Source organism: Podarcis erhardii (assembly GCF_964252035.2).
Source record: "Podarcis erhardii genome assembly, chromosome: 7".
Taxonomy (NCBI): Eukaryota; Metazoa; Chordata; class Lepidosauria; order Squamata; family Lacertidae; genus Podarcis; species Podarcis erhardii.
In genome coordinates this window covers 73,361,366-73,424,182 of record NC_138511.1, presented here as the reverse complement: position 1 = coordinate 73,424,182, position 62,817 = coordinate 73,361,366, and the positions used below count along the sequence as shown (strand labels likewise).

Genomic DNA, 62,817 nt, shown 5'->3' with positions numbered 1-62,817 from the left:
GGAGCAGAATGCTGGACTATTCATGTAGCATGGGGTTCATACTACTCATTCAGCATGCAGCTTTATTCCTTCATATTTATATCCCACACTCTAGGAAGGCAGAATGAATCTGGTTGATAATAATAATTTTAAAAATCTCTGCAGTCATGACAACCTCCCCCAGTCCGCAATGTGGGTAGCATAACAGCAAAGCTATGGGAGAGATGTCCAAGCTTAGTTCATGTAAAGGAACCATACGAATCAGCAGACATGTTGAAGGAGCTTGGCTAAGAAGGCTATTCTATAAATGTCTGTTCCACAATGTTGGGGAACCTGTAGCCCTCCAGATGCTGTAGGACACTAGCTCTTTGCAGTCTCAGCATCCATGGTCAATGGGAGTTGTGTCCAACATCAGTTGGTGGGCCCACCGCTTCCCCATCTCTGTCGTACAGCCGCTACATGTTAACCTTTCTTGCCGCAATAGTGAACCATTTCACTATTCATGAGCAAGAGAACAGATGGCTTTCAAGAAGTAGAACAGGAAGGTGCACAGCACAGCTGCTGCTGCTGCTGCTGCTGCAATTTGGGACACTTTTGTGTTACTCCTGTTCTACCAGCACATTGCCAAAGGTAGACAGTGGAAGCCTCAACTTACTCAGTCTCTCATTCAGAAACTAGCATGTAGGCCCTGAGTATTGCTAGAAAACAGATTGAAACTGCCAGTCTTAACACACATCTTTACAATGCAGATTTTTATTCAAATCAGTGATGTGTCCAAAGGGTATTGGAGCCCTTTGCTCATGGGAAAAGTGGGAGGCCTTGGGGCCAGTGGCAAATCAGATGCCTCTGGAAGGAAACAACCCTCCCACTGTATATAGGACACGGCCTCGGAGCCTGGGTTGCATATAACCATTCCATGGATTTATCAGATCTTTTAAAGTCATGTAATAAGCTAGAGGTCACCACATTTTGTGGCAGTAAATTCCATTAAGAAATAATATACAGTACTATAATTACTTTCCATCTGTCCTGAATCTTATGCCACCTTCATCAGGTGATGAGTTACAGTACTGAAAAGGAGAAAAAACTTTTTAACCACTTTGTCCATACCCTACATAATTTTACAACCATCAAAAACAATCATTTCTTCCTTTTTTTCACCCACAACCACTGTAGCCTTTCATTTAGAGATAATTTTAGTTATCCTTGCCGGTACTACTGCCAGATGTACAGTATCATTTTTGAGATAGGACACCTGGAAACAGCGAACAATATTTACAAGACCTCAGAAAGCTACCTATTCTGAGCCACACAATGGATCCATTATTATCCAGCATTATTTTAGCAGCAGCAACTAATGTCATTATGCCAAGGGCTTTTTACCACTGGCAGTTTCCTTCTCATTCTCTTACCTAATAATCATTAGCAATGAATTATTGCTAATCCTGAGATCATCTTTGTTAATCAGCACTAGCTAAAACCCCATCAGAGTATATCGAAAGTTAGGTGGTTTTGCCCCCATTATATTGAATCTCATTTGCAAATTTGGAGATCTTTTTAAAAAATTTCTTAATCCATTTAGGGTTTGATAATCTTGAATAATTTAGTGTTTGGCCATCTCATTTATAAACTACTACAATATATTTTCTCTTTCTTCCCTTCATTGTGAACTGTCCATTTATTCCTGCTCTCTTCTTTCTGTTGTTTAGTCAGTTACCGATCCATTAGAGGTCCTTCTATGCTGTGACTAACAGTTTATGCAGCAGGCTTTAGTGAGGTATTGCCCAAAAGTCCAAAGGCCCAAGATCCTCCAGGATCATTCCATCCACAGTCCTGTTGACAGACTAAAGTTAAAAGATGTGAGACAGAACTTTCCTTTGCAGAAGCCATGCTGATTCTTCTTCAGAAAGGTTTGTAACTTCTATATATACTTGATAGAATTTTATTAAGCTTACTAGCTTTTTCATTTCCTGGGTTCACACCTGAACCACTCTCTCTCTATATATGGTTACTTTCCAATCCTCTGGTACAGAAACTGATTTTTGGGATAAGTTGCATATCTCTGTTAGAAGATCAGCAGTTTCACGCTTGTTCCTTTAATAACTTTGGAATGGATCTGATTCAGACCCAGCCATCTGATAATAAGCACTAGGGCTTCTATTTGTCACAGCCATTTGTCTCAGTTATTCAGACTCCTCCCTCGAAAAGGCTGCTGAGGATCAGGCATCAGCCCAGCATATTTCACAATGGATACAAATAATTCATTTAGTTTCTTTGCAATATCACTGTTCTCTTTTAGGGCACATTTTACTTCCTTTTCATATAAACGATTGCTCCAGAGGTTCAAGCCAGACTTGCACATTTTATCACAACTCCTTCAGCTTATGCATTGGCATGGCTGATTCCACAGTTCAGAGGATTACTTAAGGTACCTTTGGAAAAAGCATGGCTGCAGCCATGTTCATTGCATTGTCTTGATTCCTTCAGATGTTGAAGGGATTTGGCTGAACTCTTTAAGAGTTTGGAGATAGCTGTGGAAGAAGAACACCTGAGAAATTGCAAAGCAAAATTGTCACCACCTAGTCTAATCAATACAAACTACAGTGGTACCTCAGTTTTCGAACATCTCCATTGACGAATGTTTCGGAACTTGAACGCTGTAAACTGTAAATTCTTTGGTTTTCGAACACGCCATGGATGATGAACAGGAAATGTGGCTTCCACTGAGTGCAAGACCCTGTCAACTATTGAGTTTCGATTTTTGGAATGTTTCAGAACTTGGAACCATCTTCCGGAAGGGTTTACGTTCGAAAACCAAGGTACCACTGTATAGTGAATGGTCAACTCATCTGTCTTCCAAGGCTGACAGTGAACACATTTTCAAATCACAAGAGCTAAAAATAAGTTCCAATCCTAATTTCAGCTCTATTGCTGTTTGTGGCTGCTACAAATCCCAGTAGGTAGGACCTGCTCTGGAGAGACCACTACTATTACAGAAGGGGTTATCTTGCATATACTAATTCAGTGAACCAGCTGAGCCCACACAGCTGTAAAAGCAGAGATCCTTGAGATCCACTCATCCAAGAAAGGGGGTGGGGGTGGAAATCCAGCTACAATCCTTTCTGCAGCGCAGGAAGAGGGTGAACAGAAGGGACCTCTTCAGAATAACTGCCTTTGCAAGAGCGAGCAACAAGCTAGCTTGGCATTTTATCACATCTCCTTAGACACTGCTGATAGTCCGCCTATAAGCCCACCATGTCTTCCAGCACAACTCATTGCTACCTGCCTGGGCCATCCCAGCGCTAGTGTGTTGACCTGCCAATCAGCTCTAGCCCTCATACAGCTCCTCTCTTGCCTTCCTGGCGAAGAGCACAACTGGCCCAGGAGAGATGGCTGCTAACAGCTTCCCTCTTAGGCTCGCTCCAGAAGAGAAACTGCTACTTGGCCACACGCTTTAAAATAAATTGCACTTTAATAAGAAAGACAAACCATGGCACAGCAGCTGCAGAGGTTCAGACTTGCAAAGGACAATCCTGGTTTTCTGCTCAAGCTACCGTGCCGCTCCTTCAACCAAGGTATGAAAGGCATCCCACAAACGGAGTCCTGTAAAGTCAGACTGCATCCAGCCCTCAAGAGAGAAACGCTCCAGGGGAGGGGGAGGAAGTCTTTGTGTGGAGTCCCCATCCAGTCCCTGGTATGCAGTACCCCTAGCACCTTGCTAGACACAACAGTCAGCACATGATGACCACAATGCTCAGGGCTGTCCATCTCCCTGTGGATTCTTTGGTTTCCTTGGTCCCAGAGAAGTGGCAGGGTGGGGCTCCTGTCCCCAGGCCACTCTGTGGCTAGTGCATCACATGGCATGGCGCATTCCCTTCTCAGTGCCAATGAAGACAGTGATATTTGTGTAGAGGGGGTGGAGTTTCTTGGAGAGCAGCTGGTACTCCAGTGTGTTCATGCCATCCTGCTTCCATGTTCTCCTCGTCTTGGCCAGCAAGTTAAATCTGTAAGACAAATTCACAGAGTCAAGTGCGAGAACTGGAGCCCTTCTCCTACCACCTCACCACCCAAAGTGCAGCTCCTTGGATTTGCAGGTTAGGAGAAGCTTACGTATTCTTTTTACACAGATTTCCAGTAATGAAATGGTACGGGTGTGGTCAATGTTTTGTAACAAGGCGAGGAGGACAGTGTCATGTTTGTCAATAACGGAAAAACATTTGCAAATATCCATGCCTATACCTGCCGAAAAATACAAACCACTCACAATGATGAAGTGGGTGCTCTGAAGAAACTTCACAGCTTAAGATCAGGAGCAGCTATTCGTGGCAGGTGGGGAGGAGAAAAGGAAGGAAGGAGAATGCTTGAAAAAGCAGGGACTGGAGGATAATAGATGGCAGACGGACGAAGTTGAAAAAACACACCAAGCAGGAAATAGGAAATCGGCAAGACTACACATACAGCCTACAAGCAGGAGTGGATGTGTATAACTAGCAAGCAAGGAAGGTTTGAGGACTGAGCCAAAGCTCTAACGGTGCATAAGGTTTTTACGTTTTGAGTCTAACATGCAATTTCTACCAATTGTACAGTTTCTACTCTCACTCTATCCTTGTGATATGGCAACTCAGAGTGGGCAGTGAGGACCAACAGCCCTGGTTGGTAATGGTGGGGGCCTGGGTTTTACAAATGGATTGGAAACAACGATCCAGTTCTCTTTTGCTACAAAATTTCCAGTCCAGGTTATTTTGCACCACCACAACGGAGTGTTGGTAAGGTCTGCCACACCAGAAATAGCATTAAGGGAAAATCACAGCACAAAAACAAAAACAGCTGTCTGGGCTCTCAGTTCTTTAGAATCTCCACATCCCAGGACTTCTTACCAGTTCTTTGTTTACCCTTGTGTGATGTGTTCAGGTCAGCCATAATGGCAACCTTCCTTTCTCTCACAGAAGCTGGACTGCAAACCGTTAAAACAACTGAACATACCATGCCTCCACCCCAGCTTGGCCACTGCTGGAGGCTTCACTCCCTCAAGCACAAAATATCTAAATATGGCTATTCTCTGGGAGTTACTCATCCGTCATATTATCTGCGGTGGACATTCACCCTGGCCCAGAGGATTTGACAGGGTGCATTAAGGAGGATGCAGAGTAGCTACATACAATCACACTTAACCACCTAGTTTACAAGACAGCCGTCCATTTGCAATTGTTCAGGCCACATTTCTGCCCCAAGTAGTCCCCTCCTCTACTCACCTCTTAGGGTTCTGCTCATTGCCCTTGTCGTGTCCATGCTTGATCATACGGTAGCGGCCATACTGAGTAGATGGGCGAGAGATAACCATCCCACTCAGCGCTACCCTAAGAGAAGATGATTGACGATGCAGCATTAGCAGGAGTGCACATGGGGTTTCAGCAGAGGCACAAGTGCTACAATTACACACCCAAACAATGCAGTGCTTCAGTGCCTTCAAATCTGCACCATGCCACTCGTGGCTCCTCTCCCTTGCCCCACCCCTGGGCAACAGCAAGAACAGATTCCTACCCAGGATTCTTACCAGAGCTTGCCCAATCCCTCCTTGCCAATATTTCCTATGCTCTGACACAAACTCTAGGGCAATCCATGGGGGAAAGTTTGAGAGGCAGGACTCCTAGAGTCCCATCCTCAGCCATGCCACCTTAAACCTTTGTGAATAGAGTTGCCCAATCCCCTAAAGCTGCTGGGCTTTATACTGAAGGGATGGAACTGGAGCCGCCTCCTTATCTAGCATCAAGGACCATCTTTACCTGACTGCAATGTCGTCATCTTCACCGCCCCAACCCCAATAGTTGTTGGGAAAGCCATTCATCTTCATGTATTGTTCTGGACTGAGTGCAGAAACCCCTCCAAAGTAGGACTTGTATGGAAGCCTGCAAGAATTTAAGAGGACATTTATTTACATGTAGCCCACCTGCTACCACCATGCATATAGGAATCTCTATAGGAAACACATAGGACCTCAGCTGGCACAGAGATATGGGCATCTAATATTACTATGCGAATATTACGTTCACAAGCACAGGTTCTGCCCACAGGCTTACAGACCAATAGATCTAACATGAAAGGAAAAAGGAATGTGGAAGGAAAAGGAAAAGCAATAAATTCAGGTACCAATTCACATGGAATGACCTGAGAGAGAGTTCTGGAAGAGGAATCAAATGGCAGCTAATAGAGAGGACCTCACTCTCTTCACTGCATGAAGCATGCATATCATTTTAGGGTTTTTAAGGGCAGCAGTACACTGCATTTCAGGAGGACCATTTCTAGAGCAGGGTCCTGTCCAGTGATCAAAATTAGACAGGTTCCAGGCGCATTTCGCACCTGGCTATCGGCCACTTGTGACCAAGTGAAGGTGTCTGGGCACCAGGATGGCACCTGACACCTCCAGCATCTGGAGGTGCATGACTGGGGATCATTGGATCTTGACCATTTTCACACCCTAATACCATTATCCTGTACAATTCTATCAGTTAATATTTTATCTGCATAGTCAGAATGAATGTCAGCAACCAAAATGCTTTTTCTGTGTAGCCTGAGCAGGAGCGGTGAAAAACATTATAGTTACGTAATTGTTGTCACTTGTCTTCGCTTACCCCACCCCACTGCCCTGCTCACAGTTGTGAAGAATATTCTTAAGCTATGAACGGTCCATGTCCCCGTTAAGAAAAAGGGGTAGGAGTAAGCCAGTATTTATGTAGACTGTCCCTGGATAAAATGACTTGTCTTCTTTAAGTCCTCAAAGTTCTTAACCTAGCTCAAGGTTGTCATCTGAACAAGCCAGATGTTAAACTGATAATCACAGTCAACCCATCATTTGAAAAATAAGACGTCAGAGCCATCTTGTCCCAAAATGGCAACTAAACATTCCGTTTTGGCGACTGCAACCTTGGTTTAAGGAGCCATTTGGCTTATACAGTACATCTGAGCTTCTAACATTGGTCCTGCCTAGGCTTCCAGTTCTTTAGCACCAACCTTCCCCTACAGCTGAGCTGCTGTATGCAGAAAGCTTTTCTGTATCAACTCCCACCTGTAATGCAGCTGCACGCAAGAAGGCTGCCCTTCTGCCAAGCTCAAAACAGAGGGGGCAATGACAATAAAGATATTATTATTATTATTATTATTATTATTATTATTATTATTATTATTATTATTATTTGACTCTTCCCCTGCTTTATCCTCACATCAATCTTGCAAAGTAGACTGAGGGAGGATGACTGCTTCAAGGTCCCGTCAGTAAGCCTTATGGCTGAGGTAATATTTGAACCCAGGTTTCTCTGGTTCTAGTCTGACATTCTAACTCTTCCAGCACACTCCCCATATCTGCATCTAGAAAACAGCCTAGAAACACACGAGAAAGCAGTTGTTTTCAGTGTGATTTTGTTTTCAGAAGGGAGACTGGGCATCTCTATTTTAAGAAGGAAAGAGTGTTGGGAGGAGTATAGAAGCATTCCTATGGAAACAGACCCAAATCCAAGAAGCTTACTTGTAGCCAAACTTGTCCATGGCAACAGCCACGTGCTTGGGGAAACGGTCGCAGGTATACACATTGCGGTCATCTTCAGGGATGAGGTCCACATCATGGAAGAACATACAGTCCCAGTCCTCATCTTTCATAGCTTCCTTGAAGCCCACATTCAAGAGTTTGGCCCGGTTAAAAGTGTAGTTCTCAGCCTGAGAAAGAGATGGGTGGCATTTACACCAGAGCTGTCTGTCTCTGTCTCTGTCTCTGTCTCTGTCTCTGTCTCTGTCTCTGTCTCTGTCTCTGTCTCTGTCTCTGTCTCTGTCTCTGTGTGTGTGTGTGTGTGTGTGTGTGTGTGTGTAAACTAGCTCCCCTAAAGTGCTAAACTCTCACATCCAGGACAGTCGCCACTAGGCACTACATTAAAATAGTATCCTTCCTCCACGCTGACTTCTGGCATCCTTGCATTTGACAGCTCCTCCAGAACCACCTACTCCATTTCTATCTTGGCTAGGGCATGCTCCAGTGGGGACTCATTCATCTACATCCGAGGTTCCTTACTTTATCTCTTCCCCCTTCCAAGGAATTCGGTGAGCTCAAACCGCTGGGTGCTGGTTGGTCCCTACCCGCTCCTGAATCCCAGTCTCAGCTCCAACCCACCCCGTAGTACTCTTGCTAGGGTTCCTTTCCTTGTGCCTGACTCTTCCCCACCTCTCCAGAGATCAGACTCAGCACAGCAGAAATCATGATTCACCGCACTTTTTGGAAGGAACTACAGCTTTCCCTCTCTGCAGCAATCAGAGCGCAACCCACTGCCCCCTACTGAGGCCTAGTGCTGAAAAAAGCATTGCCTGCCCACCTGCCTTCACTGGGCACTCCTCCATTAACAATAGAGCTATTGCCTCTATTCCCTCCTCTCCTAAGGAGAGAGAGAGGCCACACATTAATGCAGGGACAGGCAGCTGCCACGGAGACTCTTCTGTTGGGAGCCGCCCAGAGTAGCTGGGGAAACCCAGCGAGATGGGTGGAGTATATATAATAAAATTAATAATAATAATAATAATACAGTGGTACCTCGGGTTAAGTACTTAATTCATTCCGGAGGTCTGTACTTAACCTGAAACTGTTCTTAACCTGAAGCACCACTTTAGCTAACGGGGCCGCCTGATGCCGCTGCGCCGCCAGAACACGATTTCTGTTCTCATCCTGAAGCAAAGTTCTTAACCTGAAGCACTATTTCTGGGTTAGCGGAGTCTGTAACCTGAAGTGTATGTAACCTGAAGCGTATGTAACCCGAGGTACCACTGTAATAATAATTCAAACCTCCTGCCCTGCCCAGCTCACACACGGCTGTGGCAACGCACCTGATGGATGATGTAGATGCCATAGGTGAGTTGCTGCCGCTGCAGGAAGGGGTGCAGGTAGTAGAGCAGGTACTTGAGGTGCTGCTCTCGGTTGCGGTGGGGGATGATGACAGCTGTTTTGTGGACTGCATCGCAGTCGGGCGGACGGTAGCGCCCCCCTTTGGTCACAAGGGGATTCTTCCGCACAATATCATCCAGAGACAGCCCTGCGGGGAAAGTCACCCGAATGGGGCCTCCTGCAGGCGAGCAGAGACAGGGGTAAGGCAAACAATCTCCACCGCCTAGGTAGTCAGCAGACCGCAGGCTAAGAGCCAACGTGACCCAGAGTCCTCAAGAGGCGAACACCTCAAAACATTTTCATTTTAGATTAAAATGAGCATTAGCCTCCTAGTCAGTTCCAGGGTTCTTTTCTCTTTCCACCTGCTCCATCCCTGGTCATCCCTGCAAACTTAAAGAATCATAGAATTGTAGAGTTGGAAGGGACCATGTGAGTCATCTAGTCCAGCCACCTGCGATGCAGGATTTTTTTGGCCCAAGTTGGGGCTCAAACCCACGACTCTGAGATTGAGTCTCATGCTCTATGAACTGAGTTATCACTATGCTTTCACTAGTCACACTGGACAAGAAAGGGGGCATGGGTCGAGGAGAGAGAACCACTTCTCTCATTTCACAGAGCACTTCACGGCTTAATGCAAGATCACGTCTACGATGGGCCCACAATCCTCAAGCCTCTTTTTGCAGGGGTCTCTCATCGCTAGGCATTTCTATTTAAAAATCACTATTGCCGTACTCTTCTTCCAGAATTTGTGTCTTCTTTCCCAGGGCCAAAGAGCGGTGTAAACATGAAGCAAGCTTTTGAATTACACTAAACTCTTTAGTCTCAGAACTAGTACGCTACACACAAAGAGACAAAATTGACCCAAAAGCTTGCTCAGAATTTACTTCACTGTTTCATGCTCATTTCTGCCTTTCACGTGCCACCCAAAACCTTTCCAGATGGCTGGCTGGTTCAGTGAAACAATACATTATGGCTTCTGTGACTCTTAATTTCAGAACAACCACGCCAGCCCAACACCATTCAAATCTGAGGGCTGACTCCAAATCCTCAGTTCCTAACCAGAACCAGGATCAAGAACAGAGAAGCCCTTACCAAGGAAAGGAGATGCCTCCGGACAGTAAGGAAGTTCCTCTGGGGGCAGAGGGGGCCGGGCAATCAGGCTGAGGTTGGCGTAGACGTCCCCTGGCAGCGAAACATTGTGTAGGCTGGACAATATAGTCAATGTGCCCCCCTTGTAGAAGATGCCCAGGAAATAGGCAACACGCTTGCGGTAGCCATCGTGGTACAGCAGAGCCATCACCACCAGCTGTACCCCTAGGAAGAGCAGCAGGTAGCGGCCACGCAACTGCAGCATGGCTGAGGCAGGGCCAGGATCATCTATCCATGGTGCAGCTGGGCTGAAGGGCAGCGGCGGCAGCAGCAGCAGCAGCAGGGGAAACAGAAGACAGTGACCTGTTGGAAGCAGTAGAAGGTAGAATGAGTACAGGCAATGCTCATTCGTCAGGTTAACTTTTTTTTATGCACAAACATTTTGAAGGGCTAAAAAGGTGCCCCAATTAAAGTACCAGCAGGTTTTGGGGGCTGGGGAAGAAACTAATTTTAATGCAAGTACAAACTGTAGCGGAGAAGCACCATTTTGAGAGGCATTCCGTGTCTTTGGGGAGAGAATAGCCATTTACAACCAGTGGCGTAGCGTGGGTTATCAGCACCCGGGGCAAGGCAAGTAATTTGCGCCCCCTAAGCCGTGGATTTGCGCCCCCTAACCCTAACCCCCAGATGTTGCGCCCGGTGCGGCCTGCACCCCCCACGCTACGCCACTGTTTACAACCCATGCATGCATCGCCTAAAAGCAAGGATCATCTTCACTCGAAAACCATTTAATGCCAATTTGATTATCTGATCAGCCTCCTGACGTTCACAATGCTCAGCTTTCGCTTGGATGCTTACAAGAAAAATGCATTTCCTGCCCCCACCTCGTCCCCAAACGTTTCATGTCTACAGGGGTAAGGTTCTGAAAGTGGGGGGGGATGTTCACATCCAGAGCCCAGCCCAGCTATTTTGTTACACACAAGGCGATCTGCTCGCAGCAAGCACAAGTATGGACAGACGTGGCACCGCGAGACAAAGCAACTAACAGTAATAGCATCTTCCTGTCTCTGCAGCTGCATGAGAAGTCTCAGTGCAGCAAAAAACAAACTGCACACCTGCCAAATGAGAGGTGTCTACAAGAAAGGAGAACGTGGGAGTGGGTGGTAGGCATAGCAACATAACATGGCGAACATATGCACCAGGGAGGGGGAAAGAAGTTAGGACAAGTGGCAGACAGAAAGAAATAGGATAGCAGAATTCTTTTTTGCTTACACTCCCTCCCTCCCCCCCCCAAAACCAAGGAAACACAGAAGGATTAAGCTTGGCAGCTATCAAGTAAAAAAAGGGAAAAAATATGTTAAGCTCAGTTGCAGATCAATCCCCAGAATCTGCAGGAAGGGCTGGGAATGCCCCCTGACAGAAATGCTAGAGAACTGCTTCCAGTCCAAGGAGACAATTCTGAGCAAGGTCTTGACTAGGCATAAGGCAGTTTCCTACATTCCTGGGAAACTTAAAACAGTCTACCTGCCTCTCCTCCCATGGAACTCCATAGTTGAAGGTGACTTGAATCTGGGTTCTCCCAGAAACTATCATGCTCTGACCACAACACAGTTATTCTTAGAATAATGTTGCCAGAGCCTCCTTTCTCCATACCCCGGAGCTGCTTCATTTAAAGTGTCAAAAGCCATGTTTTGCATGTACATATAACCTTAGTCCACAGCTGTTGCTATCTGCAACACTTGAGGGAGGAAGGAGGGATGGGAACAGGCGCGAGTCCCCTTGCTGCAGCCCTTTCCGTGCACCTTGTCCACTCTTTGGTTTCCAATATTAGGCCCAGCTGCGAGCCACTTCACATATCTCAGCGTTTGGGTTGTATAGATCCTCTTCACCCTGGCTTTTGACACTTACAAGGTATGCTTTTAGCACCCACCTTATTTCTGTGACTGCAAGTTGTTTAAACTGTTTTTAACGTGTGTAAATTGTTGCAAGCTGCCCCGAAACCCAAGGGTAAAGGCTAATAAATTACAGTATTATACTGTAATAATCTACCAGATTGCAGAATCTTGGGTAACGCGGCAGGAAAGGGCTTGGGGGAGTGCAACATGGAGCAGCACATTCCATACCTATAAGTGAGAGAAGTAGCCTGCTTTGGTTACCTATTCTGCTACCTGCCCACACCCTGAGCAGCGCAACAGGTGTCTCGGAGCAGTGCCAACTAGCAACAGCTAAAGGGAGGAACAAGGAAATGGCCCAAGAGATTCCTGTAAGAGATGTTCCAGGGTGATATAAGAAAGAAGGAAATGAATCACACATAAAGGCAAAGGACCCCTGACGCTTAAGTCCAGTCACGAACGACTCTGGGGTTGCGGTGCTCATGTGGTTTTACTGGCAAAGGGAGCCGATGTTTGTCTGCAGGCAGTTTTTCTGGGTCATGTGGCTAGCATGACTAAGCTGCTTCTGGCGAAACCAGAGCAGCGCACGGAAACGCCGTTTACCTTCCCGCTGGAGCGGTACCTATTTATCTACTTGCACTTTGACATACTCTGGAGCTGCTAGGTTGGCAGGAGCTGGGACCGAGCAATGGGAGCTCACCCTGTCGCAGGGATTCGAACTGCCGACCTTCCGATCGGCAAGCCCTAGACTCAGTGGTTTAGACCACAGAGCCACCCACGTCCCACATAGATGTCACATATAGGCAACCCTAATTAAAACCTTCAGGGAAGAGCTGACCCTTCCAGATTCACTGAGCTGTTCCACTGCCCAAAGCCAGAGGCTCAGTCAAGGGCATCTTGCTGTATTTGGGAAGAAAGCGGAGCATTCTTACATCACTTAGTCAAACCCAACAGATTAGGAAATGGCATTTGGTGTGTAGCTGGTTTTGCCTTCATGCGTGCATGTTCATTCCCAACACACTTTGACAGGAAAAACTTCACAGAAAAGACAAACCAGCTCCGTCGTGATGTAGCCTGCAACCAAGGTGGAAAACTTCCTTTTTTGTTGCTGTGATATTGTTCTATACCTTTTTTAAAAAGGTATAGACCAGCATTTTGATAGGAAGGTTTGGGTGTGAGAAAACTTAAACTGTGGCTCTCCTTTCTAACCCAACTATTAATATGTGAAGGTAGGAGGTACTGCACAACTGATTGAAAAGTATCCAAGTGGCTCAAAGCCAGTGTGCAAACACAGATAAGTAGTGTGCTTGCTGGTAACAAAAGGCATATATTTGTCATTGCAAAAAAATAAAAATAAAAAATGCAGCAGAGATTAATTCACTGGGGCCTTTCCTAGGCAGCCTTTTGGGGACCTGAACATTCTACCATCTAAAGCAGTGCAGTGAATTGGAGCCGTTTCAGTAGCCTAGGCGGAGGCAAACAGGGTAGTACAAGAACACTGCAATCTGGAGACGCTTCTCAAGCCTGATACCAACACGCAGGATTCGTCCTACCCTGCAGCCCTCACAAATAAAAGAAAGAGTGGAAGGCTGGTGTGACAATGTAGCAATGGAGCCAAAGTTTTAAAAGCTGCCTGATCAGCTCTACAGCCCGCTTTCCCGATGCACGTTATTGTATTCTGGAAATACGGTTTAACACGAATAAGTGGCTTTCTGGAGCATGTTATTCAAAAGTTCCTGCAGTGCTCCTTTCCCCATGGCTACCAACAAGCTAGAGTCTCTGCCTTGCTATGCCATGTGACCTGGGCTCCAAACCACAAACGGTAAGCAAGGTTAAAGTCATGCCTTGATTCAAAGGCTGCCGCTGGCTAGCAGGTGGTGTGCCGCACAGCAGCTGAGGTAAGGGGCTGGACAACAGGGAGGAACCAGTGGGAGCAGCTGTGGCTACCTAACCTCCTGCTACACAACCCTGGTTTGTGAAATTACTAGTTAGAGCAGGGTAGTGAAGGCAATTAAGAGTAACTGATCCAGAATCAAATATTATCCTTGGGCTTATCCACACTTACCTTTCCCCTGCGCTTTCCAGGCATGGTCCATATTTTAAATCTCTGTGCCTTTGCCTTTTTACCCCAGAGATTTCCCTGTGAAAACCCACTCTTTAAAGCTGAATTGGAGCAAGCAGCAATCCACAGAAAACCTGAATTGCCATTTGTTGTACTTCGGCTTTAAAAAGCAGGTTTTCATGAGGAAAGCTCCAGAGAGAGAAAAAGAGTGCTTATATGTATATATATTATTTATTGAATATGTACCTGCAGTTATTTATTGATTTATATCTCAGGGCAGTTCACGGGATAAAATCAGAATGGAAATTTCTGACATGGACATTGAACTTTAGAATGCAGGGCTGTGCCTATAAAGCATGGGGCCAAAAAGCCCTTTATCTCATCAGGATCCTGATCCAGCTACCAGTGTCAGTTCTTGGGGTTGGGGGGTGGGAGAGAGAGGTTTAGGACTCAGAGACCAAGACATAGGAGAAGCTCCAGGTCCTGGGAAATGCATTTCTACTGAGTCTTCCTTCAGAGAGCTTTAAACAAAACAAGAGGTCATTGATTTGAAGGTAATGATAATGAGCTAGGCTTCTACATCAAGTGCAGAAGGACACTTCAACTCCAATCAACTACCCTCAAAGGGCCTCTCCCCACACAATCAGGCCATCTCTTCACCAGGAACTATTTCCCCCTGGAATTTGTAGCCAACCCATGTTAGACTGAAGTTCTAGGAACCAGAAGTCACATTATAGAAGCAACCAACATGACGAACAAGTTATGGGCTGCTCATTAACCAGTACATTAATAATGAAAGAGCCTTTAAAATAGAGCCACGGCTTGGTCAAACTGGAAAGCACACTCAATAAATTGCTTTCTTCACCTTGGGAGTTTCACCTCTTCAAAATTCACACTGGTGCTACCCTCTTCCTTTTTTGACTTCAGTAGCTCCGGCATAAGATGAGCGAACTTTCCAGAGATGCTTACCAAGTTCTTTCCCATAATTTATCAGCTCCATTTCACATCATCCTTATGGCTCACCTTATCCAACTACACTTCCCCCACCCCTTCCCTGTCAAACCCTCATTGGGATCTCTGCAGATTAGTCCAACCATCACAAGCAGCGTACTCACAAGCTCATAGCTAGTACTGAGCAATGGATGTGCCTCTTTTCCTGTTGAACTTATTGGCCAATCCTGCCTAGGGAACCACGAGAAGGGAAAAACAAAGTCCTGCATGAGAAAAGAACTTTCTTTATCCTCCACACTCACAGTCTGCATTTTTCAAGTATGGGGTACTTCACTCTCTCTCTCTCTCAACTGAAATGAAGGCAAGTTCAGAAACTGGCTAAACTTCAGAAGGAAACTTCACGTTTAAGGGAAAAGATGAAGGGCAGCAACTGAAGTATGTGCTTTGACCATCTTTTCAAAACCTGGCTGAATTTGGCAAAGAATGGGCCGAGACTAAAATAAGAACTCATAGCCAATTGGCTTCAGTCAGTAAGTAGAAGAGGGGAGGGCCTGAAGCACCGAAACTGAAACAGCCCAGCACAGAGCTGTCTCTTTCAAAAGTCTGCATATCAAACACATCCTCACTGTGGAATGCACAGGACATTGCCAAATAAAGCAATTTTCCAGCTGGCAACTTGAAACTTGAGTACTAACCACCCCCCACTCCCAGGACTACTACTAAAGAAACAGGTTCTGACCTCGCAACTTCCTTGGTGATTCTGTTCCCATCAAGAATCACACTGCACATTTCTGACCAGGGTGTGAAAAGCTGGGCCACATGGGAGGTTTTTAATCCTCCACAGGAATGAGATCTTATCAGCTTTGTCAGTAAGGAAGGTATTTTCCTTCCACTAGGCAAGGCTTCCTCAAAGGGGAGGGTAGGAGCGAAACTATGCTGAGTATCTGCACCATCCACCTTTATGTTCTAAGCCAAGCCAGGCCTTCTGGAGATGACATGGAGAGATAAAAGCTTAAGAAGGAACTCTGGTGATTCCCATTTAGTTCAGCATGCTGTTCTCACAGGCCAGATGCTTATGGGAAGCCCACAAGCGAGACACAAGTGCCAAAAGCACTCAACCCACTCATGTTCACAAGATTCGGAGAACATTTATGTTCTTCCTGCCACTGAGTCTCTAATACTAGCAATCAGGCACATGCAGAACTCTGTTTATTCACAAACTTGCTGCTAATTCCAGTCCTCTTCCTCTCCTCTCTTGCCCACCTTTGAACAACCAGAGCAAGAGAATCTGGTTTACTGCAGCCATGCATCCTCAACAGCAATTCCATTATTTGACACTTCATGCGATCTTACAAGGCTTCTTCCTTTCACTGAATCTGCACAATTCCATTACACGAAAAGCACAAAAACCACAGAGTTCAGACCAAGATTAACCTTTCCTCAGGAGGTAAAGACGATGTCACCCCAAAGATTCAGTGTTTCCCTCCAAGGCAAACAGGGTGCGGTCTTAAGTTGGCCCAACTTTATTTATATATAAATAAAACTAGTTATTTAAAATGCTGGACAGCATTACTTACTGCAGAGAACTCTTCCTCAGGCTGGAAATCTGAAGTGGGGAAAATATTAGCTGCTGCTGTGCCAGTTCATAATGTTTACCCAGGCATGTCTAAGAGCCTTTTCAATTCCTCAATGAGCTGGAACAGTTCAGATGCTAGGCTACTCACTTATTTCATCAAGAGCAGCACCTCTCAACTCTCCAAAGGTGTGAGATGCCTGTACTAAAGAGGCAACAGCTAAATCTCTGGTTTTCCTTATCAGCTTCCAGTCTAATTTGATCCAAGGCTGTATTGGTAGGTCAAAACCACCTGGCTTTCAGCGCTGGATAAATGTAACTGCACCTACCATGGCAAGGTTCACAATGATTATAATTCCTATGTTAAAATCCATTTTTAAAACTCCCCTCAGAGCATTCAAAGTACTGGTGCCGACCTTTTCAAGCCCTTAACAACTTGAGGCCTGGTTATATGACCCTGCTCATTCACTAAAATCAGCTATGGAGGTCCTGGTCATATGCCCACTGGTATGAGCAATAAGGTTGCCAGGCACAAAAGATGGGGTCTTTTCAGTGGTGGCCTCATGGTTACGGAATTCCCTTCTGAGTGAGTTACATACGCTGCTGTCAGTGCAGGCTTTCAAGTGGGACTTAACATCTCTTTTCCAGGCTGCCTTTTCTTAATGTGTTCTTCAGCTATACTTTCAAGCTCTCTCTCTCCCTCTCCCCCCCCCCCACACGGAGAGAGAGTGAAATACTTAGGCTTCATTGGGCCTGGGTGCTGCTTCATAATAATTCATCTCATTTGTTGTCTTTCTTATTGTTTCTGTGCTTACCACTTTGTGAGGGCATGGCCTACGAGGCAGCCTATAAATTTGTCACATAAAATAAATTGATGACTCTTCCTGAATAAAATTCAGAAGGGTAAAGGCAGTCAGCACAACTTATTATGAATGGAGTGCATATGGTGAAGAACAAAGATCATCTTTTCAAGAAGACATCTGCGTATATGACAAGAATAGGTGGCATTTTTTTCTGTTTAACAAACCTGCCCACCTCTAATTAGCTATTTTGTCAATGATGTAATAATAATAATAATAATAAATGTTATTTATACCCTGCCCTCCCCAGCCAAGGCCAGGCTCAGGGCGGCTAACCACCAATAATAAAAACAAGTTGAATGAATACAACTTAAAAACAAGATTAAAATACAACACTAAAACATTAAAATGCAGCCTCATCACAGGAGGAGAAAGGAAAAAAGAAAGAGGGGGAGGGAATCAAATTGACTCCAAGCCAAAGGCCAGGTGGAACAAGAAGAATGAACACTGGATGTATGTGGACATCACATACCTTTACTGAACGTGGACATTCCTATAATGTCTATACATATGGGAGCAGTTCACCTACTAAAGTACCGTATTTTTCACTCTATAAGACGCACCAGACCACAAGACGCACCTAATTTTTGGAGGAGGAAAACAAGAAAAAAAATATTCTGAATCTCAGAAGCCAGAACAGCAAGAGGGATCGCTGTGCAGTGAAAGCAGCAATCCCTCTTGCTGTTCTGGCTTCTGGGATAGCTGCGCAGCCTGCATTCGCTCCATAAGACACACACAGATTTTAGGAAAAGGTGAGCAAAAAATACGGTACTTTCCTTAAACAATACGTTCAGAAGTACAGTGGTGCCTCGCAAGACGAAAAGAATCCGTTCCGCGAGTCTCTTCGTCTTGCGGTTTTTTCGTCTTGCGAAGCAACCCTATTAGCGGATTAGCGCTATTAGCGGCTTAGCGGCTATTAGCGGCTTAGAAAAAGGGGGGGGGAGTAAAAAAAATCACAAGACTCGCAAGACGTTTCCGTCTTGCGAAGCAAGCCCATAGAGCAATTCGTCTTGCGAAGCGCCTCAAAAAACGGAAAACCCTTTCGTCTAGCGGGTTTTTCGTCTTGCGAGGCATTCGTCTTGCGGGGCACCACTGTATGTAAACATTCAGCTCCAAACGCAAACACCTTTTATATACATCATGCATATAAGACATGTACAAATGTCACCAACAATAAAGCATGAGAAGGAAGCACATCTGTTCTAACTAAACAGTGCCAATCCTCCCACAGCATTGGCTCTTAAAGGCCAGAAGACAGAAATTACTACATGTCTTGGGCTGTGTTACTGGACAATCCCAGCTTTAAAGTGCAGAGACTGACACCCGAGACAGCACTGTGTCAGCTGAAGAAACACAGGCAAACTGAGCCAGGGATGGATGAATGCTCCTGAATAATTATTTACAAGGCTGTGATGTTCCCTAGCGATTAGTGTTCAGTGCAAAACAACGTCTTGAATATCTGGGGAAGTGAGCTGCTTAGATATCTTAAGCAAGCTGGCATGATTGCTAGCATCACCACAAAAAGCTACAAGGCTTGTAAGGGTATCACAGCACCTAGGTTGGCCCTGCTTCCCCTCCAGCTGAATGCATAAGGGCTCAAATCCCCAAACTCAGGTCTACACCTACACACAAGGACATCTGCATTCTCTGACATGGGTTTCCTGGCATATAGAAATGCTTCACATTACGCTTCACATTAGAGGAGTTGACTGTTGGGAAAGACAACAGAAGCAAAGGGAGCCTGTAGCCTGCATCAGAAAAACTCCTCTCCTCCCTTGAGACCATAACCATTCCCTTGTCCAGACTTGGCTTCTGGGTTCATCTGGGTTCATCATCCCCAATTCATCTGGGAGAAGGGAGTGCCTCATAATGAGAGACCATGGGCAGTGCAGAGAAATGGTCACCTACAACTGCCATGCCCAAAGAAGGAGGGGATCTATAACTGTATGAACTGTGATTGGAAATATATTGGAAAATGCAAGCAATTAAGGATGCCCACCTGTGCAGTTCTGTTTCCTCAGCTAGATCAGAGAGGTCGTCCTTAATTCTTGGAGTGCAGCACTTTTTTGCTCCCAATCTCCATGCAGTTTCTGCAATGAATCGGGGAGGGTGAAGAGAGAGGTCAACTTAGAACTAGTGCATATGGCAGGGCAGAAGGAAAAAGCATAGAGGCAGAACCTGGCATTTTCACACAGCAATGCAACATCGCCACATGAAACCAACAGCACGCAGCCAATTTAAACAGGAAGTGGAAAGCTGCTAGTGCAAAGTAGGATGAGGAAACGGGGGGGGGAGAGAGAGAGACAGAGAGAATGGGGTCAGGAATGTGCAACGTGTACAGAACGGGAATGGGAGTTAATCACTACCAGCAGTCAGTACTTCCAACAGGGAACAGAACAGTTTTCCATACCGAATCATGCCATTTGACAATCATTCCAGATTTCTTTCTTCAAATTAATGCACTGCACAGAGACAAAACTGACCGAATAATTAAGAATAATTCAGTTGCACCTATGGCACACAGCACATCCCGGAACAACAGAAATAGCACTAAAAGAACCCCCCTCCAGAACCAATCACTACTCAGGGTCTTTTATACTTTCTATTCAAGAAGTCGATTCTTTGCTGCTTAGTTTATTCATTATCCCACAGGGGGAGGCACAGAAGTCTTGCTGTAGGTTAGGCAGTGGTATATTCCCTGTGATTCAGCTCCACACTTCCCTAGCGAACAGGAGACTTAGCGTTCTGTTGCTTAGACAACCCACGGGTTGCCAAGATGCAACTGTTAGTGCCTAATTTTTCTTAAAGGGCTAGAAATTCTGGAATAAGTGCTGACTGGGCAGAGGAAGCTCTGGCCCTCGGGTTTCAACCCCCCTGCCTTTTGCATATGCAGCCTTCCCACCATATTAAAAAGAAATATGGTGCCCTACCTGTAGATTATGATCTAACACAACTGAACCAAGAATTGCTATAAGCTTCAAGGAGTGTCTGTCGCCGTAGTCTTAAAGTCAAAGAACAGGGTGCAGCCTCCAAAGTCACCTAGGCTAACCCCTCTTCAAATATTTACAAGGACATGTTGCACAACTTCTATGGACCAACTAAGTCAGTTCTTGGTATGAGCTTTCGTGTGCATGCACACGAAAGCTCATACCAAGAACTGACTTAGTTGGTCTTTAAGGTGCTACTGGAAGGAATTTGTTTTGTTTTGACTATGGCAGACCAACACGGCTACCTATCTGTAACTGGAACTTCTATGGAGTGGATCATTGCCAACAATCACTTCTTAAGCCACAATTCAGCAATAATCACATGGCAACAATGCACACATGCTACTCATACAGAAAGGCTGCTATTGTAAAGGCAGCATCTTAACACCCTCATATAAGCCACTAAGTCAACAGTGACTGGTGACAATGTGCCTAAGGTGCCTTTTTTATTGTAGTTTCCCATGCAGTCTTCAGTGAGTTAAAATCATAGAATTGCAGAGTCCCCGTCCCCTATCCCACAAGGGGGCGGGACACTAATCTTTTTTTAAAAAAGAATTTTATTCATTTGGCCTCTGATCCCTCAAGCCCTTTAATCTGTTAAGACGATGACACCCTTGATGATGTCCATGTGCATGTTTGTGTGTGTGCGCACACATTTGTGTGTTCAGAGCTCGCAGAACAGTGAACACTATAAAAATCTAATTGACTTACTACGTATAGTTAAACTATGAATTTGCTCGTACAATCTGTAGTAATGGCCGCCAACTTGGATGATTTAGAACTGGGCTCATTCATGGAGGACAAGGCTATCAATGGCTACTAGTCATGATCAGCATGTCCTAGCTCCACTGCCAGAGCCATGCCTCTGTGAACCAGCTGCAGGGAATAATCACATCTGGCCTGATTCAGCAGGGCTTTATCTGTATCTACACATGCACACATGGAGGCAATTGTGATGTCATCTCTCTGTCTCAGTTACACCAACCCAAAAGCTGCAAAATATGTGGGAAATGGTACCCAAAATAATCAAAGGGTTGGAATGCTGTTCCGACAAGAAAAGGCTAACAAATCTGAAGACATTTTTTTATAAAGAGACAAGAGAAAGAATATTGCTTGAAGCTTACAGCATTATGCATGGTAAGGAAAACGAAATATATATTTTTCCCCTCCCTCCCTGACGATACACTCAGGATCATCCTGTCAATTTAGGATATACAAAAGAAAGTACAGTGGACACAGGCTAGCTTCTTCCAGTAGCACCTTAAAGACCAACTGAGTTAGTTCTAGGTAACTCAGTTGGTCTTTAAGGTGCTACTGGAAGGAATTTTTTTATTTTGTTTTGACCATGGCAGACCAACACGGCTACCTATCTGTAACAGGCTAGCTTGTGCAATTTGCTTCTACCAGGCAGGACAATGGCCACTGGTTCAAGATGGCTTTAAAAGAGGATCAGACAAACTCAGGGAGAGGTTCTCTGCAGTTATTGGTCATTGTAGCTTAATGGAACCTCACGGTTCAGAGGCAGCGTGCCACGGGACTACCAGAGGAAAAGGATAGGAAGAGCCATTGCACCCATGCCTTGCTTCTGGGCTCCACAGTGGTATCTCTCTGGCCACTGTGGCAATCAGGATAATGGGGTAGAGGTGTATCTCAGCTGCTGCACAACCTCCAAGGCCAGGCAATTCATAGGAGAAGAACACTCTATTTCCCCCCATGTTGCCTCTCCCTGAAAGCTCCACAGTTCTCTGCTGAAGTGGGCTGGAATTAAGAGCCTTGCTGGATCAGACCAAAGGTCCATTAAATCTATTCCAAACCATCTTGTTTTATTTATCAAACATCTAAAATTAGTCACTGCACAAAACAATTGAGAAAAATTCTCGGTGCACACAGGCTCACGATCTATGTTTTGAAAAACCAAAAAGAAAGATCGATCAACCCATGTGATTCCTATCATGTGGCAATAGATGCCAAAAAAAGAAAGGAAAGGAAACAAAAGGGAAGTGTCTGAATTCTTTCAGAAACAGTCAGCCATCTCAAGTCCTGACAATTTTTCTCAGTGTGCCTATTAGGTGGTTCCCCATTAACCCCCCACAAACAGACCCGGTACTCATCAGCATTAGCACAAGCACTCTGTGTGCAGAAGTCACTTCAGCGGGATGGATGAGTGCCAAGGGAACGCAGCTTTGAAATTATCCTTGGCTGCTGTTTGTAACCACGCTCTGTCTGGAGGCCGTTAAAGAGGCCAGACGCTAGAAGCTGAACCTCAAAAGAAATCTCTCTTTGAGGGTTGATAGGCCAGCCTTTCCCAACACACCCCGTCCTTCTACAGACACATACATAACCAAGGCCAAAAGTAAGTCTATTGAAAAGTAAAGAAGAAGAAAAGAACCCCAAAACATGAAATTCACACAGCACAAGGATTCAAAAGAAAATATGAGGGTTGGCAATAATCCCATGGAATCCCCAAAAATGAAAACATAGCACCAGTGGTTACAGAAGTAGTGATTACATTCTCTGTGCTCCCCAGCCTTAGAAGACTTGGCTATTATCAGATCTGAGGTGGGAAACTCAGCCAGTTTGCAAAGCCATGAACTGGAGGGCACTTGCTCCAGCCAAGGGACAAAGTGTAGTGAGAAAATTATTTGTGAGAAAGACAAAACCCAAGGAAGATTCTGTCTACTATCAGAAGAGTAAAAGGCAAGGTAACATATTTGGCCAGACAAACTTCTGGTAGTCTGTTTGGGGGGGGGGGGGGAGCAGGTTTGCAAGTTACAAAACGTCATCAGGAAAGAACATCGAAGTACAGATTGGAGACAAATAAATGCTTTCTTGTAACTGTTTCTGGTCCGTTCTGACAAAATACTTTGACTATTAGGGTGTTGTATGGGATCCAAGAATATCAGCGGCAAACATATTACCAATTCCTAGCTAGTGTTAGAAACAGAGATACAAAAACTAGGAGCCAAATGCACTTTAAACCTAGGCTATGGTTGCCAGAACCAGTGTTAGAAACTCAGATATATAAGCTAGGTACAAAATACCTCCTTAAACCAATATTATAGTTGCCATTTTTGGGCAAGATGGCTCTAAAGTTTGAAAAATAAGACTTTAGAGCTATCTTGCCCAAAAATGGCAACTAAACATTCTGTTCTAGTGACTGTAACCTTGGTTTAAGGAACCATTTGGCACCTAGCTAATATATCTTAGTTCCCAATACTGCGCACAGCAGCCAGGCATGTGAAATTTTCTTAAATCCCTGAACATGTCTCCAGTCTAACTTGCAGCCCCAGCCATGCTGCTGCAGCACTTAACTGCATCCCTGAATACTATAGGCTTGTACAGTACACCTACACAATTGTGAACTGATATCTTATCAGGGCACCCCTACAACTCCCAATTGTGAACAAGTACCTTGTCAGCGCAGCCCCACAAAAGTTATATTCCCGAAGTCATAGAACTAACTGCACCAGTGTAAACAGACCTGTGACCGAAGCAAAGCTATAAATCAATTGCAAATATGCATTTTACATTAATGTGAAGTCCTTCCTTGAGGGAGGTAGGCTAACTGCATATCCATTAATTCCTCTAATTTAGACACCTGCCCTCAAGAACTTTCTTAAAATAAGAAAACTAGACAAGCTTCTTTCACATCATTATTGAATCACATATCTGTTACAATTCACCACCAGTAGGGATACCCAGACTATAGACAGCATGCATGAATCACCACTTGCTTGCCCATATGCTATCTTCTTCCCCTTACAGGAAGCATGGCAGGAACTAAAAATGAAAGTCACCATTATGGTGCAACACATGGGTGGGGAACCTCTTCCAGCTGGTGGGCCAAATCTGACAGGTGAGCCAGGTTGCCCACTTGATGTCACTACGATGTCAGGCGACACTACACTTCAAAGCCCAGAGTGTTAGTTCAAACTGCAGTCTGTTTGCAAGGAGCACCACACATCCGTTTTAGCAGTGGATTCATTGGAAGCTGCTTCGTTTTTCCTGGAGGAAGGCATGCTTCCACTGGCCATCAGTAGTGAAAATGCCCCTTGCTGCAGCAAAGGAACCAGGAGCTCGTTTTAAGCTCTGGGGAGTGGGGAGTGAAACAAAATACAAGCCAAAAGAATGATTCTAGAGCAGGGCTGCCCAACTTTTCATAACAAGTGGGCCACAAGGGTACTTCGACACAGAACCCACAGGCCACACACTGCCTTGTGCGCATGGCCTTGCTTACCGGACTTTGTGAAGGCAGTGCAAGAGGGGCGTCAAATGTTGCTGAGGGGCACCAAAAAAGCCTCAAGGGCTGCACACTGGACCACCCTATTCTAGAGCAATATCTCCTTGAATTTAGCAAAATCAAGTTATCTTCCTAAAACAGGGGTTGTTAACCCTTTGGAGCCAATAAGCAGATTTGCAAAACAGAAAAAGTCTCTCTCTCTCTCTCCCCCACCTGTAACCGCCGACCTATCATCCCCATGCCACAATTAGGCATAAAAAAAACTTTTACTGCCTTCTTTCAAGCATAAATTCAGTAGGGGGAGGAGTGGAATAAATACTCCACACATGCAAGGCAAGGTCTCTGTAGGCACTGGTGACCCATGTCCTAATATTACCCAATATTTGGTGCACAAACACCCAGAAATCTAACTGGACACACTAGCTTGCCCACTGCCCTGTGCTGCTCCTTTGTCACTTGGCTAGCTTTTCTACATCTCTCAACTGCTTTCCCCAAATACCTATCAATCCCATATTTTCACAGCACTTGATCTTAGGCAAGTGAACCCAAAGCGGACACAGAGTATGATGCTACTCTTTATGCATCTCAGTAGGATTATGATCCACACTTCTACCCATCTTTAGGCCTAGTGCCAACAACATGTGCAACACTTTGCATTGCCGCTCCCCTTGCTGAGGTCTTGCACAACCCAACGTGCCTTCAAGACAAACTAGTTTGGCTGTAGCCTGTGTCTGCATAGTGAACAACCTACTTAAAATGAGAAGGGAGAAGACAGAAAGGCCCACAGTGAATTCCAGAATGACACTAATGTGGATTTGTCTCAAAGTTATTAAATTAGCAGAAGTTCAACCCAGAGACACCATAATAAAGGAATGGATGGAACGAGAGCAGCTGACCCCCTAGATTCCATGCTGTGCACTACATAAGCACAAAACACCAAGACCAAAAGGAAGGAAGGAAGTCTCCAGGCAGTGCTTCTATCGACACAGGCTAACATGATGCAATCCAATATCCTTTGTCCAATAAATTTAAATTGGCTTTAGTTATAAGCAAGGTGCTAACCTTCCAGGTTCCTATCTTAGTCTAGACATAAAACTTACCATCTCTTAGCCAAAAATACTTTTGTTGCAAAGAGAAACTGAGACTTCAAAATGTCATATTTTAACTCACTGTCAGACTCTAGGAAAAAGCTAGGAAAAGGTCTACTTACTTAAATACAGTAAGTCCTTTGGAGGTTCTGGATGACCAAAGACGCTCTACAGCTACAAATAAAATTGCAGTGCTTTAAATAAACCTTTGCTGGGCATATGAAAAACTCAAGAGACCAAGAAGATATGTCACCACACCTGTAGATTCCAACAACACTGATCTGTCCCCACAGACTGGGTTTGTGTTTGGTTGGGATTTCTCATACAGTCACTGCTGTACCAGTATTGTTTCAGCACAAGATCTAGAGCCCGCTTCAGGCTGCCACATATAAATAGGATCTTCAACTTGCCCCCCCCCCCAGCAACACACATGAGCCATACCTAAGGAAGCATATGCATATGCATTGGGCATATGCATTGGGGGAAGAGGGAATGGCCCATTGATCTCCTTGAATAGAGGAGGGAAATACTGTATACAGCTTCAGATGTCATGGTGTCAATTAAGCAATTGAATTTAGATACAAGCTTCAGGAGGAACGGAACCCCCCACCTCCCACGAGAGTCCAGGCACAGAGTATTTACAAAATTGCGAAAGGTTTCCAACCCACCCTGCATTTTCTCAGCCTCTCTGTCATTACCAAGGAAACAGAAATTTTGATGCCATACCACCCCTGTCCCCTGCACACAGGAAACGTGGGCCTCTTCATATCTCAATGCTATTAGAACTGAGACCTAACAAGAGACTACAGAGACCTAGCAGCAAAGTTCACCCGCGCCCCCTAAGATCAGATCAAGGCATACTGGTTTTAAAAGGAAAACACTAAAACATACCCCCCTCTCTCTCTCTCTCTCACACACACACACACACACACATACTTAAGCAGCCCACCACTGGCCCCCAGCCTCAAAGCCAAGTTCATTTCCGACTTAAAGCAAACCCACATTCCTCCAGGAGGGGGGGGGGGCTTATCCTGGGATCCGAGTTTACTTTTGTTTCAAAGCCAACCCCCCCCCCCCGTTTCCAAAGAAAGCCCACTTCCTGCAGAGTAGGGACCCTTCCCCACCAGAGTTTCTCAGAACGCAGAAACGAGGCTGGGTTCAAGAGGGTCTGAATTCTTTGTAAGGGGGGAGTGGGGAAGTGAAGAAACAAAGGCGAGGAAAAGAAACTCCTCTCATCCTCCTCTCATCCTCCCCCCCCCAAAAAAGTCCCAATGAAAAGACGACTTGCCTTCCCTCCTCAGTCCTGCACACCTCTTTTCTTTTGGAAAACCCTACCCACCGACCCACAAGCGGGAAACTCGGCTGCTTTGCAAGAACCACCCCCGGGGCCAGGGGAGCCCCTCAGGCTGCCGAGAGGGGGAAGCCCCCCAGCCCAACCCCCGGTGGGCACAACGGGACTGGCTTCCGAGGAAACCTGCCCAGGCTTGTCTGCCAGTCAGTCGGTCACTCACCGTTCCTGGTCGGTCTGTTGGGCTGCCTGGCTACCTTCCTTCAGCCCCCGGAGTTGGGGTCGGGAAGCCTTGGTGGGGCTTCTGCTCTGGGCTGTGCAGGGTCGCCCGAGTCCCCGCCCGCCCCACGCGCCGAGGGAGAGAGAGAGAGAGAGAGAGAGAGAGAGAGAGAGAGAGAGAGAGAGAGAGAGAAGTGGGTTGTTAGGGGGCGGGGAGGGAAGCGGGAGAGAAAGCGGGCGCGCGCGCGTCACGCAGCGGCGCTCCGAATTCCCCCAATTGAAAGCCGGGCCAATCGCGCGCCGGCAGGGAGGGAGGGAGGGCGAAAGACAGACACGCGCATTCGCGTTCCTCTCTTTTCCCCTCAGCATGTACACAAAAGGAATGGGCAGGCGGCGCGCGCGGCGCCAGCCAACCGGAGCCGGGGAGCTCGCGACGTCGCCGGGCGCTGATTGGCGGAGAGGGAAGGGGGAGGAGGAAAGAGAACGGGGAGAAGAACAGAAGCCGAGGGGAGAAGAACATAATGAAGAGGGGAGGGGCGGGGGAGAGTGAGAGAAGGGAGGGAGCCTGCGAGTTCCATCCGCCCCCAACGCTCGTCAGTGTCCCTCGGAGCGCAGCCTTGGGGAGTGAATGAGCGCGGCCGCCTCGGGCAGTGGGATTACTCGGAGTTAAAGAACCAGGCTCTCCGGTGCGAACCTGTTGCGCTCTTGGCCTCTGTCTGGACGCGACCAGGGCTGCGCTGAGAGAGAGGGAGCCAAGTCCAAGCCCTTGGCAGCGGGAGATGAATCTTGCTTGTCCGCCTTATAGAAATATTTATATGCCGCTGCTGCCGCGGATTTATAGCTCTTGTACCTCAAATATATATTATATTATATATATTATAGCTCTTATACCTCAAATAATTTAAAGGGGGGAAACTGGATGTACATTTCCAAACTATAAGATAAAAAACAAATAAAATAAAAGCTACATACAGCAACAGTGGCAAACGGCTTTAGATACCTATTAGGTCCATAAATTACCATATAGCATATATTCAACACAAAAACAAGGCCATTTGTTGTTGACAAAGGACAGCTGGACATATAAAGGGCCTCATTACCTTCAGTAGATTAGGACCTCATCAAACCTAAATCTGGCCCTGAGCCAAACAGTAAAATCACAAGGAGTTAAAAAAACAAGTTAAAAGCAAATTGAGGTGAAAAACAATAAACAAACAAAAGCGAAAGTCTCTCCCAGGAGCTTTAGTGGCCCAATCCTGTACTGTCACATTGAGCAGTTGCTTTGTAGAAAATGGAAAGTCTTAAATTTTATATTGCTTCACAGAACATGAAGAGGAGCCCCATATGCAGATGGACCGAAGCAGGGCTATACATTGTAAATGGACACACACAAATGTGAATTGTACTGACCTCAAAATCTTTAAGCTACTATATGTGTATTCACTTTTCGGTTGTTTTTTTAGCTGGGGAAGGGATGATATTGACACAAGTTCCAGTGAGGATAGCTGTTGCTTAGAGCCTGGTACAGTACTGATAATGCCAAGGTTACAGGTTTGATCCCTATAAGGGGCCACCTGCATATTCCTGCATTGCAGGCATTTGGACTAGATGACCCTCACAGTACCTTCCGACTTTAGAATTCTATGATTTTGTCCCTCGGTTCCTCAGAGTCTTAAAAATACCATGAGGGAAACTGTCTCCCTGCATGGTGAGTAAAGGCTGCTGAGAGTCAGAGAAGGGCTGGAGAGGAGGTGCCAACAACAATTAAGGAAAATATATAAAATATTAATATTTTAAAGCAAGAAATTGGGAATATAAAGAAATGGCATAATAGTTGGAGGAAAATGAAAAAGGAGGGATGAAAGAAATTGGCAGTATGTGGGAGGGAGGATAAGATGGAAAAGGGGGAGATGAAATTGCAAAAGTTAATAACAATATGAGAGGCAGGGCAGGGGGGGAGAGCAAATTCTTGCTAAGATGTGGAGCTGGGTCACAATACTTCCAGAGCTAATAGCTGTATAGGAAACTGCCCTATCGAGCTGTTTGCCACAAGGAAGTTGCTGTGGCAATGTTTTTAGCAATTTGCAAAGTGGGGTTAGATATCATTAGAAGATTATTTTGGTATCTACCAGTTGCACCAAGATTGCACTATCTTCCAACATTTGGTGATTGGCTCCACCCCACACCATTTTCTTTGTGACTGGTGAACCTTGGTAGTTTGCAAGCCCCTCAAGCAACACACACAACACCCCCGATAGAAACTTTGAGAACCTTTCGTCTACAGGAAAAGGAAGGGAGGAAGTATATGTTTTGCTGTTTAGACAACCTTTCAGTGACAGCCTGGGAACAGAATGTAGATATATGTTCCTGTGTGTCCTTTTGACTGTGCGGTGATGGTAGGAAGTTGCTATAGGATTAGTCAGTGAACAAACAGGTAGAACTGGCTGATTCAAATATATGGAATTGTGTAACTGTGTCAAGCAGCACCTACTACATGCAAACTTAATCAGGAGTAGCGGTGGTGGAAAATTCAATTCAGTCTGCATTTAAAGGTGAACCTGCCTAATTCTCACTTTCCAAAATAAGACGCAAACCAAAACACTGTTAGCTTTCGAAATTCACACTTCTCTAGGCAAGTAATGTAATGTGCACAAAGGTGCACTGTATTAAGAGAAATTGCTTTGCAGAAATGTGTATATTAGGCAAAATTGCATATTAACATTTTCAAAAATGTTCTCAAAGGTATAGCTTTTACTGTATCCTAAAATTCAGTAGACGAGTCTTCCTCTGACTTAGGGGGGAAATGTTGAGAAAGCACTGCTACTTAGTTTCTTACTGATCCCATGAAGCAATCCTCTGTATCTTATTTTATGTTGTGAACTGCCCTGAGATGTACGGATGAAGGACGGTATACAAATGTAATATAATAATAATATTAATACTAAAAATTGGAAAAAAATCACCATTAAAATGCTGATGAATTTTCATAAGGACTATTTTTCAAAAGTCACAAAGTGATGTGAAATTAAAACTGAATTAAGAGTGGAAAAATGAGCAACAAACAAAAACTGACATCTTCACTCATTCCTACTTGAGAGTAAGCCCCACAGGAATAATAAAATATTCCAAATAAAATGTGCACTGGACTGGGCTGGATGCCCTTGACAGCCATGTAACTTTACACTAATTTAGTTGTTAAAGTACATAACCTCTGTAGGTGCACCCAGTTACGGAACTCCCTTCCCCCAGAGGGATGGATAGAACGCTGATGGAATTTTGCCACAGGGTGAAGACGTTCTTGTTTTCCCAAGCTCTTGGAGGTCAACATATCTAGGTTATTTTAAGTCTTTGTCTCCCTTGATAATCTTGTGTTTATTATAATGGTATTGTGACTGATGTTTCAGTTGTATTTTACAATTCTGTGTCATAGAGTTTTGATTGATATGTATAAAGTGCTTCGGGGTGACTTCTGACAGTAAGCAGTACTGTATACAAAAGCTTTAAATATTAAAAAAACAACCTTTAATGCAGGGGTGTGGGACCTGTTCCCTTCCAGATGTTGTTGGACTACATTCCTGACTATTGGCTGTGCTGTGGATGATGGGTAGGGTAGTCCAACATCTGTTATTATTTATTTGTTAAGCCAAAACCATTACAAAAGAGAAAACACATAAAACAGAATAAAAACAGAATTTAAAAAGTTGCAGGATCAAAATAATTATTCAAACCAGGCATTTTTTAAGATAAAAGTTTGCTCCCCTTCAGAATTTAACTTAACATCCCCACAAACATTTTTCCTTAAAATTGTCACTATAAAGGCAAAACAGGCCATTTTTTCAGAGGTGTAAAGGGAGGGACGCGGGTGGTGGTGTGGGTTAAACCAGAGCCTAGGACTTCCTGATCAGGTCGGCGGTTCAAATCCCTGCGACGGGGTGAGCTCCCATTGCTTGGTCCCTGCTCCTGCCAACCTAGCAGTTTGAAAGCATGCCAAAGTGCAAGTAGATAAATAGGTACCGCTCCGGCAGGAAGGTAAATGGTGTTTCCGTGCGCTGCTCTGGTTCACCAGAAGCGGCTTAGTAATGCTGGTCACATGACCCAGAAGCTGTACACCAGCTCCCTCGGCCAATAAAGCGAGATGAGTGCCGCAACCCCAGAGTTGGCCACGACTGGACCTAATGATTGGGCAAACCAGGAAATAGTCTCTCTTCATAGGGGATCCAGTGATAGCATTCTTCAACTATGGCAGAGCACATAATAAGCTGGAGCCGCAGAGCTGCAAGGGTTTCTCTTCATTTGATATTTGTGATGCTGGTTACATAGTGAGGGCTAGGAATCTGAATCAGTAGTTTGGCATACAAAGGGGCACATTTGGACAGACAACTAGAAGTGCAACCAGCACAAAGATAATGTTTTAAAACATGAGATTACATGTGGTGAGATGCCATCTACAAGTCTAATGAACCCAGAATGTCCAAAGAAAGGCCATACTTATCAATGACTTGATTCCAAGATGAAGTCAGACTCAGCATCTCTTTGAAAGCTGAAAGTACTAAAATTGACCTTATCCTCCTTTTTAATGTTAGCCAATGCTTAAGGGCAAGGATATGCATTTAGGCCATCACTAAACAAAGAGCAGCTTCCAGAGAATGGAAGTGTCAGTTGCCTTGGGGAGCTCAAAAATAGCACAAAGGTATTTATTCTGGGGACAACATCTGGAGAAACACAGGCTTCCCACCCCTATTTTTGTGGTTAAGGTTTATCAGCAGAGTGAAGGCTGTGCCACCTATTTCCCAGTCAAAATGATCAGGTATACAAGAACCTACAGTATTTATCAGGGTGTAATTGACGCGGGTGGCGCTGTGGGTAAAACCTCAGCGCCTAGGACTTGCCGATCGCATGGTTGGCGGTTCGAATCCCCGCGGCGGGGTGAGCTCCCGTCGTTCGGTCCCAGCTCCTGCCCACCTAGCAGTTCGAAAGCACTCTTAGGTGCAAGTAGATAAATAGGTACCGCTTTATAGCGGGAAGGTAAACGGCGTTTCCGTGTGCTGCTCTGGCTCGCCAGAGCAGCTTCGTCACACTGACCCGGAAGTGTCTCTGGACTCTGGACTGACACTGACACGTGACCCGGAAGTGTCTCTGGACACCTCTTAAGCGAGATGGGCGCGCAACCCCCGAGTCGGACACGACTGGCCCATACGGGCAGGGGTACCTTTACCTTTACTTTAATTGAATACTACAACTACATGATCTTAGCCACAAGTACATTACTGCTCCTACTACTGTGATGGTTTCGGTGGGGGTTATCTTGTTGGGGGATGGGCAGGACGGCCTCCTGGAGTCCCTTACAACTTAAGAGATGGTTTGACTCATGGCCAGAGCCTTGGACTTGGAAAGAACCCTGTCAAAGTTGTCCACTCCTTTGTTAAAAATGGGTGAGGAGACTGTAACCCTTCAGATGTTTTATGGGGGTTCAACTCTTTTATCATCCCTGCCCATTAAGCCATGCTAGCTGGGGCTGATGGGAATTGGAGACCAACAAAATCTTAAGCACTATTTTCCCCACTTCGGTTAAGGAAATTAGCCAATTCTAACAATGTCCAGTGACTGTCCTGTGAGGGAGCAGTTTTTTTCCTGTCTACTCCTAAGGAATGTGGTAATCCATGTCTGTAGATTACTGTGGGTCAGCCTGAGAGCAAGGCAGAGCTTATTTGTTTTTGTTTAGTTCTGGTGGTGCTCCCCCAGAAATCTGACGGGGAGGGAGAAGTAAACTTTTGGGACATGCTAAACTGTGAGCTTCACCTAAGCATAAGCCTGCATATTTGTAAACAAATACAAAATCACTCCTAAGCTTCCTGTGACCTCATTGGAAAAAACAAACCCAGAGTAAGCATTTTTCACCACTTGGATAATTAGTTTGTGTATAACATTGGTACATTGTAATGTAACGCCATCCTTTCTGGGCAAAATGCCCATTCAATGCAGTTTACAATACCTTAAATTATAATAACAAGCTAACAAAACAAGAGGAAGTAAAAGGAAGCAATAATAAGGAATCAGGAAAGAGCAATGAAAGTATGTGTATGAATACATAAGTCTCTTAAGTGGTGTGAGATTCCAGGGGGTTACCCAGGGTTCATGTTTCCTTTGGAAATGGAACACAGCAGAGACTGTGGTGTCTTTATGGTTTACTTTCAAATATATTCAACCTGAGCCTACAATGGAGGGGTTCGCAGCATTAACACCCCAATAGGGTCTTGCTTTTGCCATAGCCACAGCCACAGCCTGGGAGTCAAGACAGAAGATTCTAGGTTGGATCCCCAGCATAGAATCAAGAGAAATGTGGACCCCCAGAGTAATTTAGTCCAGCCCCTGCAATGCAGCAGTTCATTTAAGCTGGGAATGGTTGTTGTTTTTTTTTAATAAAAAAGTTTGACATTTTATTTTGTTTGATATATATTGTAAACTGCCCAGAGTGGCTAGGGAAATCCAGCCAGTTGGGTGGGTTATAAATAATATAATTCTCATCAACAACTTATGAAACCCTGGAGAGCAATTACCCTTCAGCACAGGACCAGTGGTCAGAGATGATGGAAGTTCAAGTCCCAACAACAGCTGAGGACTTAAGTCTGAGAAACAAGGGAGAAAATATTAAGCTAGACAGACAAATGGTCTGATTCAGTAAGTGTCAGTGTAGATTATAATGAATTTGATAGACCAAACCAATGTTTTTGCAAAGTATAAGGCAGTATGCTATGTTCCCAAGTCCACTCAGCTTCACTATATGACCCCAGGATCTGTTATTGCGAGGGGAAAAAACATATACTAATGTGCAAAACATATGCTCTACCCCGAGATATAGCCTGTTTGAGAACGTCTAATGCACCCTGGATATAGCTCCTTAACATACTGAACTACCCTCTTAAACTTGCAACCAGCTCCGATGCTGGTTTACTCAGAACCAAGTCATATAGTGTTTTGTAGGCTGAACACTAGAAGAGGAGGAGGAGGAGGAGGAGTTTGGATTTGATATCCCGCCATTCACTCCCTTTAAGGAGTCTCAAAGCGGCTAACATTCTCCTTTCCCTTCCTCCCCCACAACAAACACTCTGTGAGGTGAGTGGGGCTGAGAGACTTCAAATAAGTGTGACTGGCCCAAGGTCACCCAGCGGCTGCATGTGGAGGAGCGGAGACACGAACCCGGTTCCTCAGATTAAGAGTCCACCGCTCTTAACCACTACACCACACTGACTCAAGTTTGTCTTGGGCTGCAGTGGTTCAGTGCGGGCTTATCATCATAGGGAAAATATTCTAATTCATGGCTATTTATACGCAACACTTTTAAAGCAAATTCAAAGCACCTTCTTTTTATCAAATAATTCTGGGTACTGTAGTTTGTGAAGGGTTGCTGGGAGTCATTACTCTCTCGTGGATGAACTGCAGTACTCAGAATTATTGAGGGAAATAATGTGCTCCAAATGTGCTTCAGAGTTAAAGTGTGTACACAGCCAATGTAACTGCCTATGTCTCAATACAGAGGCAGGTGTGGCAGCTTCTCTAGTCAATAAAAGTCTGGACACGTTTATTTGTTTTAAAACCACAGGTTTTATTCATTTACATTAAAGATGAGATTATTTGCACATTAAAACCCACTTCCTTTATTGATTCACTGGCCCTGGCTTCAGCATTCGGAAAGTTAATATTTAAAAGGATCAGCATTTGAAGAAGTAGCTCAATAGCAGAGCATGTGCCTTGCATGTCCAAGGTCCTGGGTTTGATCCCTGGCAAATCTCAATATGCCAACGTGAAGGAAACTCAAATATAATAAATATATCTGTTCTGCGTCTATTCTTTATATGCCACTAGGACAGGGTGTGACAACTTGCTCAAACGAAGGTTACAAGTAAAAGGATTACAGTGGTGCCTCGCAAGACGAAATTAATCCGTTCCGTGAGGCTCTTCGTATAGCGGTTTTTTCGTCTTGCGAAGCAAGCCCATTGACAGCTTAGCGGATTAGCACTATTAGCAGTTTAGCGGCTTTTAGCAGATCAGCTGATAAGCGGCTTAGCGGCTTAGGAAAAGGGGAAAAAAAGGGGGGAACCCGCAAGACATTTCATCTTGCGAAGCAAGCCCATAGGGAAATTCGTTTTGCGAAGCGCCTCCAAAACGGAAAACCCTTTCGTCTAGCGGGTTTTCCGTCTTGCGAGGCGTTCGTCTTGCGGGGCACCACTGTATTGGATCAACAATAATTAAGGCTGCAATTAAACTCTGTTTAATAGGCAGGAAACAGTGAGATGTCTGAGTAAACATGTTTATCTTTGGGGTGTAAAAAGTGGCAAGCTTCCACACCCTACAATGTTCTTCTGCAAGCAAAAGTGTAAATAAGAAATACATGTGCCACGTTACATTAACCTGTTCTCTCTTGGCTCTAAATTCAAATGGGTGGGGATTGGTTGTCCTATCTCAGTGATGAGACGACAAATGCTCATGGCCATTCGTTTAAAAAATATATTAACTCAATTATCTCGATTGGCACTCTACAAGTGCAATACTAAGACTGAGGAGGAGGGAGCTGACATCCAGGGCTACTCCCTCAACTGGCTGTAGTTAAGAAGGTGGGTGGTGGAGACAGCAATCCATCACTTCCCCAGCTGTCTCCACCCTCCTGTGCTGGGGCTGTTAACATGGGGGCTGATGGACATGTGTATAGGGGGACCCTTTGTGAAATTGCCGCCCACATGGTCTCAAAAATACACTGGCCCCAAAAGATCATTTAGCCTGTCCTGTGTGTGATCTGGACCCTCCCAGACAGGGGCGTAGCTGGGGTGGGGCATGTAATGTAATACGGACACTTTTCGTAAGAGGTAGATTGGGATACACAAACAAACAAGGGTCACTTATCCAAAAGGTTTATCTTAGAGATTTCACATGTCAGAAGGAGTGGCTTCCTGGTGAGTCAGGCTACCTTGCCTGCAGATCCCATCTGGTATGCCTCTACATTTCTATACAAGCTTGTTTCCATAGCTCCATGAAGGAACTTTTAGATGCAAATAATCTGCATTTGGCAGCCTAGCTTCCTGGTGAGTCAATCAAGGAACTTTCCGGATCCTCATGACCTCATTGGTATGAAAGTAAAACATAGAGAAATCAAACTACAAGACTGTGCATATGGTCAAGGTGGGAAGGTCATTTCCCACAGTCCTTTGCTTGAGCCAAAGCCATCTTTGGTTCACTGCTGAACATGAAATGGAGGCTAACAGGGAAAGCCTCATAACAGGGCCCTGATGCCAGCAGCGCTTGCTTATCTCAGCTTGTTCTTTTCTTCCAAAGTGTCACAGGCAGTGCAGATGGGAAAGGCCACTGGCTGACTGACCAAGTAGAGGCATCCAGCCCAGGCCACATGCTCCTACAGCTTTTGTGCATTGCAGATACCAATTGGGATCACAATCTCCATTTGAAGGTTTATCAAAAGAGGAAAGTCTTCAACAAGTGCCAAAAGACGATAGAGATGGCATTTATCTAATATATAATTGGAGGGCATTCCAAAGTGTAGGTCTCACCACACTCAAGGTCTGATTCTGACAATTCTAGAATACATTTTTCTTAATAAAGGAGATGGATGTTGCTGGGGGAATGCTGACTTTTTACTAGCAAATAATAAAATATTGCTCAATGTATGAGTACTAGGATAATGCCACTTCTCTGCAACAAATGTACTGTTAGTGGTGGAGGGGTGTTTAGATCCCATGTAACAATTGTACATTTATCACACAATAAAATGGTTATCTAGAAAAGCCCAGCCTCTTATTCACTCCCTGTTTCTCATATTTCTGCTAGTGCATTGATTAGTGGTGTGAACAGGTGGCTCTTTGCACTCCAGTTTCTACCTGTTCTGGGCCTTGATTCCCTTTTCCGGGCATTATTGCGTGTCAAAGCCTTTCCATGGCCCTGTTTGCATCTGCAGCTTCCAGGAAATTAGGTTCCAGCTGGAGGCAAAAGATGAAGAATGAATAACAGGAAACAGGTTTTGGACCTGGGGGCTTCCTGTTCTACTGCGTCATAATGCATTAACGAGGGCTGCGAAAGGCATGACCAGAGTTGGGCAAGGCAATCCTTTAAATGCAAAGTGGAGCCTTGGATTACAACAGATCCACCCAATTCTAGCCAGTGAAAGTCCATCACTCAGCTTCACTTAGGGGCATAAAGGCCATATAATGGTCAATTGAAGGTGTGAAGTCTCCTAACCCCTCAACTTTATAGTGTTGATCATGTTTCAGAAGTGACTATAGGGTGAGGCTGCCCCCTAGTGACAGAATCACCATCCTCATTTCACATATACACTCACTGAGCCTGAACTGGCAGGAAATGACCAGGAATGAGACCTTGGGATTGCAGTGGATAGCTCAATGAAGGTGTTGACCCAGGATGTGGCAGCTATGAAAAATGCAAATTCCCATCTAGCGATCACTAGGAAAGCAACTGAAGCTGAATTTTGGAAGATTTAGGATTGGGAGCAGGGGGAGTGAGTTTCATAGTTGAACTATGCACTGTGTGAATAAGTACTCACCCTGCAAACCCTTTAACAGTTTCACTCCCTTGGAAGTTGAAATCAGTTTTTTTTACACTGCATATATTGTGGAGTTTTAATATTGTTGTGTTTTCCTCACCAATCATGATTAAATATTTAAGTTATTTATTTACCTCCCTTCATCCAAGATCTTAGGGTGGTTGACAGCATAAAAACACAAAATAAAAATAAGAACAAGACAAACCCATGACCCCACCTCCCACAAAAAAACATTTAAGAGGACTTAGAATGTTAATCAGCTGAATGCCTGATTGAATAGGAACATTTTCACCTGACACTTAAAGATGTATAATGAAGGTGTTAGGCGAGCCTCCCCGGGGAGAACATTCCACAAATGGGGAGTTACATTAATAGAGGCCTGTTCTCCTTTTGCCATCCTCCTAACCTCTCATTGAGGAGGCACACAAAGGGCCTCCAAAGAGGACTGCAGATTTTGGGTTGGTTCACATGGGGATACGTAGTCTTTGAGGTATTGCAGTCATGAACAGTTTAAGACTTTATAGGACAAAACCAGCACTTTGAACTGGGCCAGGAAACCGATTGGAAGCGAGTGCAATTAGGCCAGGATCAGTGTAATATGCTCAAACTGTCATACCGTGGTGAGCAACCTAGCAGAGGAATTCTACACTAGCTTAATTTTCTGAACCATCATCAGAAGCTGCTGCACATATAATGCATTGCTAGAAGTTACCACAGCATAGATGATAGAAGTTGGGCTCTATCCCTGTCCAGATAGGGGCACAGTTGGGCCAGCAGCTGAAACTGATGGAAGGCATTTCGCGCAACTGAGGTGACCTAAACCTCAAGCAACAGCAAAGCATCTAGAAGTACCCCCAAGCAATGTACCTGCTCCTTCAGAGGGAGTGTAACCCCATAAGAGCAGGCCACCTCCCATCCATCCGGTCTAGGAAACCACCCACTAACAGTCTTCTCTTGATTGAGCTTCCGTTGCTGGCTCCCATCCAGTCTTTTACTGAGGAAAGACAATGGTCCAGCACATCAACTGCTGCACCTGCAAGTATAAAGAAGAAGCAGAGCTATGTGTCATCAATATATTGCTAACAGCGTACTCCAAACTTCCAGATAACCCCACTCAGCTGTTTCATGTTGGTGTTAAATAGCATAGGTGATTAAATAGAACCCTGAGGAACCCCACATTGAAGGGCCAAAGAGCAGTCCCCAACCATCCCCCTCTGGAAATGATCGTCCAAGTAGGACCTGAACCAACGCAAAGCAGTGCCACCCACCTCTAACTTCGACATTTGCTCCAGAAGGATACCATGGTCAATGGTATAAAAAGCAACTGATAGGCAAAGGAGAATTAACAAGGACACATTTTCTTTGTCTCCCAACTGAGGTCATCAACATACAGGGCAACTAAGAGCCGTCCGAAAACACACAGGATCCATTAGCATCTGAGGACAGACCATCTTAATAGGTCCCCCCTATCTCTGCATAGGAGGAAAGGTGCTGAAAGCCTAAATTTCAACAGGAAGCAATTTGACCATGATAAGGAGCTGGTGTCAACATTCCAAACTTTCAGATCAACTTCTTCCTGTGCAGTAGAGAAAACAAGATCCAAAGTGTGGCCTGCCAAATGTGTTGAGCCAGCGATATGCTATGACAGCCCCATGGTCATCACGGCAATCTTGGGAGTTTTGAGCCACCCCAGACACGTGACATGTGAACCACCTCAACATTCTGTTTAAGTTATTTTCTAAATTTCACTAAGAACTCATGGCCTAAACCAGGACTGTGAAAACTTCAGTTCATAAAAATCTTAATTATGTACGATTGGGGGGGGGGGAGCTATGGAAACAACTAGCAAGCTATGGAAACAACTAGTAATAAGCAGGACAGGTAGCCAAAGCAGGACTAGATCGCACCAGATTGTTGTAAGGATTTTAAGTAAACTGGGGGAGGGAGATAAGAGAGAACTCGGACAACTGATAACACCCTCAACTACAGCTGTTAGAAAGCTACGGCGAAAGGGGTCATAATGTGGGTGAAAACAGACAAGGAAAAGATAAAGAGTCCGCGGAAGGAGGGAGGGGTGTCGTGGATTTCGTTTAAAGAAGCCCCCCCCCCCGCTCCCGTTTAACCGACTGCTCCTCTTCCTCCATCAATTCCGGCGCTGCCACAAAAAGAGGCGGCGGGGCGGGGAGAGCGCGCCGAAAACCCCAGCATCCGGAAGCGGGCGCGGAGAAAGCCTGAGCGCGCTGGGCTGGGGGGAGAAGGGCGGGAGCCCCCCGAGAAGAGCGACGGCCATCGGGTCCCGGAACCCGAACCTCCCGCGAAGCCCGAAGAAACGGGAAGCGGCGTCGGCGGAGCCTCCCTACAGGGACGGTCCCTCGGCCCCGCCTCCCCAGCGCCAGGCAACGGCTCGCCGCCGCCGCCGCCCCCTGCGCCTCAGCCTCCTCCTCCTCCTCCGCGGGGCCTCGGCGCCCCAAACCTCCTCCAGCGGCCGAGCCTGACCCTCCCCCCCTCCAAGCGTCCCGCGCGCGCGCCCGCCCGCCTCCGCCCCCCCCAAATAACCGCCCTCGCGCCAGGCCCGCCCCGCTCACCTGACAGAAGTCCCGGCAATAGGCGCCCGACGAGCCCTCGCCCACCCCCTGCTCGCTGAGCTCCGCCTGCAGCTGCCGGAGCCGAGCGCTGAGGCCGGCGGCCAACCGGGGCATCTCGGGCTGCAGGGCCGCGTCAGCCTCGGCGTCCGCCATCTGCACCCGGCTCCACCGCGCGTAGGCAACGAATCACGTGACCCCGCAGCCGCTGACCACATCGGCGGGGGACGGGCCCACGTGACCCGACGGCCCCGCCCACTCCCGGCTCCTTCTTCCCTCCCGCCCCATTTCCCAGCGCTGCCCAATGGGGAGGAGGGGCGGGGCTACTTCGGAGAGGCGGGGGAGGAGGGAAGCTTCCGGCGTGGAGCTGCAGCAAGAAGGGCGAATGCGATCCGCAGATATTACAGTTCTCTGGAGAGACTTGTTTATTCGCTCGTTATAATGTTGGTTTTCCGTGCTAGTTACAGATCTTTTTTTAAAAAAAATATTTGTCATAGAAAATTGGAAATGTTTTGCTTTTCAGTTAAAAAGCAACCTTTTAAATTTTGGTACATCACAGCATTCAGACCTTGGTTTTTTCTACCTTGTTTTAACTATTTGCCAATTATTTGGAATTTTTGTTTCATATTCTTTTCTAACCGCTTCTATGTACCTTCATTATAGACATACATTAGGGGAAGGGCAGTTTAGAAATGGAGTGAATAAACAAATACCTTCACATCATCTTGTGTAGGCTCAGCAGAGACTCTGACCAGAGTCATTCTGAGCTTCGTGTTATTACTGCCCCTTTATATGCTAACTTAGCTGCCAACCTAGCAGTTTGAAAACACATCAAAGTGGAAGCAGATAAATAGGTACCATTCCGGCGGGAAGGTAAATGGCGTTTCCGTGCGCTGCTCTGGTTCGCCAGAAGCGGCTTAGTCATGCTGGCCACATGACCCGGAAGCTGTACGCCGGCTTCCTCGGCCAATAAAGCAAGATGAGCGCCACAACCCCAGAGTCATTCACGACTGGACCTAATGGTCAGGGGTCCCTTTACCTTTTATATGCTTAAATAAACAAAATGTATTCTACTAAGGCCTTTTAAGGGCAACTGTTAAGGAGCATTTAAAATAGTTAGAAACTGATCATGTCCTGTCCTATTTTGGACATTCTGCTGGTGTTCTAGGAGAGTTCAGCATTTTTCGGGAAAACTGACACAATTAAGAGTAGCAATGACACAAAAATTAAGAGTAGCAAGAGAAACACCACAGTTTGTATGCAGTCTTGTTGAAGCACATGATACATCAGTACCCAGTTTACAGCACATTTTGGCATATATGAAGTATACGTTTCATTCCTTCCCTCCCCTTCCTATAAGTGCTAATTGTTGTTCATACAAAATACCTTTTACTTTGATCATCAATCCAAGCAATGGGGGGGGGGATGTACATTATTCGTCCTTCTCACCTCATTATGGAGTGAGTTCTAGGCATGGTGCTATTTCTGACCTTGGCAGGTAAGAGAGCTGTGGCTTACACATGTGTCGATAATGTGTGCTTATGGGCAGTGAGCTAACCATTCATATGTCATTCTGAAGGAGAGGACAGGTTAGGATACCCTAAAACCTGTGTAGTCACCCACCCCCCAACCAGCCTCAAGCCTCAAGACTTTTCAAAATTAATTTATCAGAAGCCAAAAGCATTAGCTAAGCATTTGCTCTGCTGTAACAAAGGTAGCTGAGAAGAACAATGTGTTGTGCTTCCCAGGCTTTAGTTGACCTTGCCAGCAGCACATCCAACTTGCAACTTTCTCCGGGAACAGCGCCAGTAGAATGAGAGATAAACAATTCTATGCAAGCTCAGGAGATTGGGAGGGAAGGGGGACTTGAAAGAATGGATAAAAAACTGCATGTAAAAATGTTTTCAGTTTGTGCTCGCTTGTGAGTTATCACACTTGCTTCTTCTGCTACCTAGAAGGTAGAATAAATAGCTCTTTCTCTGGTTTAACCCTTCGGTGTCTGTTGACTCCTTCTTCCCTTCCCCGAGCGCAATGCTCTTTCCACCTGTGAAAAAGGCTTAAAAAGGCTACAATTCATATATAGGTGAAGCATAAGGTGTTTTATTTCTGTGTTGCATTAAACACCTAATGACCCATTGCAATACAATGTTAATTTAACTCAGCAGAGCACAGTGACTCCCTAAAGAATTACTTGCTTTTATTTGAATGGGTTCCCATCCTTTGCAAAGTGCTGTAAGATCTTTTTCGGCCGTGTAAAATACGAGTACAACTTTCAGATGTTTCAGTGCCCTACCATAACAAAGATGATTTTGAGCAGGTGATCTGTGTGCCTGTTCAGTCTGCTGTCCAGAGATTGTGGTGGTGCAATTTCAAGACACGTATTCTTGTAACCACATTTAGATACACAGCTCTTCATGCAGAGCAGGATGGTGAACCTTTGGACCTCTGCATGTTGCTGGATGGTATCACAGCAAGGGAAGATGGGAGTTGTGGTTTAGGGTGTCTGAGAATCCAATCAGAAATGAAAATAGGAGTTGCTGCATTTCACAGAGTTGTCGGAGACCTGGAACAAAAACCATGCAAGCAAATAGGAGTCATATTTGTTATCTTTATTTTAGTCTGCAAACATCACAAAAAAACTGCATAATTTCCTGCACTGTTTTTGACATTTTCCTTCCACTGAAATGTATTAAAATTGATCAGAACCTGGAGATCCAAGGAAATGTATTCTAATAGCAGCCAACACCTTGGGATCTGTCTCAGAACAGCCCTGAAAAGGTCTGTTTATGTTAGACCATGATACAGAAAGACACTGCCAGAATAATGTATTTATATGCTTACCACTTTACGATTACACATCATGAAGTGGGACTGAGGCAATCAAAAGCTTTTGCCAGAATAAATTGGTTAAGTCTTTAAGACGTTGCGTTCCAAATATTTATCTCAATGTGATGTACAAAGTATAATAAAAACAACTAAAACAGTTTTAAAAAGCACAAAAATAACCAGAGATGGATTTTAAAATTCTATGTTGGACAATAAAACACTATGTTAGACTAAAATAACTATATATCTGCTTAACCCAGATCAAAACACTTTAACATGGGAGTTTAAGAGAAAGGAGTTGCCGGGCCAAATCTACTGCTTCAGTCAATGGCACCAACTGCATCACACTGGCAAGGGGGTCCAATATTGCTTCTTAAACTGTCATTACTTTAACATCCACTTCTCCATCAAACATAGCTTCCTGTTTAACTTGCAGGATTCCCTCTGAGTTTGTAGGTTCTAGCTTAACCTGCTGGATTGCCTCTGAATTTGTAGATCCTGAAGGCAAATTAAGACTCTCATGTAGGCAGGCGGGGTCTTTTTGTTCAAACACTTCCAAATCTGAAAGGCAGGTAAGACTGTCCCCAGAAACATTTTCCTCCTGCTTAATCTGTACCTTCTTAATTTGACCATTTGAAATATGCATCGACATGTGATTCGTAAACTCTGTTTCGAAATAGTAGAATTTTTTACAGCCACTAAAGTTGCACGCGTAAGAAGCATCCCTAAAATGCTGGGCTTCATGGTGGTAGAGCTGCCCCAAGTCACTGAAAACAATGTTACAGCCACTGAGCTCACATTTATAACGCAGATTGTCATGTTGCTGTTTGTGATGGAGCAGCTCATTCACTGATCCAAACCTAGCATAGCAGCCCACTGACACACACATGTACGGCTGAGGGCCACTGTGAACATGTTCATGCTCCTGTAGATGGAATGCCGAAACAAAATGCCGCCTGCAGTATGCACACCTCTCTCTCCTGTTTTTCATGTCCATGTAGTGCATTGCATTTTGATCATTTTCGTGTTCTGCTTTCAAGTGGACACTTAAGTACTTGAACTGCTTATACACCTTGGAGCAGTCCGTGCCTGGGCATGGGTACAGGTCCCTGTCCTGCAAGTGGCAGTTTTCTAGCTTACTAAACGTGACGAAATCCTGCGTGTCAGTTCTGGGTTGTTCTCCAAGAGCCACAGAAGCAATTCTGGCTAGACTGCTCATCGCCAGCCTCTCTTTCTTCAACAGCAACTTCTTCTTACCACGGTATTTCCTACTAGGAGGCATTTTTACATGTTCCATCACATGCTTCACAAAGACATCCTTCCTCTTGAACTTTTTTATACACACAGGGCATGTATAAATGCCATCTTCCATATGCATCTTGGAATGGTGAAGTATTCTGGCCTCTATACATTCCTTTTTGCAAATAGCACAGAAAAATTTGTACTGAAGCCACCTCTGGTACCTTTCTGAGGACCCAATGGGCTTTTTAACTCTCACTTTAGGCTGATTTATTGTATCTTGGCCTTCAGAATTATTATCTTCACTATCACTCAGGAAAACATCTAGCATAGCAGTTTCATTGAAAGACATATTCCTGCAACTCAGATCATCCTCTGAATCAGAAACTTCTTTTCTTCTCCAGTGTCGCTTCAGAGTTTTCCAGTCCCAAAATTCTGGATCAAATGGCCAATACGCCTTTAAAGCCAGCAGCAGCTCACAACACACAGAGTTTTTTCCATCCAATTTTTTATCTTGTTGCAGGTAATGCTCTTCTAGTAGACTGTATCTTTCCTCGCTTGGCTCAAGTAAGTAGTCAGCTGACATGCTCTTCTTACTTCGAAGTCTTCTGGCAGAAGGCATGCAATTGTTTTGATGTTTTGTTTGTGTTCATGTCATCATTTTCATTTGATCGGAGCGGCAGGGCTCTCACACATAACAAAACAGGCACAACAAGGCCTGCTTCTTCTGCCTATAGGAAAGAAGAAAGCACAAGTCAGATCTTAATTTAGCCCCCAGAGATCTATCTTAAAGACAAAAGGGAGAAAAATGAAAAAAGTGGACGGGATATCTGAGTAAGATGCTCTTTCTTCAGATTTCTAGACATTTCATAGAATTGTAGAGTCGGAAGGGACCATGAGGGTCCTCTAGTCCAACCCCCTGCAAGGCAGGAATCTTTTGCCCAACATGAGGCTTGAACCCACAACCCTAAAGTTTCTCTTGCTCCACCGACAGAGCTATTCCCTCTCAATCCAGAAGCGATTGCAGCAGATTTGGGGAACCCGTTGCCCTTCAAATGTTGCTGGAATCCCAATTCCCATTAACCCCAGCAAGCATGGCCAATGGCCAGGGATGGTGAGAGTTGTAACTCAGAAGTATCAGAATGGCCACATGTTCCCCACCCCTGGATTAGAGGGTTATAAATAGATACATACTCTGGCATTTCATATTTCAATCTTATTTCAATTTCTGCACCATCCACTTACTGTAATGTTCTAAGCCAAGCCACGTCTTCTAGAGATAAAATGGAGAGATAAAAGCATAAAAACAACTCTGCTGAGTCAGATCCAAGGCTCATCTAGTTCAGCATCCTGTTTTCACTGATTTCTGTTTAACAAACCTGCTCCACCTCTCTTTTAATTGTTTTCTCAATGGTGAACACATGATTAACATTCATTTTACAGAAAGAATAACCCTAGAAGGAAAACCCTGATCCTAAACCTCTGCTGCTTTGAGGAATATATTTGGACGAAGAAAAGGCTACCGTGTAAACCCTTACACAAATCCGGAGTGGAGTCCCTAAGACAGTTGGATGGAGCCATGCAAGCTGGTGCCAAACTTATTGCTCTGCTTTCCTTTGGAGCACATCAGCAAGGCTGAGAAGGGGGTGTTGCTAAGGCAATGGTTTGATTTCACCCCTGGAAGCACACTGCATTGTCTCTGGAGATAGATGGGTGCCAACAACAACAACCTACAGATTGCTTCTAGCATATGGAGTAGTCCGTCAATGACACTTTGCAATACACACACACACACACACACACACACACACACACACATTTTATACCTTCTTTTGTATCTTCTATTCAAAAAGGCAACTCTTTGCTGCTTAGTTTATTCATTATCCCACAGGGAGAGGCACAGATGTCTTGCTATATGTCAAGCAATGGTAGATTCCCTGTGATTCAGCTTCACGCTTCCCTAGCGAACCAGAGTGTTCTGTTGCTTAGACAACCCATAGGTTGCTAAGTTGCAAGGGTTAGTACCTATTTTTTCTTAAAGGGCTAGATGTTCTGAATAAGTGCTCACTGGGGAAAGCAAGCTCTGGCACTCAGTTTCCAGTCCCCTTCCTCCTGCATACGCAACCTTCCCATGATTTTAAAAAGAAAGATGATGCCCTACCTGTAGATTATGATATAATGCACTAACACAGCTGAACCATGAATTGCTGTAAGCTTCAAGGAGTGTCTCTCGCTGTTGTATTAAAATCTAAGAACAGGATGTGGCCTCTAAAGTCACCTAGGCTAACCCCTCTTCTAATCTTCACAATGACATGTTGCACAACTTCTATGGACTGGATCACTTCCAACCATCACTTCTATTTTATAATAATTTCTATTAAATTTTCAATTTTACATTTCAAAATAAACATTTTACAAACTTTAAAATATCCAATGACTTCCCTTCTTCTCCTTCATTTTACATATCATGCATTCCCACATATTTTCCATGCAAATCAGTTTTCCACTTTTACACCCATCAAAAATTATTTACTCTGTTGTATTTATCTTAGTGCTGCCAGTGTTTTCAGCTTTATAGTTATTTTCCATATTCAACAAATGTTTTCCACTCTTCTTTAAATATATGTTCTTCTTGCTCTCTTATTCTATTTGTTAAATCTACCACTCCTCTTTAGCTGGGACCTTGTTCACTTTCCATTTTGGGGCTAACAAAACATGGGCGCAGTTGTTGCATAAATAAATAATCTTTTCTGACGCCTAGGAATTTCTGTCTGGGTTATTCCCAAACCTCCAACAATCACTTCTTAAACCACTGCAATTGAGCAACCACCTCACAGAAACAATTAACACACATCATTCATTTTGAAGAGAAAGGCTGCTATTTTAAGTACAGCAGCTTAACACCATCATATGTCACTAAGTAAACTGTGACTAATTGTCATGTGTCTAAGGTGCTCTTTTGCAGCAATTTCCCGTGCATGTGTTAAATCAAAGAATCATAGTAGAGTTGGAAGGGACCATGAGGGTCATCTAGTCCAACCCCTTGCAATGCAGAAATCTTTTGCCCAATGTAAGGCTTGAACCCACAACCATGAAATTAAGTGTCTACCTGTAGCCTTTTCAGGCCTTGCCTATGGATTGGAAGAGCATTGCGCCCGGGAGAGGGAAGTGGGAGTCAAGCAGACACTCAAGGGTTGATTCAGAGAAAGAGCTTTATTGCTACCATCCGGGCTGGTTGAAGGAGCAACCGTGATAACTCACAAGCTTAGCACAAATTTTACAATCATTTGCACAGAGCATATATTCCCTCCAGTTCCCTCCCCCTTCTCCCCCTCCTCAGGAGTCTTGCCTCATGAGTTTCCCTGAGCATGAACAGAAAGCTCCTGTCTGGAGACTCTTGGTGCCCTTCCCAGGAAAAAGGGGGCCTTGCGTGTCAGTGTGTCCAAGATTTGTTGCAACTGGGTAAGATAAGACTCAGTTCCCAGGCCTGCTTATGCTTGGCATTGACAGAGCCTATTCATTAGCTTTTTGAAGCTTTCATGTACTGATAAAAATAACGTTTTGCTTATGCAGCAGCATCTTGTGAGAAAGCAGAGAAAAGCTGAAGCTGTGGATTTTTAGAAGAGAGAAAGGGGAAATTTGGTTTTGAGGCCTGGGGTGAAGTCTTGAGGCCTGGGGTGACTTCAGGGTGACTTCACAGACAGGATTTGGGTATCCTGTCCCTTCATACCGACTAAGTCATGTTAGTATACGTTTTTCAGTGTTCTTCTCCTATTTTTTCATATTTCTATTAGTCACAGGTGCCCTGTACACTTTGCCTACGGGCAGGACTTGCAGAATTGAACTGTAGGATTTGATCATTACAGCCTTTCCCCCAGCTTTGCTCCCACTCATCCCCAACCAGAATGACCAGCAGTCAGGTGTGGTGGGAGTTGTAGTCCAAAAAAATCAGGACAGCACAAGGCTGGGAAGGCAGATTTTAAAAGTCACATAACAAATGCTCAACAAGTACAGCACTGTTGCTTTAAAGTTTGGGATCACAAGCCCAGCTAGTTCACATAGCTAGCCAAGGATAAGCCATTAACAAAGGTACTGATTGCTGGTCATTAGCACAACAAAGAGAGACTCCTGGATCTGTGCAAAGCAGGGGTTGCCAAGGTGACCGGGTAGGGGAGTGATGTCACAGTAAAAGATGTGCAGGTTTGAGGAGGGGGGGGCAGAGGATAGAAGGGTTTAGTGAGGTGTGTTGGAAGAAGGGTGGGCAACAAAGGCAGACCTCCATGAGCTGCTGGGCAGAGCAAATGGCCAACTGCTGCTTTAGGCTTAAGCTATGGCAAGAGCCATGAGAGATAGATACTCTTGGGATATAATGCTCTGCACCTCCTTCACTGCAGACTTCCAGGTGTAAATATGTTAAATAAACCTTTAAAGGCACTAGTCTCTGTTGTACCTCGATCTTCCCAACAACCCTTGGTGAGCACCTAGAACCCCACATTTTGGCAGAGATTGTGGGGTATGGTGCAACCTTCCTAACCGTATTTACAAAACGGCAAAAGGTTTCCAACCCATCCTTGCATATTCTCAGCCATAGAAGTTTTGATGCAACACCCCTGTCCCCTGAACATAGGAAACATGGGCCTCTTCATATCTTGATGCTATTAGAACAGAGACCCAACAAAAGGCTACAGGGACCTACCAATGTTCCCCCATGCCCCCTAACATCCGATCCAGGCATATTGGTTTAAAAAGGAAAAACACTAAGAAAGATTAATTCCTCCTAAACTAAGCATGGACTGACTGATTCATACACCCAACCAGCCCACCCGTGGCCCCCAGCCTCAAATAAAAGTTCACTTCCGATTTAAAGAAAGCCCACATTCCTCCTGATGGGAGAGATGCGCGTCCCACAAGCTCGCAGGAGCCCTCATCCTGAGATCAGAGTTTACTTTTGCTTTAAAGCGACCCTCCCTCCTGTTTTAAAAGAAAGCCGACTTCCTGCAGGGTAGGGACCCTTCCCCACCAGCGGCCCCGGTTTCTCACAAGGCTGGGTTCAAGAGGGTCTGTCTGGGAGGGAGGACGTAAGTAGGAAAAGGAAGAAACGGAAGGCACTCTCCCCACCTCCCCAAAAAGTCCCACTGAAAAGGAGAGCTGCCTTCCCTTCTCAGCCCTGCACACCTCTTTTTCTTTTTCTTTTGGAAGACAAGAGGGACGAGAAAACCTTATTCCACCCGTGGGGAAGCTTGGCTGCCATGCAACAACCACCCCCTTAGGCTGCTGAGAAGGGGAAGCCCCGCAACCCGCCCCCGGTGGGCACAACGGAACTTGCTTCCGAGTAAACCTACGCAGGCTTGTCTGCCAGTCAGTCAAACACTCACCGTTCCTGGTCGGTCTGTTGGGCTGCCTGCCGAGGGAGAGAGAGGCGGAGGCGGAATGGGAAGGGAGGAGGGGGAAGAGAAAGCAGAGCTCCGAGTCCCCCCATTGAAAGCTGAGACAATCGCGCGCCGGCCGGGGGCCGGTCGTCTTAAAAAAAAACAACCCCGAATATGCGCCTGCGTATTTGCGTTCTCCCTCCACAACCCATACATAAAAAGGAATAGGAAGGACACCAGCCAACCGGAGCAGGGGCTCTCGTGACGTCCCCGACGGGCAGCGGGAGTTGATTGGCGGCCGCGGGGAAAAAGGGGAGCGGGGCTAGAACCGAAGCCGAGGGGCGGGGGGAATAAAGTAATGAAGAGGGAAGGCGGGAGAGAGAGAGGCAGTCTATCAGATCTATCAGATCAGAGTTCCAGCCACACAGCGCATCACGTAAAGTTTTATATATATAAAGTTTTATATATATATAGAATAGGGCTGAAAAAACTTTATATATATTCTGGGCCTGTGAATAAACAAGAGCTGTTTGAAGGATCGCTGTGTCGTCCGATATGTTCACTCACAACAAGATTGCTGCCCGCCATGCGTTCTACCACCGGAACCAGGCAGAGGGGGAGTCAATTAACAACTACACCGCCGCCCTCCGACAGGCCGCAGTGCACTGCGAGTTCCGAGACTTAGACGATGCTCTGATGGATCGAATCGTCTGTGGGGTCCGGGACATCCGTCTGCAACGGCGTCTCCTCGCCAAGCCAGACCTCACGCTGCAAAAAGCAATTGAGGAGGCTGTGGCCTCGGAAGCTGCCAAACGCTCCACCCAGGAGATCCGCAAGGCCAGCAGGCCGCGTCTTGCTAGGAAGCCAGTTCCAGTGCATCATGAAGAGGCCAGCAGTGACGAGGCATCCTCCAGTGAAGACAATGACGTGCACCAAACAAAGCGGGAGCGCAGGAAGTTCAAACAGAAGTCCAAGGGCCAATTGGAATGTGCCGGCTGTGGAGGCAACCATTCCCATGGCAAGTGTCAATTCAGAGATGCCATCTGTTGGAAATGTTCCAGAAGGGGCCACATCGCTAAGGTCTGCCAATCGGCTCCGTCTGACACCCCCCCTTCACTGACTCACAAGTCCAAGTCTTCGCTCCAGTCCGCCAAGGAAAGCTCCAGTCTGCCAAGGAAAGCTGTTTCGCTCTCACCAACTGCCACTGCCCGTCCGGAACCACGATTGGCCAAACAGACTTGCCTACGCAACGCAAACTGAACGTCACTGTGCTCATTGAAGGAGCTCTGTGTGACATGGAGATCGACACCGGGTCTGCCCCGTCCATCGTGTCTTGAAGCACCATCAAAAGACTCGTACCCAGAGTGTCCAAAAGGCAACTTGACTTTCACTGCATACACCTGAGAGACTACCAGGGAAACGACATTCCCGTGGTAGGCGTTGGCCGGTTCCGAATCGCCTTCAAGGATTTTTCGGGCCTGCTCCGACTGGTGGTGGTCGAAGGTCAGCGGCCAAGCCTCCTAGGGCTAGACTGGTTTGATGTCCTCGGCCTGGAAGTCACCGGCATCAACTCCATCTCTAACACAGAGAGTGAGGGTCTGATCAAAGACTTTGCTGAGGTTTTTGACGGCACTTTGGGTCAATATACAGGTATGCCCATCTCCTTTAGCCTTGATCCACAAGTCACCCCCATCAAGCTAAAGCTACGCCGGGTTCTGTTTGCTCTCAAGGCTAAGGTGGAAGAACAACTGGACAAGCTCATTGCCCAAGGAGTTTTGGAGCTGGTTGACCACACCAAGTGGGAAACCCCCATCGTCACACCTGTCAAGCCAGATAGGTTGGTGAGAATCCGTGCCGACTACAAGTGCATGATCAACAAAGCACTTCAGCAGCATGCTTGCCCGGTTCCTGTTGTCCACCACCTGCTGCATTCCCTGGGTGAGGGTAAGGTCTTTGCTAAGCTGGACCTTGCCCAAACCTATCAACAACTCCACAGGTGGAGTTCCTGGGCTATCTTACCGATGCCTCCGGCCTTCACCCGGCAACATCCAAGATCCACGCTATCCAGCAGGCCCCCATCCTAAAGAACAAGATGGAGTTGCAGGCGTTACTGGGACTGAACTTTTGTAACATGTTCCTGCCCCACAAAGCGATGGTAGCCGAGCCTCTTCATCGACTCCTCAGCACGAAGACACCTTGGTCCTGGGGTTATCGGGAGATGGCGGCCTTCATTGTGGTCAAGGCTCTCCTTTCATCAGACGGTGTGCTGGTACAGTACAGTGAAGCCAGGCCGCTGGTCCTTGCCTGCGACGCCTCACCTTTTGGCATCGGCGCTGTCCTCAGTCACTGTTTTCCAGACAGAAGAGAAGCACCGCTCGCCTACTTTTCCAGGACGCTATCTCCGACCGATCAGAATTACAGCCAGCTCAACAAGGAGGCACTGGCACTTGTGGCTGGAGTGAAGAGGTTCCATGAATACCTCTATGGCAGGACTTTCAACCTCATCACTGACCACAAGCCGCTCGTGGGCCTCCTCGCCGGTGATCAACCAACTCCACCAGTCCTCTTGCCACGCATGCTGCGATGGACTGTTTTCCTGGCTACCTACCACTACCAGCTCGTCCATCGCCTGGGGAAATCTATGGGCCATGCCAACGCCCTCAGCCGTTGCCCTCTTCCAGTGTTTGTAGAAGACTCGGCTCCTGCTTCAGTTTCCTTCAGTCATAAGGGGATTCAAACATAGCCCTGCATTGTTACTGATATTAATGCTTAATAGAAAATAAAAAGTCTTATAAAGTTTATATTTCTTGGTGGAAGGTGAAGAGGAGCCCCATATGCAGATGGGCTGAAGTGGACACATATGAATGTGAATTGTTGTACTGACCTTAAAATCTTGAGATATAAGTGGGGTATTTTTTTGAGCATTATATGTGTATTTACTTTTATTTATTTATTTAGTTGGAAAGGGATGACTTTGCCAGGAGATCCTGTGACCAATTTGCTCCTGGGCTCCTCATAGTGTTAAAAATACCATCTTCCTGAATGGTGAGTAAAGGCTACTGATAGGGGAGGTCTCCATCTGGTCTGAACAGGCCAGAGGAGGTGACAAGGAAAATTAGAAAGATAAAGGTTAATGTATTTAAAATAATAAACTGGGAATACAGTAGTACCTCAGGTTAAGTACTTAATTTGTTTCAGAGGTCCGTTCTTAACCTGAAACTGTTCTTAACCTGAAGCACCACTTTAGCTAATGGGGCCTCCTGTTGCTGCCGTACCGCCAGAGCACAATTTCTGTTCTCACCCTGAAGCAAAGTTCTTAACCTGAAGCACTATTTCTGGGTTGGCGGAGTCTGTAACCTGAAGTGTATGTAACCTGAAGCGTATGTAACCCGAGGTACCACTGTACTGTATAAAGAAATGGGATAATAGGACGTAAAAGAAGAAGTAGGGATAAAATAAGTTGGCAGTTTGTGTGGAGGGTAAGATAGAAGTATGAAAAATGGGGAGAACTGGGAGCTCAATACCATTTGCATCTGGCACAGATTTATTAATGGCTCATCACCTTCCTTTGTTCAATTAACAACTCATACTTAGTGGCCATTATCCGGTTGAAAAGGCTACTGGATTGAGGATTCAGAGGGCTTGATTAAATTCTAACCCTATACTGATTCCAAGAATTTAGGACAGCCCCCCCCCCCAACAACGAAAACTATAAAAATACAAAACTCCATCAACCATACTTCATAAGGCTTGGTGATGCCCTAAGTGATTTTACATCTTTATTAGTAAAACAGGATCACAGGCATAGACCCTTCCCCAAGCCTAAGAATTCCAGATGCAATTTTAAAAGTTCCTGGAGTTTGCAGAAAGATTGTTTGGAGGGCCAGAGAATAGACACTACCTTCAGAGAGTTGTGTAGGGGGAGCTCAAGGAGAGATGAATAATGCTAAAACCTTAAATAGGTTTGCAGGGGTTCCAAAAGTGTGTCTAGACAAGTTGGCATGCTGGCCAATGAGAAGGGGTCAAAATGAGAGAATGAAATCCAGGTAGGTGTGCTTAGGCATAGTTTCTAGAGAGAAGACCACAGTAATATAATACAGATGTTTCTGATAAGAAGTCTATTGGGCCATACAAACAAACAAGGATCACTCATCCTGAAGGATGGTCCTCCTCAATACCTTTATCTATCAGAAGGAGTGACTTCCTGATTCTATGGTTCTATCTGGTCTGCATCTACATTTCTATAGAATTTCTGGTTGGATTTCTTTTGAAGCCTGCCTCCATAGCTCCATGAAGGGACTTTTAGATGCAAAAATCCTGCATATGGTGACCTTTTGTTTACCCTTCATTTTACCTTTTTACCAACCTAGCTTCCTGGTGAGTAAATCAAGGAAATTTCTGGTTCCTCGTGACCTCACTGGTAAGAAGGTAAAGCATAGAGAAATCAAACTATAAGACTGTGTATATTGTCAAGGTGGGATGGTCTTTTCTCATGGTGCTTTGCTTGAGCCAAACCCATCAAGATATAGATAGAGAGATAGAGAGATAGATGACATATAAATGCCTAATAAAAGTATTGCCCAACTAGGGTTGCCACCTTTGTACTGGCAAAATACAGGGCAGGGAAGGGCAGTTGGCGGCAATTTTTCCATCTCGTGCTAAAGTGACTTCTTTTTTCCACATACTTTTAATTGATTTTCATACAATTTAACAAATTCATAGAATCATAGAATCATAGAGTTGGAAGAGACCACAAGGGCCATCGAGTCCAACCCCCTGTGAAGCAGGAAACACCATCAGAGCACTCCTGACATATGGTTGTCAAGCCTCTGCTTAAAGACCTCCAAAGAAGGAGACTCCACCACACTCCTTGGCAGCAAATTCCACTGTCGAACAGCTCTTACTGTCAGGAAATTCTTCCTAATGTTTAGGTGGAATCTTTTTTCTTGTAGTTTGGAACCATTGCTCTGTGTCCGCTTCTCTGGAGCAGCAGAAAACAACCTTTCTCCCTCCTCTATGTGACATCCACATGGCTATCATATCACCCCTTAACCTCCTCTTCTCCAGGCTAAACATGCCCAGCTCCCTTAGCCGTTCCTCATAAGGCATCGTTTCCAGGCCTTTGACACCACAGTTCAATTCAGAATTCAATTCAGTTTCAGTGACTTCAAAGCAATCCATTGCAATCTATTGCAGCCTAACAGGATGCCTTCTTTGGAATTTGTCTCACTCTCTCTCTCTCTCTCTCTCTCTCTCTCTCTCTCACACACACACACACACACACACACACACATTTGTATATTTTTCTGTGCTTGGCTACCCAGAGCTTAAATACATGACCTTTCACACACCCTTTCAAACACCCGCATTTGGTTAGGATCCCTAATTTGACACAGAGAGAGAGCGCGCTGAAAAACAAGCCAAAACTGTTATCAATACAGTGGTACCTCGGGTTAAGTACTTAATTCGTTCCGGAGGTCTGTTCTTAACCTGAAACTGTTCTTAACCTGAAGCACCACTTTAGCTAATGGGGCCTCCTGCTGCCGCCGCGCTGCCGAAACACGATTTCTGTTCTCATCCTGAAGCAAAGTTCCATGAAGCACTATTTCTGGGTTAGCGGAGTCTGTAACCTGAAGCGTCTGTAACCTGAAGTGTATGTAACCTGAGGTACCACTGTACAGGACATAGCATTTTGCATTGAAATACTGGACAACCCTGTATTATACAGGACAGGTGGCAACCCTATGCCCAACTGTGGGTTTTGGATGGATGCATGGTGGCCTAACTTGGGCTCATTTAACGGGTTGCAATTGAACCTCCTCCGTCCAGGAGCGGCCACTGCGCGCCATCCGGCTGCCCGCTGCGCCAAGCCAAGCGGGCTGCTTCTTGCTGGCAAGCGCTAGCAAGGACTGCTCTTAGGCTCTGAACAGCGCAGTTCCAGGTGAGCGCCACCAGCCCCGCATTCGCAAGCACCGCTGGGGGCACCGTAGAGGAAGGCAGGGCCCGGATCCCGACAGCCGGCCTGTGGCGGTGCATGCTGGGAGTTGTAGTTTCAGACGCAGGCGACCGGAGGGGTTTGCAAGGCAGCTTCCGAGCAGCTGGAAGTGGACGAGGCCCTCCTCGCTGGCCCGGGATGCCGGCGCCCGTGCTCTGCGCGAGTTGCGGGTCCCGGCGCGCCGCGCTCCGCCGCCCCAAGACGGGCCAGGCGCTGTGCCGGGAGTGCTTCGTGGCGGCCTTCGAGGCGGAGGTGCACGGCACGGTGGTGTCGGCGCGGCTCTTCCAGCCGGGCGAGACGGTGGCCATCGGGGCGTCGGGGGGCAAGGACTCCACGGTGCTGGCGCACGTGCTGCGGCTGCTCAACGAGCGCCACGGCTACGGCCTGCGCCTGCTGCTGCTCTCCGTGGACGAGGGCATCGCCGGCTACCGGGACGACTCGCTGGCCGCCGTGCGCCGCAACCAGGGCCGCCTGGGGCTGCCGCTGCACGTGGTCTCCTACCAGGAGCTCTACGGCTGGAGCATGGACCGCATCGTCCGCCACGTCGGCCTCAAGAACAACTGCACCTTCTGCGGGGTCTTCCGGCGGCAGGCGCTGGACCGAGGCGCCGCCTTGCTCGGGGCTGACAAGATCGCCACAGGTGCGGGGACTGGGGGTGGAGGGGGTCCGGGATGGGGCGCTCCGGGTGCGGCGGGGCTCCCGAGGTCCATCAGTGCCGGCCGGTGTGGTCAGCCGTCTGGGGTGATGGGGTCTGTCGCCCAACAGCACCCGGAGGGCCGCGGCTTACCCATCTCCGTCTAAAGAGCTTCTGAGCAACTGCAGAGGGCACGGCAACAAGGAAGCTCTTGCGGTGCCACAACCTTAACTCAGGAATACATAACTATTTATTGGGAGCACTTTTACTCCCCTATTTCAAGTTAGAGACTTCTAAGTCATAGAATTATAGAGTTGGAAGGGACTTCCGGGGTCATCTGGTCCAGCCCCCTGCAAATGCAGGAATCTCCACTAAAAGCATCCATGACAGATGGCCGTTCAACCTCTGCTGAAAAACCTCCAAGGAAGGAGAGTTCACCACCTTCCAACAGAGTCCATTCCAGTGTCAGGACAGCTGTTACCATCAGACCCTTCTACCTGATGTTTAGTCAAAATCTCCTTTCTTGTAACTTGAATTCATTGGTACGGGTTCTACCCTCCAGGGCATGAGAAAACAAGTTTGCCCCATCCTCCTTGTGAGAAGCCCTTTAGATATTTGAGAAAAAGGGTCCCAGAACCGGTTGCAAATATTAGTATAATAATAATAATAATAATAATAATAATAATAATAATAATAATATATTATCCCCCCTTTCTAATATTTTATTTTCCATTCTTCCATTTTACAATATTCAACAATAAATATAAATCCACACAAATCCAATGATATTTTCTGCAACTTCCCTATCTCCCTTTCTTGCGGTTTCTTATTTTTCTATCAAATTCTTACTACATATCTTAATTTATCCTTTTTTGCCATTTTATCCTTTTTAATTCCCTTAGATTTCTTACTGCTCATGCTTATATCAGTCCTAACGTTTTTAATTGTTTGCAATTTATTTTCATATAGTCAATAAATTTTCCCCATTCTATTATAAAGAGTCTATCATCTTGATCTCTTAATCTTCTGGTAAGTTTTGCCATCTCTGCATATTCCATCAGGCCATTGGTCATACTGGCAGACCCTGATGGGTGTTGGAGTTTGGAGGGTCACATGTTCCCCACAATTGCCCTATTTAGAGATTGCTGCTGCTGCGACTGTTCCCTGGTGCAATAAATGTACACATAAACACACATTAAATATATAATATATTAAATATTATCTATAAGCAACACAGCTACCCACGTGCTTTTCATTTCTCCCTTGAGTAAGGCCAAACTGCTTTGTCTTCCTTACTCTCTTTGCATAGTGAGACCATGCAACCCTCCCCACCCCCACTTCTAAGCCCAATGTGATTTTTGGGGTGAGGAAGGACTTTGCTTTGCATGCTGCTCTGTATGACCAATAGCCCTACTAGATCAGACCAAAGGCCCATCTAGTCCGGCGTCCTGTTCTCGCACTGACCAACCAAGTGCTTGCTGGAAACCCACAGCCAGCACAAAGCAAAAGGGGTGCTTGGTCACAATTTGTGGCCTTTGGTTAGGGGCCCAACTGATGGGCATGCTGGGAAAGAAATTGGGACAGTCAAGGCGGCTGAAGGAAACCTCCAGGGAGCAAAAAACGACCAAAGTTAGCCTCAATGAGGCAGAAGGCTGATGACCAGCTTCTTCCTGCTTGCTTTTCAGGAGCTGTAACTGCCCTTCCGAGTTAGGTCTTATTCCAGACTCATCCGGCATTGCTGAAGACATGGCCCCTTGTCTGCCTTATGTAGTTGACTCTGGATCTATAGGCAAACTTCGGGGTGGCAGGATCTACTTTGTGCATTTTAATTTACTGAGGTCCATCAGCCAGTGCCTGATGCAGAAAAGAGTCGCTCAGGGGCACAGACATATGCAGGTGGTGTTAGTAGGTGGTCTCTTGTGCTGGGCCCTAGATCGCTGACCCTTCCCTCCCTGATTCTTTTTCATTGAAATTTTGCTTGCAGGGAGTCTGGGCTCCTTGCACAGCACAGTACAACCCACCAGCTTAATTTGCCCAAAGGCCACCTTTACAGGGAGGTGGGGTGGCATTTACCTGGTTTCCTGGCGCGGTTGTTGCTGCAGGTTACTGGAAACGGAAACAGTGAGGTGATTGAGCGTTCAACACTGTGCAGATGCATCAGGTTGGCTCTGCGGGTGCATCAGCACAGTGCTGACCTGCCAAGCGCTTCACGCTTCTCCCTCTCTATAAACTGTAGTGATGCTTCTGCCAGAAGGCCAGATAAGCGCATACACACAATTGATCTGTACATGTAAAGTAGCATATCCAAACACTATGCCCATTTCCACTGCAGGCCTGCACCCCGACTCCTTTTAAATACCTAGCAACAACCCTGCATCCACTTAGAATTAAGGATCTGGGGGCTTCTGAGTGCATTTAATTAAGAATAAAAAATCCCACTCGATTACCGTATTTTTCGTCCCATAGGACGCTCCGTCCCATAGGACACACCTAGTTTTTTGGGGGGAAATAAAGGAAATTTTTTTTCCTTTATTTCTCCCCCAAAAGCAGGTCGGGGAAACCGAACCAGGTCGAGGAACAGCGGGATGGCGGCGCTGCGCCTCCCTGCTGTCCCCCGAGCTTCTGGGGCTCTGCTTCAGGGTGCTCCGCCCGCCGGGCGGCAGGCTGCTATCCGCAGCATGGGGAGCCCTGCGGGGAACTCCTGTAGGGCTCCCCATGCTGCGGATGTCTGCCTGGCGCACGGGGCGCTCTGCTTCAGGGTGCCTTGCCCGCCGGGCGGCAGGCTACTATCCGCAGCGTGGGGAGCCCTGCGGGGAACTCCTGCAGGGCTGCCTAGGCTGCGGATGTGTTCCCGAAGCGCCGGGCGCTCTGCTTTCAGCGCGCCTGGTGCTCCGGGAAGCAGGCTACTATCCGCAGCCTAGACAGCCCTGCGGGAACTCCCGCAGGGCTGCCTAGGCTGCGGATGTCTTCCTGAAGCCTGGAGAGCAAGAGGGGTTGGTGCGCACCGACCCCTCTTGCTCTCCAAGCTTCAGCGAAAGCCTGCATTCGCCCCATAGGACGCACCCAGATTTCCCCTTCATTTTTTGAGGGGGAAAAGTGCGTCCTATAGGGCGAAAAATACGGTATGTTAACAAGAAAGGCAACCACAGAGAACCACCAACGCAGTATGCCTCCATCTGGAGTTCCTAATTGGTGCTTATAAATATTAAGGATAGATTGTAACTTGTAATTATTTGTATATTGTTGAATGGTTATTGTTGTTGGCTTATTGAGATGGTTTAAAAGAAAAGAAAAATAAAGAAGGGGGGGGGGAATCCATTCCTGGTTTTTCCCTAAGCTCCCTCCATCTGCCTACTTTTTGGGGTGGGGGAGGAATATAATAGAGCTAGTGCAATATAGTGCTTGGAGTGCTGGAGTAGAACCTGGGAAACAAGGGTTCAAATCCTCGCCAACCCAAGATGCTTCTCATCCTATCCTACCTTGCCAGGTTGTTGTGGGAAATAAATGAGCCGGGAGAACCATGTCCGGCACTTTGAACGCCTTGGATAAGAAGAAAACTTTTTAGCTATTGCTATAGTTAAATAATTGGAAATCCATATCCCTTGTGAATCTGCTGCTAATTGTACTTAGAAATCTACTGGCAGATCTTGATCTTCATTCCGCCTATACCAAGGATAGCCAGGAAGGTGCATGAACTGTTGACTCGTCCTGCTGCTGTCTGATTCATTCTTTAGGTCATAACGCAGATGACATCGCTGAGACGGTGCTGATGAACTTCCTGCGGGGGGACGTGGGGCGCCTCCGGCGCTGCGCGGACATACTGACGGGAAGTGAGGGGCAGCTGCCGCGCTGCAAGCCGCTGAAGCACGCCTACGAGAAGGAGATTGTGCTGTACGCTTACTTCCAAGGCTTGGACTACTTCAGCACCGAGTGCGTGTACTCCCCCAACGCCTACCGCGGACACACTCGCGCCCTGCTCAAAGATCTCGAAGCCACGCGGCCCAGCACAGTGGCTGACCTGGTGCACTCGGGCGAGCGGCTGGCGGTGCGCGAGGATGTCCGCATGCCCACCCAGGGCACCTGCCAGCGGTGCGGCTACCTCTCCAGCCAGCCCCTCTGCAAAGCTTGCTTGCTGCTGGAAGGGCTCAATCGTGGCCTCCCTCGGCTGGGCATCGGCAAGCCCAGCCGGCTGCAGAAAGCTTTGCTGGGCGGGGAGAAGCCAGAAACCAGCTTACGGGAAGAGGAAGGCCCTCGGCAGGCAAAGCGAGGCCCGAGGGCCATAGACTTTTGAGCCTGTCCCTACCTATGGTTCCCATCATCCCTGACAGTTAGCCATACTGGTTGCAGCAGTTGTCCCAACAACAACTGGAGGGTTTTATTTAAAATCAAATTATATTCTATATCAGGGGAGTCCACCTCCCAAGAGACTGCGATCTACTCACAGAATTAAAAACTGGCAGTGATGTACCCCGTATTTTGTAGTTGTTGAGCTTTTTTGAGGGAGGGAAATGACAAAATTGAGTAAAGGGGAAAAGTCGCTCACCAAAAGATTGCTGAGAAAGCAATCTGTCAAGCAGCAAAAACTCCGTCTTCTGTTCCAACAATCATGCAAAAATGGAGGACGGGGCAAGGAGGAGGGGCTGGATGCTCTGATGCCAACAAAAAGGAGTCCGCGACCGACAGTGATCTACTGGAACCTTCCTATCAACCTGTTGGACACTCCTGTTCTATATTATCTATTTCCTACTGGTCTAAGAGCAGGGACATCATTATTATTATTATTATTATTATTATTATTATTATTATTATTATCATCATCATCATCATCATCATCATCATATTTTTGGTTGAAAGCCAGGGTATAAACAAATAAACAAAATTTACAAAAAAAATAGTGTGTGCTCATGTTTCTTTAACTGTTAACGGAGTAACCGATCTCTGTGTTGATTCTGTCTGTATACTCTGTCTTTCCTGATTAAGACCAAGATGCACCTGTTTTGTAATTCTTGGTGAAAAGGTGGCAATAATGAGCAGCTACTTGTGAACCCAATAGAAACAGGGCAATGGTTTGCCAGGGTCTGCTTTCTGGGCACAACTTTTCCCTTTATACAACGGGGGGGGGGGGGTGGCCTGGAAATTCGAGACAGTTGGACTCTGACATCCCATCACTCCTGATTTATTCTCCCTGGAGCTTGTGGGAGTTGGAGTCCAATGATGTCTGGAGGACCAGATTCCCTCTCCCTGCAGTACTGCTTAGGCCAGCAACGTGCCAAGCTGTAGTCCTGGTTGGTTCACCACACTAGGCAGCTGTGCATAGGACTGTTGAGTTCATGGTCATAGCCTCAACAGCTCCTGACCAGTAGAGAGATAGGTGGGGATAAATCGTGCAGAAAACGGAATATACCCACACCCAAGCAAGTATTCTGAGTCACAGAACTGAAGTGGGCCATGTAGCCCATCCTTCTGCTCCAAGCAGGAAATCCAGAGTGATACAATTCCAACAGATGGTTGTCCAAGCAGGGCCAATCAGAGAGAAGACCAGGAGGGCCATTTGTTCTGCGATCTTAAGCTCAAAGGGGTCCTCCAATTTAGACACTTGTTAGTTTTTTGTCATTTGATAAGTTTTGCAGCCTTTTTTATGCACATTGGATCAATGTGTATTTAAGCAGAATTGGACACACTCCACTTTAAGAGCTTCAAATTTAATCAAATAAGAGGTGTTCTGGTAAAATACCTTTTTTTTGTTTTGTTAGCTCATAATAGATGATGGCATATTAAAGAGTTGCAAATATTATTAAGAATTAATGTTAGTAACAACCGGAGGAAAGGAAGACATAACATCTTACAAGGACAGGAAGAAGCACCATGAACTGGATACAGTGGTACCTCGGGTTAAGAACTTAATTCGTTCTGGAGGTCCGTTCTTAACCTGAAACTGTTCTTAACCTGAGGTACCACTTTAGCTAATGGGGCCTCCCGCTGCTGCCGCACCGCCGGAACACAATTTCTGTTCTCATCCTGAAGCAAAGTTCTTAACCCGAGGTATTATTTCTGGGTTAGCGAAGTCTGTAACCTGAAGTGTCTGTAACCCAAGGTACCACTGTAATTGCCACAGAACAAGGAGATAGTTTGAGTTCCTCACTTGTAGTTTTATAAATCAATTAATGTGTCAACACAAATAAAGGTAAAGGTACCCCTGCCCGTACGGGCCAGTCTTGACAGACTCTAGGGTTGTGCGCTCATCTCACTCTATAGGCCGGGAGCCAGCGCTGTCCGCAGACACTTCTGGGTCACGTGGCCAGCGTGACAAGCTGCATCTGGCGAGCCAGCGCAGCACACGGAACGCCGTTTACCTTCCCGCTGGTAAGCGGTCCCTATTTATCTACTTGCACCCGGGGGTGCTTTCGAACTGCTAGCTGGGCAGGAGCTGGGACCGAACGGCGGGAGCTCACCGCACCGCGGG

The 62,817-nt window shown here is 46.1% G+C and overlaps 2 protein-coding genes and 1 long non-coding RNA gene across 5 annotated transcripts; 1 reads left to right on the top strand and 2 right to left on the bottom strand.

The window, feature by feature from the left end:
* Positions 1-3,432: 3,432 nt before the first annotated feature.
* On the bottom strand, positions 3,433-40,468 carry LOC309345902 (beta-1,4-galactosyltransferase 3-like). 3 transcript variants are annotated; one of them, XM_081869373.1, is made up of 9 exons: positions 40,295-40,468; positions 38,577-38,742; positions 19,323-19,413; positions 9,989-10,348; positions 8,839-9,074; positions 7,499-7,686; positions 5,763-5,885; positions 5,232-5,336; positions 3,433-3,983 (listed from the first exon to the last, which is right to left on the bottom strand). In XM_081869373.1, the coding sequence occupies exons 4-9, from the start codon at positions 10,248-10,250 to the stop codon at positions 3,833-3,835; spliced, it is 1,065 nt and encodes a 354-aa protein (XP_081725499.1). In that variant the 5' UTR covers positions 10,251-10,348; positions 19,323-19,413; positions 38,577-38,742; positions 40,295-40,468; the 3' UTR covers positions 3,433-3,832. The 3 variants fall into 3 exon arrangements, with proteins under 3 accessions (XP_081725499.1, XP_081725498.1, XP_081725500.1); XM_081869372.1 differs by lacking the exons at positions 38,577-38,742; positions 40,295-40,468 and adding an exon at positions 27,150-27,282; XM_081869374.1 differs by lacking the exons at positions 38,577-38,742; positions 40,295-40,468 and adding an exon at positions 19,734-19,757.
* Positions 40,469-42,375: 1,907 nt separating this feature from the next.
* Positions 42,376-50,096, bottom strand: LOC309346202. Its single transcript, XR_014158460.1, has 2 exons — positions 49,732-50,096; positions 42,376-45,087 (listed from the first exon to the last, which is right to left on the bottom strand). It is a non-coding gene; the product is annotated as an uncharacterized lncRNA (long non-coding RNA).
* A 5,707-nt stretch (positions 50,097-55,803) lies between these two features.
* CTU1 (cytosolic thiouridylase subunit 1) lies at positions 55,804-60,751 on the top strand. The gene is made up of 2 exons (XM_081869339.1): positions 55,804-56,360; positions 60,089-60,751. Exons 1-2 carry the CDS (start codon positions 55,859-55,861, stop codon positions 60,643-60,645), a joined length of 1,059 nt encoding a protein of 352 aa, XP_081725465.1. The 5' UTR covers positions 55,804-55,858; the 3' UTR covers positions 60,646-60,751.
* The last annotated feature ends 2,066 nt before the right edge of the window (positions 60,752-62,817 follow it).

Excerpts from the sequence above, each read along its gene's own strand:
- LOC309345902 (XM_081869373.1), bottom strand. The coding sequence starts at position 10,250 with ATGCTGCAGTTGCGTGGCCGCTACCTGCTGCTCTTCCTAGGGGTACAG. Across the intron at positions 7,687-8,838 it reads GCATCTACATCATCCATCAG|GCTGAGAACTACACTTTTAA; the intron begins GTGCGTTGCCAC and ends TCTCTTTCTCAG. Across the intron at positions 3,984-5,231 it reads AATGAGCAGAACCCTAAGAG|ATTTAACTTGCTGGCCAAGA; the intron begins GTGAGTAGAGGA and ends TTTGTCTTACAG.
- CTU1 (XM_081869339.1), top strand. The coding sequence starts at position 55,859 with ATGCCGGCGCCCGTGCTCTGCGCGAGTTGCGGGTCCCGGCGCGCCGCG. Across the intron at positions 56,361-60,088 it reads GGCTGACAAGATCGCCACAG|GTCATAACGCAGATGACATC; the intron begins GTGCGGGGACTG and ends TTCATTCTTTAG.